At 41.3% G+C, this 70,704-nt stretch overlaps 5 protein-coding genes and 2 non-coding genes across 9 annotated transcripts; 5 read left to right on the top strand and 2 right to left on the bottom strand.

The window, feature by feature from the left end:
• Positions 1-2,173: 2,173 nt before the first annotated feature.
• LOC147944405 (tubulin alpha-1 chain-like) lies at positions 2,174-4,305 on the top strand. The gene is made up of 6 exons (XM_087450785.1): positions 2,174-2,385; positions 2,594-2,808; positions 3,236-3,502; positions 3,672-3,747; positions 3,998-4,075; positions 4,166-4,305. The coding sequence occupies exons 1-4, from the start codon at positions 2,273-2,275 to the stop codon at positions 3,695-3,697; spliced, it is 621 nt and encodes a 206-aa protein (XP_087306911.1). The 5' UTR covers positions 2,174-2,272; the 3' UTR covers positions 3,698-3,747; positions 3,998-4,075; positions 4,166-4,305.
• A 20-nt stretch (positions 4,306-4,325) lies between these two features.
• On the top strand, positions 4,326-8,095 carry LOC147944404 (tubulin alpha-1 chain-like). Of its 2 annotated transcripts, none has more exons than XM_087450784.1 (3): positions 4,326-6,920; positions 7,015-7,505; positions 7,590-8,095. In XM_087450784.1, the coding sequence occupies exons 1-3, from the start codon at positions 6,690-6,692 to the stop codon at positions 7,903-7,905; spliced, it is 1,038 nt and encodes a 345-aa protein (XP_087306910.1). In that variant the 5' UTR covers positions 4,326-6,689; the 3' UTR covers positions 7,906-8,095. The 2 variants fall into 2 exon arrangements, 1 of the variants encoding a protein (XP_087306910.1); XR_015557517.1 differs by having other exon boundaries at positions 4,371-6,920.
• An 11,940-nt stretch (positions 8,096-20,035) lies between these two features.
• LOC147944403 (small nucleolar RNA R71) lies at positions 20,036-20,142 on the top strand. Its single transcript, XR_015558700.1, has one exon. It is a non-coding gene; the product is annotated as a small nucleolar RNA R71 (small nucleolar RNA).
• An 11,528-nt stretch (positions 20,143-31,670) lies between these two features.
• LOC147944402 (photosynthetic NDH subunit of subcomplex B 2, chloroplastic-like) lies at positions 31,671-38,331 on the bottom strand. 2 transcript variants are annotated; one of them, XM_087450782.1, is made up of 8 exons: positions 37,837-38,331; positions 37,314-37,751; positions 34,397-35,266; positions 33,573-34,223; positions 32,688-33,474; positions 32,510-32,615; positions 32,237-32,271; positions 31,671-32,104 (listed from the first exon to the last, which is right to left on the bottom strand). In XM_087450782.1, exons 1-3 carry the CDS (start codon positions 38,254-38,256, stop codon positions 34,682-34,684), a joined length of 1,443 nt encoding a protein of 480 aa, XP_087306908.1. In that variant the 5' UTR covers positions 38,257-38,331; the 3' UTR covers positions 31,671-32,104; positions 32,237-32,271; positions 32,510-32,615; positions 32,688-33,474; positions 33,573-34,223; positions 34,397-34,681. The 2 variants fall into 2 exon arrangements, with proteins under 2 accessions (XP_087306908.1, XP_087306907.1); XM_087450781.1 differs by having other exon boundaries at positions 31,671-32,271.
• Positions 38,332-51,522: 13,191 nt separating this feature from the next.
• LOC147944401 (uncharacterized) lies at positions 51,523-52,960 on the top strand. Its single transcript, XM_087512569.1, has 2 exons — positions 51,523-52,438; positions 52,527-52,960. Exons 1-2 carry the CDS (start codon positions 51,523-51,525, stop codon positions 52,958-52,960), a joined length of 1,350 nt encoding a protein of 449 aa, XP_087368695.1.
• A 6,278-nt stretch (positions 52,961-59,238) lies between these two features.
• LOC147944400 (uncharacterized) lies at positions 59,239-60,289 on the bottom strand. Its single transcript, XM_087512568.1, has 3 exons — positions 60,144-60,289; positions 59,584-59,906; positions 59,239-59,279 (listed from the first exon to the last, which is right to left on the bottom strand). The coding sequence occupies exons 1-3, from the start codon at positions 60,287-60,289 to the stop codon at positions 59,239-59,241; spliced, it is 510 nt and encodes a 169-aa protein (XP_087368694.1).
• Positions 60,290-64,414: 4,125 nt separating this feature from the next.
• Positions 64,415-64,521, top strand: LOC147944399 (small nucleolar RNA R71). The gene has a single exon (XR_015558680.1). It is a non-coding gene; the product is annotated as a small nucleolar RNA R71 (small nucleolar RNA).
• The last annotated feature ends 6,183 nt before the right edge of the window (positions 64,522-70,704 follow it).

Below are 70,704 nucleotides of genomic sequence, written 5' to 3'. Positions count from 1 at the left end.
AAATTTTCAATATCAATGAGTCTTTTGTCGAAGCGAAATGCGTTCGTTGTGTTTTGTTGTTGTCTTTGTATTGTTGTGAGAATTGGTTTATGATCAAAACCACCAAACTCCAAAAATTCAGACTCTGCAGTTGGAAAATTTGAGGTCCATTCGGAGTTGACCATAACTCTGTCCAGACAACACTTAATAGTGTAGTTACGACGTTCTCCAACCCAGGAGAATCTATCACCAGTTGATTGTAAGTCATTTAGATCACATGTTGCTATCATATGATTAAATCTACGAAATGTCCATGCTTCTCTTGGAGGTCCCCCAACTTTCTCTAAGTTGCTTCTGATCTCGTTAAAGTCTCCTGCAATTATCCATGGACCAGAACGAGTAGCTTCTAGTTGTTCTAAGTAATCCCAAAATAGATAACGTTTGTTTTGAATAGGATTACCATAAACACCAGAAAAATAGAAGTCTTTGTTATTATAACGGATGGATACATCAATGATGCGTTCATCTTGATACAAAGGAGATAACATTACATTATTAGACCATAATAAAGCTAGACCTCCACTCCTACCTTGAGGGGGTTCAGTTATGTAGTTATAATATCCTAAGTTACATTAGGTTTTAAAATACGACATAAACGTTTTAATCTTTGTTGAGTCAGCGGCGAGCAGATGCCCTGACAGTTCCAGGAGACGACTCTCATGGACTCCTCACAGTGACGATAGTAGGATTCCAGTTCAGACTTCTTTCGCTTATTGCCAATGGGAGACAGGGAGTCATGGTGAGATAGAGTAGGAGGACTTACCATAGCCTATTGGAGTTTGCCTTTCTTGAACTTTTCCAGTAGGTAACGTAGTCGTTCTGCAGTGAGTTCAGAGTCTTCAAAGACACTTGGGGAGGAAGAATCATCGGATTCATTGATAATGAACTCCCTGTCCTGTTGGATCGTCTGTAAACCAGGAATGTATTACTCAGGTACATTGGGGTTGATAGGATTGGATGCACCATCAGGGTTTTCTGGGAAATGGTCTGGGTGTGGTAAATACTTATCATCATCATTTCCATCCCCATCGTCATTGTCATCATCATTTGGTGGTTCATCATGAGGAGGGTTATCATTTGGTGGGTCGTCAAAAGACAACGGGCATTCCCTGGCATCATGAGTAAGCGCTCCACACTTCTGACAAAAGTTTTTGAGTCTTTCATAATGAAACTTGAGGATTGTGTTTTCACCACCAGCAAATTGAAAGTTCCTCTGAAAACGAAGCGGCAAATCGCTGTTCCAGTTGATACAGATACGCACAAACTCCACCATGTTTGCATTTTCGTTGAAATCGACATTCTCAACCAGTCCTAACTTTGTTCCAATGTAGTTGACCATAGCAGAAGCTAGTAGGTGTACCGGAATTCCACGCACCTGGATCCAGAAGGGTATTTCATCGCCTCATCCGAAATATTTGGATACCATCGATGAACCGTCACCATCCAGTCGTTGAAAGCCCATGGTCCCCGTCGCAGAACTAGATTGAAGCTTTCCTCTGTTTTGAAGAAAAACAACACTTTTCCATTTCCAAGAACACGACCACGGCATGATTCGGTAAATACCCATATCTTAGGCATTTGATTGACAATCGCTCTCAGATTTTGCTTCCTTGGACTGAGAACTGTGACAATCAGGGAAAAGCGGTTTAAGTTTGCCGCATGAACACAAAACTCCGGTGGGAGGGGAATTGGGGCGTCATTGATGCCCAAGTCTAAATTTTGCAGATTCTTACGAATGTAGTCACTCATGTTTCGATTAGAGAGGATTGAGCAAAGGTGCGTAAGAATTCGAAGGACTGAAGATGGATTTATATAGGTTGATGGCCATGGCGGTTTTTCCCAACGGTTATCAATCGATAAAACCGCAAGAAAGTAACTGTTAACAGATAACTGTAACAGAGATAAACCGTCAAGGCAACAACATAAACTGTAATTGACTGTCGGAAGGAGACTCCATATCGGAGAAGGAGGGGGACGATGAAGAGATCCCAAATCGCCCCAAAAATCGCCATCCGAGCGAAGAATCGCCATACATACACTTATATTTGGTGAATTCTTTAATTAGGCAATTCCAGCGAAACAGACTTTTTCAGGGCCAGCCCCTTTTTAAGTTCTTCCAGTCCATTCCTGCTTTATTCTTTTCACGTTTAAAAGCGGGAGACCCAACAACAACCATCTTCCTCGTGAGACACAGATAAAGAGGAAGAACAAGTCTCTTGAGAAAATTTCGAACATGAGGGAGATCATTAGCATTCATATCAGACAAGCTGGTATTCAGGTTGGAAATTCTTGTTGGGAGCTTTATTGTCTCGAACATGGTATCCAACCCGATGGCACCATGCCCAGGTTCTAATTATATTCATCGCCATAGTTTATGACCGTCTTGATTGTTTATGGGTTCGAAAATTTGTTTTCTTCTTATTGACATGGCACTGATTTAGGGGTTGCAATAAAACTTTGACAAAGTGAATGTTTTTATAATTGGGTTTTACTTGAATATGGTTGTTTGGTTTTTTTTTTTTTTTTTTTTTTTTTTTTTTTTTTTTTTGTGCAGTGATAGCACTGTGGGTGTATGTCATGATGCATTCAACACATTCTTTAGCGAGACAAGCTCTGGCCAACATGTGCCTCGGGCTGTATTTCTTGATCTTGAACCAACCGTCATTGATGAAGTAAGAACCGGCACTTACAGACAGCTCTTCCATCCTGAACAACTTATCTCTAGAAAAGAAGATGCAGCCAATAACTTTGCTAGAGGCCATTACACTGGTTATATACATGTTCCATCTCTCTGGTTTTTTTAGTATTTTTGGAAGGTTCTTCTATTAAAGGAAGCTAGATTCATGCACCTTCGGGGGCTACCGAACTTTGCGATTTTAAACTGAAAACATATGTGCTAAGCTCGTGTATAATCTAACTAGTAGGGTATCATGTGCACCTAATTTTTTTGTCAATGAACGATGTATCACCTTAGAGTATCTCCATCAAAGGTTATAAACCATATCTTAAGAGTTGCTTAAGTTAAAAAATAAATCATATTAATAAAAAAAAACAAATTTACCTTAGGATCGATGCTTATGTTAGATGTTTTAGAGCAACTAAGGACCGAGGTTGTGTCGACATCTGATTGGCTGGGGAGAAAAATGATTTTTTTTTCTTACTCTCGTTTGTATCGCTCTCTCTCTCTCTTTCTCAGTTTGCAATTCAGAGAGAATGGTTTGGATTGGCTTCGATTTCTCTGGTTTCTTCTTCTATCATCTTTGGTTCTGCTCTCATCTCTCCCTTCTACAATCACCAGCGGTAATATCATTCATCAAGACAATTCTGAACCACGTTGATCGGAAACAGAGTTCCAAAACTGGAGGTCGGCGAAAGAGGCTCCAGTTTTTGATGGAAGATAGTGTGGTTGATGATGTTATAAAGAGGTTACTAGGAGCGAAAGAGGCTCCTATCAAGATTTGTGGTATTCATTTATCCGAACCACAAGTCTTTACAATTTTGTTCTTTGATTTGCTTAGATTACGTTTGATTATTAAAACCGGTTTCGATGTTGATTAGCTAATTAGAACTGTTGAAATTATTAATTTAGAGGAATTTTTACTATGATGATTGGTCAAACTTGTGTTTCTTAGATAGGAGAGCTTGGTTGGTTTTGTAAAAATGCGTATGAATCTGCTGCTTTGTGTGGGGATTGAGCTCCTTGATACGGTAAGAAATCTCCCCTTAGACACGACATGTTATAGCTGAGCCAGAGACATTTACAGTTTACATGAGGTCTGAACCACCAAAAACTAGGTGCGGGTAACATGATTCAGGATATCTAAATACTAGGTTCCTAGAAGTCAATGAAGTTTTAAATTCCTTGATTATATTAAGATTTTTATGGCGATACTCTATCAATGAATTTTAGTAAAGGCTTTTTTCTCGACAGTGCTAAATTTCCAATTACGTTGACCAGGAACTTGGACAGCTATGTAGTGTCATAATGGAGCCATTGAGGGATCGTGTAGTCACCAGCCTTCTTCAAGCATCACTGGTCTGTAGTTTAACCTCAGTAGGTTTATTTACATTTTAGACAAGGTCTCAAGTGTTTGCCTTTTAATTGAAAATATTTTAAATCTACCAGGATGGATTGCTTCGCGTGATATTAGATGGAGGCTAGTCACGTGTATTCCATCCAAACGAGTCAAAGCTGTTAGAAGAAGATGTAGAGGTCTTAAAGGTAACTAAACACGGATATATACTACATTTCAACTCCTTGGTCTCTTCAATCGGTATGTCTCTTTGTCTTTTTGGTCTTTCGGCTATTTGCATCATAAATTTGTATCATTAAATTGAACTAGAACTGTTAGGTAATTGTCACACTTAAACACTCAATGTTTGTACTTGATTGATTGCTTGTTATGTCACAATTAAACAAGCATTGTTGGTTGTTGTCACAGTTAAAAACTTATTGTCTAGTGTTAGGTTATACTCAATGTTTGGTAGTTGTCATTAATTGCTTGTTATGTCACATTTAAAAACCAAATACACTTACATCTCACCTCTAGTTATATATTATGTGTTTGGAAACCGCTAAACACATACCTTTCTTCTCCTTTACACACCTAAACAGACCATCAATCCTTCTTTATTCTCGGTCCTCTTTTAAACACAACCCAGAAACTTGCCTATGGACCCATTTAGTGAAGATCTAGGTTTTATGGACCTCTTAACTAGTAAACAAGAAAGCCACACTCTTCAAACCCATTCGGATGCTGAGGAGGGCCCTGTAGGTGAAAAGAAATCAAAGGAGCGTAGAAGGAAGTGGTCACACACAGAAGATGTGGTCCTCATCGGTGCTTGGCTTAACACTAGCAAGGATCCAATTGTTGCTGTCGATCAAAAATTTGGTAGTTTTTGGTCACGGATTGCAATTTATTATGCTGAAAATCCTAAGCTAGTTGGTGTAGAGAAGATGGCATCTTCTTCTAAGAACATTGAAGAAATGATGGATGAGTATTTTGATCATGCAATGGACAATTATTTTGATCAAGCATTCGAGAATCGTTTTGATCATGCAATGAATCAGTTTGCACCCGAGAAGAAGAAACGAGTCCACATTGAAAGAAAACGTGAAGAGGGTCACCAACGCTTATGGGATGATTATTTCCGTGAAGATGCAACATATTCTCCTAAAATCTTTCGTCGCCATTTCAGAATGAACAAACCCTTGTTCATGCGGATCGTCGAACGACTCTCAACTGAAGTTCCATACTTTGAACAAAGAAGAAATGGTCACGGAAGGCTTGGTCTCTCTGCAATACAAAAGTGTATAGCAGCCATTCGTATGATGGCATATGGTGCTGCAGGAGATTCATTTGACGAATATCTCCGGCTTGCTGAAAGCACTACGTTGTTATGTTTGGAAAAGTTCACTGAAGGAATCATTCATTTATTTGGATATGAGTACCTACGCAGACCCACAACAGAAGATCTTCAACGACTACTCAATATTGGAGAGAACCGCGGATTTCCTGGAATGATAGGTTCCATTGATTGTATGCATTGGGAGTGGAAGAATTGCCCGACTGCATGGAAAGGTCAATATACCCGTGGATCTGGAAACCCAACAATTGTTTTAGAGGCTGTAGCTTCACAAGACTTCTGGATATGGCATGCATTTTTTGGAGCCCTAGGTACATTAAACGATATCAACATTCTCGCTCGCTCACCAGTTTTTGATGACATATTACATGGTGTAGCTCCCAGAGTGAAATATATTGTCAACGGACGACAATATCATATGGCTTACTATCTCACCGATGGTATTTATCCTGACTGGGCTACTTTTATTCAATAAATTCGAATTCCACAAGATCCGAAAGCATCCTTATTTGCTACATATTTGAAAGCATCCTTATTCGAGCGTGCTTTTAGAGTCTTGCAAGCTCGATTTGCCATAGTCAAAAACCCAGCTCTTTTGTTGAATAAGGTAAAAATTGGAAACATAATGAAAGCATGTATCATATTGCACAACATGATTGTAGAAGACGAACGTGATGGGTATACTCAGTATGATACGGCTTCATTTGCACAAGACGACTCAAACAGAACTTCACAAGTTGATTGTCCGCATTCTACAGATATCCCTTCAAATCTCACCAATATGATGGGAAATGTGATGACCATTCGAAATGAAGTTCATGATAAAAAACTACATGATCGGTTGAAAGCGGATTTGGTTGAGCATATATGGAAAAAATTTGGCACAAATCAAAATTAAAATTAATCATTTTGTAATCTATTTTTAAAATGCTTTTATGCCATGTTTGTTTAAACTTTTATTGATTGCAATATTTTTAAGTTTCTAAAAGTATAAATGTGTTATAAATTTAAACAAAATACCATAATAGTTTACAATTACAAACAAAAATATTTTTAAGAACCTCAAATTTAACAACCTTTAATGGACCTATGAAATATTAAAGTTTCTTAAGAAGTTCTTAATTTTACTTTTTTTCAAAATTAAGAATAAAATTTGTTTTAAGATACTTTCATGACATTCCTTGATGGAGATACTCTTATATTTTGCTCACCATTTCATTTGTATTTCTTATGACGAGAAACCACGACATATTTGACCATGACTAGTTCATCTGCTAATTATCATGGTATTGAAATTTTGTTCCATCATTGCAGTTGGGAGGGAAATTGTTGACACCTGTATTGAAAGGCTGAGGAAATTGGCAGACAATTGCACAGGGTTACAAGGATTCTTGGTGTTTAATGCTGTTGGGGGTGGAACAGGTTCTGGTTTAGGTTCTTTACTGTTGGAACGCCTGTCCGTAGATTTTGGAAAGAAATCTAAACTCGGTTTCACCATCTACCCTTCTCCTCAGGTACTACTTCCACAAAATTCCATTTTCGATTTTTAACAAAATATGGGTTTTACGGCAGAACATATCGCGTTCAAACTCTTTTTGTTTGTCTCAGGTTTCTACAGCAGTTGTGGAGCCATACAACAGTGTTCTTTCGAATCATTCTCTTCTCGAGCACACAGATGTTGTTGTTCAGTTGGACAATGAAGCCATATACGATATATGCAGGAGATCTTTAGACATTGAGATGCCTACATACACAAATCTGAACCGCTTGATCTCCCAAACCATCTCTTCTCTTACAACCTCTCTATGGTTTGACGGTGCCATCAATGTGGAAATCACGGAGTTCCAGACCAACCTTGTACCTTACCCTCGGATCCACTTTATGCTCTCCTCTTATGCACCTGTTATTTCATCTGCAAAGGCCTACCATGAGCAGTTCTCAGTCCCTGAGATCACGACTTCCATGGTGGCCAAATGTGACCCAAGGCATGGGAAGTACATGGCTTGCTGTTTGATGTATCGTGGTGATGTTGTGCCTAAGGATGTCAATACAACCGTAGCTACCATCAAAACCAAGCGCACAATTCAGTTTGTTGACCGGTAAGAGCTCAGACTAGTGTTTCTTTACCTCTTAAATCTTCTTCTATTACACCTTTACAGATATTTGGACATATTAAAATTTAGGTGTCCAACTGGATTCAAGTGCGGAATAAACTACCAGCCGCCTTCAGTTGTTCCAGGTGGTGACCTTGCGAAAGTTCAACGAGCGGTTTGCATGATCAGCAACAATACTGCAGTGGCGGAAGTTTTCTCTCGCATAGACCACAAGTTTGATCTCATCTATTCAAAAAGAGCCTTTGTCCATTGGTACGTAGGAGAAGGTTTGGAAGATAGAGAATTCTCGGAGGCCCGTGAGGATCTTGCTGCCCTCGAGAAAGATTATCAGGAAGTTGGTGCAGAAGGAGCAGAGGATGACGACGAAGAAGGTGGTGATTATTAGAAAGACACATGAGTGATTAGCCATTGTTTCTTTCTTGTGACGTACATCAATTATGTCTATGTGAATGTGATCTCTATAGTTATTTTGTGATGTTTATGGGTCTTCTTTAATTTATCATTTGTGTGATAATGATGGATTGCATCAATGGTGCATGTTAATACAAAGTTTCACGGATTCTTTTGTGGTCTAATTTGACATGTCAAATGTCTTTATGCTCTATCTATTGTAAAGATGCTTGTCAGAAAATGTACATAGTAAACAAATCCATGTCTACACCTCATCAAAATTGAATCTTACATTCAAAGATTGTGATACGAAGTATGGACTCACGTATCAAAGAAGAAAGGCCATTACGGCCAAGGCTTAGTTTTAATGTTTCCTTTTTATGATATGTAAGGTTTTGATAGTTTTCCTTTTAGTCTTTGCTTATGTCGGTTTATAGAGATCTATATAAAGATCTCTACAACATCAATAAGAATCAACTTCCAAGCATTAACCTTATTCTCAAGGGAGACTAGGGTTAAGGGAAGTTTAAGCTTTTACGTTCTTTGTTTTCTAAGTGTCTTTAAGCAACTTACGACGGTTCCAGTTACTAGGTCTGCAGCAAAGCTACAGGCTCATAACATCTTGGTATCAGAGCAGACTGATTCAACGGGAGAAGGGGCGATGACCACATCACAATTCGAGAAAGTTAAGAAGATGCTCGAAGACTTGACTAAATCGTCCGGACGTACGCAAGCTGACCTGGGTGTGACAGACTTCAAACGTACACCAAGCTGCACTTGAGTCCATACAAGCGGACCAGCAGGAGGAGCGAGAGCAGAATAAATCAAGGATGGAGGAGGTTCGTGAAGAGCAAACCCATATCAGAGAAGTTATGAGAGCCGATAAGCAAGAAGTCTTGGAAAAAATTCTTTTTGTGGCCTCGTAGGTGGGAGTGGAAGCAGAGGAGGCTGAAAAAGACACAGCATCAGTTTCTTAATCAGGAAAAAATAACAACACCAACGGAGGAGATGGTAAAGGCACTTCTTCTAGTGGACCTTGGGCACAACGCTCTTTGGGAAGAGAACATGGTCACCGATTGCAAGATGGTGGTGGAGAATGGTCGATGAGGCCAATTGGGGAACTTCCACAAGAAGAGCGATCCACTCACATGAAGGGGGACGTGAGGGTGCACAAGGAGGTTGTTTGGAAAGGTGGAGCTGCAGGAAGAGAGAGTGACGGCAGGGAAGCTGAGAGAATCGTAGTTCCACCGTCTAAGATGGAATTTCCAGTATATGATGGGTCAACGAATGCTGTTGAATGGCTGCAGAAGTGTGAAGACTATTTTGAGGATCAAGGTATCTACAACGATGATGCGAGAGTGCGTTAAGCAACTTTTGTGTTGTCTGATAAAGCACATCATTGGTATACCAATTTACGAAGGTTAATTAAGCATCGATTGGGTTGGGCAGAGTTCAAAAAAATCTGCAAAAGTAGATTTGGCAGAGCAGATGCAGTAAATCCTATGGGTGAGCTAAGTAACCTATGACACACAAGAACGGTAGACGAGTATTGTGAGCAGTTTGAGGAATGTTTGGTAAGGCAAACAAAGCTAATAGGGGATCAGCACCTATGGCAGTTCTGTGTGGGTTTAACTGATTCCTTGAGAAAAGAAGTGGAGTATTTGAGACCCGAGACAATATTTGAAGCTATGGAATATGCAAGGGACAATGAGTATAAAATCGAGAATGACAGAAGAGTTTGTACTTTTGGCGGACACACAGCCCCAACCACATGCTATTCAAACCCAACCTCAACCGGTTATCGAGGAACTCAAGTGGTAAAAGGTGGAGAGGCTTCTCATATGGGACCAGCGGTGCAGAAACAAAATTCACAATAAACAGTTTGGAAAAAGTTAAAAAAACCTGAGATGGCTGAAAGAAGAGCTAAGGGACTTTGTTTTAACTGTGATGACTTGTATGGCCCTGGTCAAGCTTATAAGGCAGTTTTGTTCTATATTAGACCCCTCTTGGAGGGAGAGAATATGGATGATGAGCCCTTTGACGATGAGGACATCAATCTCTCCCTTAATGCTATGAAAGGAGAACAAACCGAGAGCACTTTGCAAGTGAAAGCAGACATTGCAACTGGAACAGGATGGACATTGTTGGACACAGGGATTACTCACAATTTTATTCAGAGTAGTGTAGCGGAGAAGTTGGGAATACCAATACGACGGCGGCCGGGAAGGTTCGTATCTCTCGCCGATGGTGGCAAGTGTGTAATCGACGGGTTGTGCAAGGATCTTCCAATGATGGTACAAGGACACAAGTTCACGGCAGACTGTTTTGCGATTCCGTTAAGTGGGTTTGATGTCGTTCTCGGTATTCGCTGGTTGAATGCCTTAGGACGTGTGATATGAGATGGTCCAGCACATACTATTGAGTTTACTCATGCAGATACTTTGATCAAATGGCATGGAGAGGCTGAGGAAAGGAAGGACCACAATTCTAATTTAAACTCCATCCAGAATGATACACTTGAGGACTGGTTCAATAATGGGGAGGAAATTTTTATTACAGGGGAGAAGACTGTAGTTCCTATCACTAAACACAAATCAGTTCGCCGCTTAACAATGAAAGCAATGATGATGCAAATTTCTTCTGAATTACTGGGCAAGTTGTTAGTGGAGTTTGAGGAGTTATTCGATAAACCAACATAATTGCCACCTCAACGAGCTTGTGATCATCGTATTCGGCTGATTCAAGGAGCCAACCCTATCGCAGTTCGACCGTATCGCTACCCTCATCTTTTAAAAAATGCCTTGTCTGAAGCTCCTATTTTAGCCTTGCCGGATTTTTCACAAGAGTTTGTTGTGGAGTGTGATGCTTCGGGCAGTGGCATTGGAGCAGTTATTCATCAACGAGATCACCCTATTGCATGTTTTAGTCGGCAATTAGTAGCTCGTCACCATAAACTTGCAGCATACGAAAGAGAACTCATTGGTTTAGCTAAAGTGGTGATTCATTGGAGGTCTTGCTTATGGGGCCGTCGATTCTTGATTCGCACAGACCATTACTGTTTAAAATTTTTGTTGGAACAACGCCTTTCTACGTCTCCGCAGATCCATTGGATTAGTAAGCTACTTGGATTCGATTTTGGGGTGGAGTTTCGGGATGGAAAACACAACAAGGCAGCCGATGCCTTATCTCGACGTGATGAGGAGGACCATGCAGGTCAATGTGAGATGTATGCACTTAAAGGACCTGACACGAGTATTTTTGGACGACTGCGGGGTGAAATAGAGAGGGATGCGAAGCTCGCTACATTGCAGGATAAGGTTATCTGTGGAGAACTGACAAAGGATTGGGTGGTTAAGGATGGGTTAATATTCTATAAGGGTCGAGTGTATCTCTCTTCTGGCTCCGAATTGGTAGGTGAGGTGGTTTCATGATTTCATAATTTTGGCCACGAAGGAGTACAAAAAACTATGGATAGAATACGGCGAGATTTCTACTGGAAAGGGTGGAAGAAGACAGTTTAGGAGTTTGTTCGAGGTTGTCAAGTTTGTCAACAAAATAAATGGGAGACATTGAAACCGAGTGGGCTGCTACAACCACTTCCAGTTCCGACTCAGGTTTGGTCAGATATCTCAATGGATTTCGTTGAGGCTCTTCCTAAGGTTTCTGGGAAAATGGTGATTTTGGTGGTGGTAGATCGCTTTTCGAAATATGCCCATTTCATTGCATCGAGTCACCCATATACAGCAGGATATGTCTCCCATGTTTTCTTCCGTGATATTGTCCGCTTACACGGTATCCCAGAGACCATTGTTACTGACTGTGATCTGGTATTTTGGAGTTTGTTTTGGCACGAATTGTTCAAATTGATGGGCACAAATTTATGTTTTACAACTACCTACCATCCCCAGTCCGATGGTCAGACCGGGGTGGTGAATCGAACATTGGAAATGTACTTAAGATGTTTAAATGGAGATACACCCCGACAATGGCTAGAGTGGCTTCCATGGGTTGAGTACTGCTATAATACGTCCTTTCACACTGGTCTTAAGGCAACACCATTTCGTCTAGTCTATGGGAGAGATCCTCCTAGGTTGTTAGATTATACTGGCGGAAGCACTCAAGTGGAGGCTGTGGACGTCGCCTTAGGACAGCGTGATGAGTTTTTGGCACTCGCTAGGGAACGTTTAATGGAAGCTCCAAATCGTATGAAGCTTGTTTATGATCTACAACATCTGTTTGTTGAGTTCAGTGTTGGAGATTGGGTGTGGCTCAAGCTACAACCGTATCGCCAGCTATCTGTGGCTAAGAAGGCCTTCACAAAGCTCTCTCCAAGGTTTTATGGTCCATTCGAGATAGTGGCTCGTATTGGGACTGTGTCATATCGATTAAAACTTCCGGATGGCTCAAAAATTCACGATGTGTTCCATGTCTCTCTACTCAAGGATCACAAAGGACAACCGCCAACCGATACACCAGTTCTACCGCCTGTTTTACATGGCCGTTCAGTGCCACCTCAACCAGTGGGGCTCCTTAAGGCTTGTATACGCGGCGGACAGAGACAGCTTTTGGTCAAATGGACGGCTGATGCAGAGGACGTTGCAACATAGGAGGATGCGGGGAAGCTTTAGAGGGGAGTAATGATACGAAGTATGGACTCACGTATCAAAGAAGAAAGGCCATTACGACCAAGGCTTTGTTTTAATGTTTCCTTTTTATGATATGTAAGGTTTTGATAGTTTTCCTTTTAGTCTTTGCTTATGTCGGTTTATAGAGATCTATATAAAGATCTCTACAACATCAATAAGAATCAACTTCCAAGCATTAACCTTATTCTCAAGAGAGACTAGGGTTAAGGGAAGCTTAAGCTTTTACGTTCTCTGTTTTCTAAGTGTCTGAAACAAGATTATTTGGTGGTGGATGAGATGATGTATGCAATGGTGAATCTGATGGTGAGATATGAATGAATGGATGGTAAGGTGTTTCAATTATCCTTATGCAATTGAACTATAAGAGGTGTCAATCCTAAATGAGTGTTTGTGAACAATTAAGACATGCATATGAGACTAAGTCAAGCCAAATATAAAGGATGTTTGTCACTAACAATCCTATGATGAAAATGTAAAGTGCAGAAAGTAAAACTACAAGAATTAGATGCTAAATGTAAAGGGAACAGAATGATTATAGCAGTTATGAAGCTAGTACAGAAATAGAAACTACTGTAATGCAAGAAATGAACTAATGCAAGGCAAATAATGAACAGAAAGCTAAATGGATGCAACAGAAATGCAGCTCAAATGAAACAGGACAAACACAAATCATAAACACAAGTTCTGGGGATGAACTCGAGCAAGCACTCGATCGAGTGTAGATCGAGTGCAGGGTCGAGCTGGACTAAACGTAAAAACAGAGCAACACAATAAAAATAGAGCAATGCAAAAACGAATCAAACAACAAGCAAGCAACAGGATTAAGACTAAGAAATCAATAAACAAAGAAGGCCTTGAGGAGAGATTCATGGGCTGAACTAACCATTGTGGTTATCTAACTTGGTCAACAAACCTCAAACAACTTGAGCTAATCTCTAGACATATATTTCTAAGACAAGTTTAATCCACTCTCATGGCAAGAAACAATCAAACCTATGCATTTCTAGACTTGTTCTCACGTAGTAAAGAATCGACACAAGCAGGCATTAAGCAATATGTCTCATACCAAACAAGACCTCTAATCTCGTAGCAAGCCTAATGGTAAGCTCTAGATCTAGCAAGCCTAATGGTAAGCTCTAGATCTTAAACATTGGTGTGATGCTAAGATGCTTGAAATCAAACCCTACCTTCTCAGATATAGGATCAACATTAAGAACATCTAGCCTAGAAGAGATCTACAACAATCAAGCTTGACCAAATCAAACATAGTACAAGATCAATACAGCCTAACCCATCCTCAAGATCCTAGAGAACTACTCACAAGAACACATGATGAACAAAGTCAAAAACCCAGAAAATAATGAAACTTGCATCACTAGAAAGATAAAACAGAGATCTACAATATTGAAGAAGAAATAAAACTCGAATTCTTAATATTCTGAAAGTTATGAAATCAACAAAATACAAGAATCTAGTCTTTTTATCTCAAGAAAGTACAAGATCTAAAAATAAAAGTGCAAAATGAATAATTCCCAAAAGGGAAAATACTAGGTCTAGAGAATATCTAAAAAGCTGGACTCTTTTGGTGGCTGCAGATACAAGGCTTTATATAGGAGAGGAGGTGGAAGCCCTAAAAATACTAAAAGACAAAATAGTCAACGGCTCGCTCAACTCGACCCTGTGCTCGGTCGAGTTGGCTTCTCTCGTGTATTCTCCACTCGGTCGAGTCCTCCTCAGCACACGGTCGAGTGTCTGGTCGAGTGTGCAGTCGAGTGAGACTCCAAACCTTGGTTCTTCAGCCTTAACTCTCTTGTTTTTCCTTCATGATTGCTTCACTTCTCCTCAGCATTGCTTCCATGCTCCTTAAGCTCCAAAATCACATGTTTATGCATTAAAAGATGCAAATGCAATGCAACTAAACTCTAATGCATGATTGGTCCTAAACCTATGCAATAATGGTCAAAATGGATAACAAAAGATGCAAAAGATGTGAATATACTAAGGGAAAACAAGGTAAAATATATGAATATCAACACCCCCAAACTTAGTCTTTGCTTGCCCTAAAGAAAATAAGCAAGACATAAGAAGGTAGGTGAGGTTTGAAAGGGGGATCTCAGCTCCTAAAGCTTGCAAATAGACCATCTAGAATCAATGTCCAAGTTATTAGTACTATGATGCAAGTTGAATGAGCTGTACTTAAAGATTTTAGACAAGCATATCACAACCTTTATTGATTTGAGCCTAAGACATCCACATGCATTCAAATCAACCATTTCCTTTAACATTCATTAATCAAGAACATGAATCAATTCTATGCAATGCTTAAACTCATTTGGCTTGGAGATAAAGGCCTTGAGACAATGATGGTCTCTCTTTAGAGTGGGGCTTATCAATATCAAGGTTCTCTCATGAAAATGGATTGAGCTTTAGAAGAATGCTAAAGGTAAGAACACCTAGACACATACAAGAATAAAACCTTGTCTACCCAAAGGCACCCAAAGTGTTTATCCTAGCAATCTAAACTCAAATGATCCTAGTGCTACCCTTTAACTTCTTCTTTTCTCTTTCACCCTTTTCTCTTTTGGTTTTCAAGTCTTATGAGAGGTTTCTTATTTGATCTTTCTAGTGGGATGGGGGATTCTTACTTATTTGCTATGGTTCTCTTTTCTTCCTATTCTTAAGACATACAAGCTTTTTGCTAGACTTTTATTTTCTTTCTTTTCTTTTCTTTAGCTAGAACCATTCTCTACAACACTTTTTTACTTCCTATCCTTTCACTAGACTTTGCTTAAACACAATCTCCTCTTAAAGACTCTACCCTTTTTTCTTTCTCTTTTCTTTCTTTTCTTTTCATAACAACCAAGTCCCAAACCCAACAAGTGAACCACCTAGTCCTATCTAGTTTGAAAAATGCAAACTAGAACTACACAAGGCTTTACTCTTGTCAATTCAAACCTAACACTTTCTACCAAGCTCAATCCCAAAAATAGGCCTCACACACACAAGAATAAACATGGCTTGAAAGAAGGGTTGGTTTAGGGGTAGGGGAACTGATTCTTAATGAAGAAATCAGCTACTTGGATCAACAAGAGTGGTAAAAAGGAGAAAGATGATCCAAGTATGTATATTGTATCCATGAGTTTAAAGCAATGCACACATTGATAATTGAAAGTCAATATTAGGTTCTTATAAGTAGGAAATGGTTTCAAATCACAACATGCTTCAATTTAGACCAAATGCAATGCAAGAATTCAAGGTTTGGTTCAATCTTATGCTTCTAACTACTCAACTAGCATCAAAGTATTATTAACTTGGGCATTGATCCTAGTCTAGTGAATAAACAAGCTAACAAGGCAAACTCATCATAGATCCCTAATGCAATTATCATACAATCCTACATGAAACATGCTAAACAAGATCCTAATATGCAATGCAAACTACATGAACACTCTTTTTTTTATAAAGATTTTTTCAAAATTTTTCAAATTTTTATGGTTTTTCTATGCCTTAGATGCTTATGCAAAATTTGTTGATGCTAAAAATTTGAAATAAGAACACAAAACACAATGTCAAATGCTATCTCAAACCCTCCCCCAAGCTTATATCACACAGTCCCTTGTGTGAAAGAAATTTGATTAAGGATTCAAGACTAAAAAAAACTAAACATAATATGAAATGCAATGATATTTACAAGTGAAGGTGATAGTGGTACCTTATAGATTGTGGAAGAAGTTGTCCACATCCATTTGCATGCTGTCAAAGGAGTATGTGGGGGCTTGTTGGTGACTTGGAGGTGGAGATTGGGGCAGCTCAACGATGGCAATCGACCGAGACTCGGTCGAGTGCGTGTCGAGTGGGGGGGGGTCGAGCTGGACCGCGTGTGCCAAAAACTTGTCCTTGCTGCTGGGAAAACTGCTGGTAGAGAGCTGGATCCATGAAGTATTGAGGTAGGATGGGAGGGTAACTTGGATAACCTGGATAAGCAGCTGGAGGTGGGAAGCCATAGGGTGATCTGGGCTGGAACTCAGCCGAGTGCATTTGAGGTGCTCGGTCGAGTGGGTGCTCGAGTGACCCGGTCGAGTGCCTCGAAAATTGTTGTTCTCGGGTACTTGAGCTCCTTTCCTCTGATTTGGCAATGTGACTAGCTCCAAACTCAGCATCCTTCCATGAATATGTAGTCAGCTTGACAGTGGCTAGAAACTCACAACTTTCTTCCTTGTAGCCCTCCATGCAAAGCCCCATGAACTTGGTTAAGTTGCTCTTCTCAAAGAGATACTCCACATCTTCATCAATGGCTAGCTTCTCCATGGTCTCCTTGTGTGGATATCTAGTCCCCAGGAACTCCATTCTCATGAAAGCATCATAAGGCTGCCTCTTTGACAACCCACAAAATTCTGCTTCTCCATCATCCTCTAACTCTTCTTCTTCACTTTCTTCCTCACTCTCATTTTCACTCTCCTCTTTTTCAACCTCAACTTCTGGCCTCTTCCCTTTGGCCTTGTGTCTCCTCAAGAACTCATTGAGAGTTGGCTCGCTTTCTTCCTCACTTTCGGTCCTCTCAGGATCTTCCTCAACTGACTCACTCCTTGGACACGACATCTGGCTCGACCGGCTACTCGAACCGCCACTCGGTCGAGTGCTTGATCGAGTGGGTCGTCGAGTGGTTCTTCCAGCTCCTCCTCTTGATTCAAGGCTAGCATCACGACGTTCCATGGAGCTTGCAGCGGTTTGTTGAGACTTCCTGGTGATCCTTGAAGACATTTTCAAAAAGAACTGAAGGGAATAGACTCAAAGCTCAAAGTTAATAGGTTAGTGACCCAAAAACTTGAAAGAACTAAGCTTGAGCAAAAGATGAACTTTGAGAGAGATTTTAAAAACTTGAATTTAGTTGTTTTGAGCAAATGAGAGAGTGTGAGAAGTATAATCTCGTGCAAGCTCTATATAATGAAGCTAAGGGGACAAGGAGACAAGGGTAGAGCGTCCATACCATTCAAATTTGAAATGGGAATCTTTGACCCGAGTTTTTGCTGCCACTCGACCCCACACTCGACTGTACACGGTCGAGCTCATTGACCAAATTTTGAAAATTCAAAATTTTCTTCTTGTTCTTCCCTCCACTCGATCGTGCTAGAGAAATGATGATTAAATGGGCCTTACTTCTTTGCCAACTCGGTCGAGTACCTCTCATGGGCTGGTCGAGTGGGCTTGCGTTTCTCCTTCTCCATGTCCAAATCTCTCTTTACCCATCTACACTTATATTAAAAAGCCTGTCCAACACAAACATAAAAGAAAACACATCAAAACTACAAAGAAATTAAACCATATTTACAAAGGATACCTTAGGGACTTCCTCCCTAGTGAGCTTGTTTAAAGTCACTAAGCTTGACTTTGGTTTCCTTCTTAGACTTGGTCTAGATACCAAGGAGGTGATGAAATCCTCCCTGGAACCTCTTGGTCACTGTGAAGTTGATCTTTGATAACCTCACCCTTAACACACAAACCATTCTTCTTCTTAATTTTGAGCCTTGGTCTTGCTTTCCTCAAAGACCTCTTGTTCAGCTTAACTTGGAGATCCTCAACCATACTAGTCAACTCTTGAACTGACCTCTTAAGCTTTTCCACAGAATCTTCTTGAAGAGAGAGCTCAGCCTTTGGAGTTGCATTATCACTTAAAACCTCTTGACCACCTTTGTCCTTGATAGTAAAAGGCTGATCATCAATGGTAGGAAGGTTGGTTGGGTTATAAATGTTGAACTTCATAACTATACCCTCAGCAATGTTCAAGGTCACAAGACCTTCCTTGACATCAATGACTGCTCCAACAGTAGCTAAGAATGGCCTCCCAAGGATGATAGGATCTTCAGGTTCCTTGTCCATCTCCAATACCACAAAATCTGTATGAACCCTTGCCTTCCCTATCTTGATTGGGACATTCTCCAACCTTCCGACTACCTCCCTATTTGACCCATCAGCTAGGCATACATGGAGGTTGGTGGATTTGAAGTCAGTTCTCCCAAGCTTTTCTGCTATGGAGTATGGCATCACACTGGTTGAAGGCATTGGTTGTAGTGAAGGTAACTGATTGTGCAAGGCAGATAGAATGGCCCTGGATCCTTAAGCTTAATTGGGATGATCACTCCTCCAAGGTCCTCAAGATCCTTCTCATCTTGAGCTTGAGCCTTCTTGTTTGACAAATCAAGCAGAAAATCTCTATAGAGAGGATATGGTTCATACTGTTTCAAGGCAGGTCCTCTCTCCTCTTCTTGGTAAGCAATGATGACCTCTTGTATAGCTAACACTTCCTCTTGTTTCTCAACCACAGCTTCTTCCTTCAAAACCCTCTCATCCTCTTGTTGCTTAGCAAACATTTTCTTTCTCTCAATAATTTCCCTAAGCTCCTTAAGCTTCTGTGCTTTGAAACGTCCTAGGAATGGCAGAGGCGGTTTGTAAGCAGGAGGAATGTACTTAGCACGCTTGACAGCTTCGGAGTCTCCAGCTCAATCGACCGCTCGAGCATGCACTCGGTCGAGTGGCTGTTCGAGTCCCTGGTCAAGTGCGCTTGCAAGCTCCATTTGCTTTGCACAAACGTCACTTGGGGCTTCAGTAACTGATGAATTCCCCCAAACTTGGACTGCACTGTCCTCAGTGACTTCCTCATCAGAGATATGGATGGCTTTTGCAGTGAACTCCTTTGGATTTTGAACAGCTTTTCCAGGGAGTTGGTTGGGTTTAGGAGCTGAAGTAGAGGCAATGTTGCTCTCCATATACTTCACTCTAGAGTTAAGACCTTCAAACTTCATGTTAAGGTCATTGTACTGTGATGTGAGCCTTTTGTTCAACTCAGCAAACTGTTTGTCTTCCTCAATCATTCCTTGTGTTTGCCCAATCAACAACTGTTGCATCATAGCTCTTAATTCTTGTTCTTGGCCTTGGTTAGTCTGAAACCCTGGTGGGGGACACAACTGAGGCTGGAACACTTGATGTTGTTGTTTGGGGACATAGTTGTTCTGTTGTTGAGGCTGTTGAGGTGGATAGAGTTGGTCTTGAAGGTTGGCCACATTGTTACTCCTATAAGAGAGATTGTTGTTCTTGAAACCTCCTTGGTTGTAGCCTTTGAATCCTCCATGGTTTTGCATGTAGAACAACTCAGCAAATTCGTTCTCCCCTTCTTGAACAGGAACCTCTTCTTCACCAATGAAGTGAATGGACTTTTGTTGGCTAAGTAGGATCTTGTCAAGCTACTCATTGACCATCTTCAAGTCCTTCTTATACTTCTCCTCTTGATCAGTGGATGATGACCTTACTGTTCTATCATAATCCTCATTATAGTTCCCATCAGACTTAGCAAGATTCTCAATTAGTTCCCATCATTCTTCCACATTCTTGTTGAGGAAGTTGCCATTAGAAGCTGTATCAAGAAGCATCCTGATCTTGGGAAGCACTCCTCTATACAATGTGCTAAGTAGGGACTCATTGCTGAAGCCATGGTGAGGACACTGAGTCTGGAACCCTTTAAACCTCTCCCAAGCTTCACAAAAGCTCTCATTGTTCCTTTGAGCAAACCCAGAAATTTCATTTCTCAACCTAGCAGTCCTTGCATTTGAGAAGAATTTGGCCAAGAAAGCCTTCTTGCAAGCATCCCATGTGGTTATTGCTCCAGCAGGAAGAGTTTTCTCCCAAAGGTGAGCCTTGTCTCCAAGTGAAAATGGGAAGAGCCTCAACTTGAATCCATCTTCACTCACACAATTAATCTTTGTAAGACAACAGATTCTGTCAAACTCATCAAGGTGATCTAGTGGATCCTCCATTGGCAACCCATGGAACTTGTTGGCTTGAATCATGGAGATCAATCCACTCTTGATCTCAAAATTGTTGTTTGCTACTGTGGGAGGCACAATACCAGCTCTTTGGTTGTGGGTGTTGGGTGCATCTCCATCACCAATGTGCCCAGGTCTTTGCTCATGGTTAGCTTGTTGCTCCATGATGACTTGATCCTCTTGCTGAACTTGAACTACTCTTCTTCTCTGATTTCCCAAACCCTTTTGCAGCCTATGGATGTTGTCAAGAGACCTTTGAAGATTGTCTTTCCCCTTAGACCTTGTGTGAATCAACAGACACGAGTACAGACTCGAACAGGTACACAGTTGAGCTCAGGCTCGTGTAGGCGGTAGAGTCGACTGGGAAGTGGTGTCTAAATGTACACGGCTTCTGACTCGATCAAGTGCTCGATCACTGCTCGGTCGAGTGGTGGTCGAGTGGCTGGTCGAGTGGGTACCTGAAACTCAAGACAACCCAGCAACAAAAGATTCGAGTCCAGCAACTTCACAAGTGTATAAACAAACTTAATCTTAGACTAATATGGATCCTAAATGTCACAAAAACACACTCAAATGGGCAACGGCGCCAAATTGAAACAAGATTATTTGGTGGCGGATGAGATGATGTATGCAATGGTGAATGTGATGGTGGGATATGAATGAATGGATGGTAAGGTGTTTCAATTCCCCTTCCGCAGTTGCAGTATAAGAGGTGTCAATCCTAAATGAGTGTTTGTGAACAATTAAGACATGCATATGAGACTAAGTCAAGCCAAATATAAAGGATGTTTGTCACTAACAATCCTATGATGAAAATGTAAACTGCAGAAAGTAAAACTACAAGAACTAGATGCTAAATGTAAATGGAACAGAATGATTAAAGCAGTTATGAAGCTAGTACAGAAATAGAAACTACTGTAATGCAAGAAATGAACTAATGCAAGGCAAATAATGAACAGAAAGCTAAATGGATGCAACAGAAATGCAGCTCAAATGAAACAGGACAAACACAAATCATAAACACAAGTTCTGGGGATGAACTCGAGCAAGCACTCGATCGAGTGTAGATCGAGTGCAGGGTCGAGCTGGACTAAACGTAAAAATAGAGCAACACAATAAAAACAGAGCAATGCAAAAACGAATCAAACAACAAGCAAGCAACAAGATTAAGACTAAGAAATCAATAAACAAAGAAGGCCTTGAGGAGGGATTCATGGGCTGAACTAATCATTGTGGATATCTAACTTGGTCAACAAACCTCAAACAACTTGAGCTAATCTCTAGACATATATTTCTAAGACAAGTTTAATCCACTCTCATGGCAAGAAACAATCAAACCTATGCATTTCTAGACTTGTTCTCACATAGTAAAGAATCTACACAAGCATGCATTAAGCAATATGTCTCATACCAAACAAGACCTTTAATCTCTTAGCAAGCCTAATGGTAAGCTCTAGATCTAGCCTTATCTATGCTTCTTAAACATTGGTGTGATGCTAAGATGCTTGAAATCAAACCCTACCTTCTCAGATATAGGATCAGCATTAAGAACATCTAGCCTAGAAAAGATCTACAACAATCAAGCTTGACAAAATCAAACATACCACAAGATCAATCCAGCCTAACCCATCCTCAAGATCCTAGAGAACTACTCACAAGAACACATGATGAACAAAGTCAAAAACCCAGAAAATAATGAAACTTGCTTCACTAGAAAGATAAAACAGAGATCTACAATATTGAAGAAGAAATGAAACTCGAATTCTTAATATTCTGAAAGTTATGAAACCAACAAAATACAAGAATCTAGTCTTTTTCTCTCAAGAAAGTACAAGATCTAAAAATAAAAATGCAAAAGGAATAATTCCCAAAAGGGTAAATACTAGGTCTAGAGAATATCTAAAAAGTTGGACTGTTTTGGTGGCTGCAGGTACAAGGCTTTATATAGGAGAGGAGGTGGAAGCCCTAAGAATACTAAAAGACAAATTAGTCAACGGCTCGGTCAACTCGACTCTGTGCTCGGTCCAGTGACAGGTCAAGTTGGCTTCTATCGTTTATTCTCCACTCGGTCGAGTCCTCCTCAGCACACGGTCGAGTGTCTGGTCGAGTGTGCAGTCGAGTGAGACTCCGGACCTTGGTTCTTCGGCCTTAACTCTCTTGCTTTTCCTTCATGATTGCTTCACTTCTCCTCAGCATTGCTTCCATGCTCCTTAAACTCCAAAATCACCTGTTTATGCATGAAAAGATGCAAATGCAATGCAACTAAACTCTAATGCATGATTGGTCCTAAAGCTATGCAATAATGGTCAAAATGGATAACAAAAGATGCAAAAGATGTGAATATACTAAGGGAAAACAAGGTAAAATATATGAACATCAGTGTCTTTAAGCAACTTACGACGGTCCAGTTACTAGGTATGCAGCAAAGCTACAGGCTCATAACAAATTGCTTGGATAGATATCTGCAAACCAAAACATGAAGGTGGACTAGGTATAAAATCCCTCTTAGAAGCTAATTAAGTGAGATGTTTGAAGCTGATATGGAGGTTAGTATCGCATACACCTTCCCTGTGGGTCTCATGGATCTGGAAATACTTAATCCGCACAGAATCTTTCTGGACGGTTAGAGAAATTCCACTGCAGGGTCATGGATGTGGCGAAGCTTTTAAAATACAGGGATATTGCAAAACTGATGCATAAAGTGGATATTTGGAATGGAGCATCAACGTCCTTTCGTATGACATTTGGTCTCCCATGGGGCGGTTGATTAACATAACTGGGGTGAGGGGAGTTATTGACCTGGGGATCTCACTTCAGGCGGCCGTTGGTGACGTATTGCTCCCACACCGAATAAGACGGCATCGTACGGCTGCACTTAATACCATTTAGGCTGAGATTCAGGCTCTGCAATGTTGGCCTCGCTCAGAAGAACCTGATATCCCGCTTTGCAAATCCTCTGGGAACTCATATAAGACAGTTTTCTCCACCAAACACACATGGGACAATGTTCATCGACCACACCTCAGGGTCACTTGGTTCAGAGGGGTATGGTACACTTATTCCACTCCAAAATACTCATTCATGGTATGGCTTGCACAGTTGCACTGCACAACCGGGTATCTACAGGTGACATAATCAAACAATGGAACTCGGGACAGATACTGGCTTGTAGCTTTTGTGACAATGTAGAAGAGTCCAGGGACCACTTATTCTTTTGTTGCCGTTTCGCTGCTAGAGTGTGGCGAGCTTTAGCTCTGCCTCTTCTCACCGTTAACTACTCAACAGAGTGGAGCCGACTGGTTGAGTTACTCACCAGCCAAACCCTTCCACGACTCAAACTTTTCCTATACAGATACCTGTTTCACTCCACCTTGTACCACTTGTGGAGGGAAAGGAACGCTCGATGCCACAGAGAAGCATGAGCTCCAAAGTTCTAATGATCTACTCACTCATCATCATGATCAAATAAAAGAAAGAGTTTGATCTTTGTGAAATCTTAATAAGAGATTATAGATTAAGAGATTTGAAGAAGAAATTGCAATTAAAAACCTAGAAGTACTCAATCTAACAACAAACCAAGAGTAAACAAGCTTAAGAACCCTAAAAAGTTGTTAAACAAAAGATAAAATAAAGGATAAGTCTCCCCTTGATAGGGTTAATTTATTTATAGGAAAATAAAAGGGAGCCCGGTCAACCCAGTTCAAACCGGGTCAAGTCCAGATTAAGGCTAAAACAAGTGTGGACTAAGCGGCAATCGGGCAACCTTTGGCTGATTGAGGTGGCCGATGGTGTCAACCGGGGAGGCTTTAGCCGATTGGGGATGACCGATTGGGACTGCTGGGCAGCATCTGGCCGATGGGAGGTGGCCGCTTGCTTCACTCGGCCACCGTTTGGCCGATGGGTGTGGCCGCTGATGGTTGCAATCGTGTGCGTCTCTTGTTCCATCCGCTGTGCTTTTGCCGATGAGGGGTGGCTGATGGGGTGAATCGGCTGGTGTTTGGTCGATGGTCTTGGCCGCTTGTACTCCCTGATCTTATGCATCTTCTCTACTTCACTCTTCTTTGCTTCTTTGTATCAAAACAAGTCCAAATGCTCCAAATGTGATGATATTACTCCAAGAACCTGAGAGGTAGCACACTAGATGCATATGCTCCTAAAACAACCTAGAATGACAAGATTATGCAACAAAACTATGCAAAAACAAGGCTTAAAACCCAACAAAAACACAAGATATCAAAAAAGTGAGAGGGAGAGGTTTGAAAAAGGGATTCAGAACCAAACAAAAAGTGAGAGGGAGAGGTTTGAAAAAGGGATTCAGAACCAAAAAGTATCAACAAAGGATTCAAACCATATTCCTTAAATGTAATTCAATGGAGCTAAGATCAATCAAAGTGCTTACAAATATTTTTCTATGCTTATTACAATGCACCACTCTAGTTCACCTTCTATCTATTGGCAAAGACTTGCAATTCTATTGAACATCTCTTTCACATTCATTAAAGTGTTTGGTGTGATATTGCAAATGGAAAATAAATCAAGCTCAATTGGTTTAATGGCAAGACTTTTTTATAAAAAGGTGGTTGGCAAAGATGTTTTTGGGTGGTTTACTCTCAAACAAAAAAGAATGCTAGACAGTTGTGAAACCTATCTAAGACTGAGAATAATTTGGGCATACAAAGCTAATCCCTTGATGTTCAACCCACCTAGAAGCATTTCTACCCTTTTTCTCATTCTTCTTTTCTTTCTTTCTAGGGTGAATTACTCAAAGGTTACTCATTTTAGGTAATATTACCAGAATCTACAAAAACTTTTTTATTACTAGAATGTTTCGGGTATTTTCAAAATACCCAGCTTGCCCCTGTTTTATGTTACCGGAAAAAACGTAATTACAAAAATGTCATTGCCACGTCAGACGCTACGTCAGAAATCGTTGACGTGTAACCATAACTTAGCCGTAACGTGTTACAGAGTATGTTGTGGCTGAGTTATAGGTATGTTGTGGCTGAGTTATCGGAAAAACATTTGAGTAAGAGCGGACGGCTGACTTATTAAAACCTGACTGAGTTATGCTCATAAGTCAGTCAAGCGTTACGGCTGACTTATTAAAATCTGGCTGAGTTATGCTCTAACTCAGCCGTCCTTACGGCTGAGTTTTCACCCGATGGTTGAGTTGTCAAAATTTTGGCTGAGTTATCACTACGGCACGGCTGAGTTATCACTACGGCACGGCTGAGTTACCATTTTCTGCCTGACTGAGTTATGAAAAACGGCTGACTTATGAGATGTTGTTACGGCTGAGTTATGGTAAAAAAACTATAACTTAGCCGTCATAGGCTGACTTATCGTACAACTCAGCCATTTGACGGCTGACTTATTAGCAAAAGATTAATTACTAGAATGTTATTCAGTTATGGCTGACTTATCAAAAGATACGGCTGAGTTACATATTTTCAGTTGATGAAGCGGCTGAGTTTGGCAGCAATTTTTTTTGCTTTTTAATTACTGTAATGTTTTTCATGTTGTGGCTGAGTTTTATTTAGGATGAGTTATGGTATTGTCTGATGGCTGACTTGCCTTGTCGGACGCAACATCCATGTCAGCATTCCATGTCATCATCTTTTTCTCCGGAAATACGAAACATCGTTCTTCTACTTCAACTGGTTAATAAGTGAACTATTTACCTTCTTATTCACCTTGTTCTTCTACTTCTTCTTCACTTTCTTCTTCACCTTGTTCTTCTACTTCTTCTCCACCTTGTTCTTCATTATCTTTCATGGATCCAGTTCCGATACTAGTTGTGTCCGGTAATTGGATAAAGACACAGAGATATGTATTTAACTCCGACGATAGAGGGTGTATAGTGGTACAGATAGATGGAGGCACAACACACGACAAGCTTGTGAAGCTTGTTCTTAAAGACTACGGATTGGACTCGTTTAGCCATGAGCTAAAGCTGAGCTACATGTTCTCGAACAGGGCAATGAAACATATGGCGCATGATACTCCACCAGTTTTTGTCTCCAATGATCGACAGTTGCAATGTTTTTTGGGACTATGAAAAACCGATCAGCTACGTCTCTGTGTAGAGTTCTCGGCAAAAGAGTCTACAGAAACTAGTGGAGCTAGAGGAAGTATGATTCGGCGAAGCAGAGACTCGAAAGCAGAATCTACATACGAAGTGTACGGTGGGGGATTTGAAGGCACTTGTTTTGATTATGGTAAGATCATTGACAAAGAAAACGAAGAAGAAGCTGTCGAAGTAGCATCTGATGAAGAAGAAGACGATGAATTTTCAACCCGATTTGATGTTTTCGACAACTCCGATGGTGAGTCATTTGATGACGAGAAGTTTTCTGTATTCGGCGAGCCTCAGAGTAAAGTGGAAGACCCACCTACTCCGCCTCCTCAGAAGAAAGCTCATAAAGATGATAACTTTGTCGGATCGAAGATGAATCTAGAGGCTATTAGGTTGGAGGTGTCAACGCTAAAAATTGCTGTAGGACAACGATACAGGAGCAAAAAGCAGTTCAGGAATCATGTGAAACTTATTTCGGTTAGGGATGGATTTGATTTTAATGTACCAACCTCAAATCCGAGACAAGTGGTTTTTAGGTATTGGGTTAAAGGATGTCTTTGGAGAGTTTGTGCATCTGTACAAGGGGATGACACGGATTTTCATGTTCGTGTATACGATTCGGAACACACATGTTCTGTGATGGAACGTTCTACTTGATGCCGCCAATCAACAGCTGATGTATTGGCAGGTCTTTACAGGGACTATCTTGGTGATCTTGGTCCGGATGTTAAACTCTACTCATCCTCCAATTCTAAGAGTTCAAGGCTAAGGAGCCCAGTCCTAAGGTACTTCCACAAGGCCTTAGCAAACACCTTCTTTGCTAGGAAGGAGACTGGAAATATTAATGAGGCAGAGCTTCAGATGATTGACATGGCTCTCAATGGAATCATCCTCAAGGCAAAAGATGGAACCATCATTCTTGGGACCACTGTGGAGACTGACCTAGCAATGGTGCTCATTGACCACATGATTTACTTGAGAAGTTGGGTAGGCAAGTTGGAGAACAAAGAATCAAGAGGAGCACTAACCATTGGAGGCATCATTACTCCAATTCTACAAGCTGCCAAGGTCCCACTTAAAGGAGAAAGGATCTCACCAAGATGGATTGACTCAAGCTACCTCACCTCTACTCTCATCCTAGCCAAGGAGATGCATCAAGGGAATCACATTTTCAACTTTGAGCTTCCAACACTTGGGAAAAAGCAATTCATCTTGCCTAACCAAGAGCTCACCACCATTCAAGAAGGAGCCAACATTGACTTTTGTCCAGCTGAGGAGCACTTGTTTGATGGGATAGTTCAACCTAGAGTTGAGGAAGCTGGGAATGCACAAATGGCTGATGGGGAGGGGCAATTTTACTTTGAGGATTATGAGCCCAACCCAAGGGATAGTAGAGGAGTGAGAGAGACTACCAAGAGGTTGACTCTTTTGCAAAAATGGAACAAGTGGCATGGGAAGAGGTTTGATAAGCTGAAGAAGAAGGTGACCAACATGGCTAAGTCCATCAAGGGACTAAGGAAGGAGATTGCTGAGCTGAAGAGTGGAAACTCATCTCCAATCTATTCAAGCCCTTTGAGGAGGAGTAGCTCAACTAGAGCACTTTCAAGAGTTGCGAACTCTGTGGAACCAGCTAGAGCTTCAATGTATGAGCCAAATCAGAGGAAGAGTAGTTCAAGTACCCGAGAACAAAAATTTTCAAGGCACTCGACCGGATCACTCGAGCACCCACTCGACCGAGCACCCCAAATGCACTCGGCCGAGTTCCAGCCCAGATCACCCTATGGCTTCCCACCTCCAGCTGCTTATCCAGGTTATCAGAATTACCCTCCCATCCCACCCCAATACTTCATGGATCCAGCACTCTACCAGCAGTTTTACCAGCAGCAAGGACAAGATTTTGGCATCCGCGGTCCAACTCGACCACCCCACTCGAGCACGCACTCGACCGAGTCACGGTCGATTGCCATCGTCGAGCTGCCCCGATCTCCACCTCCAAGTCACCAACAAGCCCCCACATACTACTTTGACAGCATGCAAATGGATGTGGACAACTTCTTCCACAACCCCTAAAGTACCACTATCACCTTCACTTGTAAATACCATTGCATCTAATATTTGTGTTTTGTTTTTGATCTTGAATCCTCAATCAAATTTCTTTCACACAGAAGAGTGTGTGATTTAAGTTTAGGGGAGGGTTTGAGATAGCATTTGACATTGTGTTTTGTGTTCTTATTTCAAATTTTTAGCATCATCATGTTAGTATTTGCATAAGCATCTAAGGATTAGAAAAACCATAAAAATTTGAAAAATTTTGAAAAAATCTTTATAAATAGAAAAGAGTGTTCATGTAGTTTGGAATGCGTATTAGGATCTTGTTTAGCATCTTTCATGTAGGATTGTATAATATTTTCATTAGGGATCTATGATGAGTTTGCCTTGTTAGCTTGCTTATTCACTAGACTAGGATCATTGCCCAAGTTAATTGTACTTTGATGCTAGTTGAGTAGTTAGAAGCATAAGATTGAACCAAGCCTTGAATTCCTGCATTGCATTTGGTCCAAATTGAACCATGTTGTGATTTGAAACCATTTCCTACTTATAATAACCTAATATTGACTTATAATTATCAATGTGTGCATTGCTTTAAACTCATGGATACCATATGCATACTTGTATCATCTTTCTCCTTTTTACCACTCTTGTTGATCCAAGTAGCTGATTTCCTCATTAAGAATCAGTTCCCCTACCCCTAAACCAACCCTTCTTTCAAGCCATGTTTAATCTTGAGTGTGTGAGGCCTATTTTTGGGATTGAGCTTGGTAGAAAGTGTTAGGTTTGAACTGACAAGAGTAAAGCCTTGTGTAGTTCTAGTTTGCATTTTTCAAACTAGATAGGACTAGGTGGTTCACTTGTTGGACTTGGGACTTGGCTGTTATGAAAAGAAAAGAAAGAAAAGAGAAAGAAAAAGGGTAGAATCTTTAAGAGGAGAATGAGTTTAAGCAAAGCCTAGTGAAAGGATGGGAAGTAAAAAATCATTGAAGTTTGTTCTAGTTAAAGAAAAGAAAAGAAAGAAAAGAAAAGTCTAGCAAAATGCTTGTATGTCTTAAGAATAAGAAGAAAAGAGAACCATAGCAAATAAGTAAGAATCCCCCATCCCACTAGAAAGATCAAATACAAAACCTCTCCTAAGAATTGAAAACCAAAAGAGAAAAGGGTGAAAGAGAAAAGTAGAAGTTAAAGGGTAGCACTAGGATCATTTGGGTTTAGATTGATAGGATAAACACTTTGGGTGCCTTTGGGTAGACAAGGTTTTATTCTTGTATGTGTCTAGGTGTTCATACCTTTAGCATTCTTCTAGAGCTCAATCCATTTTCATGAGAGAACCTTGATATTGATAAGCCCTACTCTAAAGAGAGACCACCATTGTCTCAAAACCTTTATCTCCAAGCAAATGAGTTTAAGCATTGCATAGAATTGATTCATGTTCTTGATTAATGAATGTTAAAGGAAATGGTTGTTTTGAATGCATCTGGATACCTAAGGCTCAAATCAATAAAGGTTGTGTTATGCTTGTCTAAAATCTTTAAGTACAGCTCATTCAACTTGCATCATAGTACTAGTAACTTGGACATTGATTCTAGATGGTCTATTTGCAAGCTTTAGGAGCTGAGATCCCACTTTCAAACCTCACCCACCTTCTTATGTCTTGATTATTTGCTTGAGGGCAAGTAAAGACTTAGTTTGGGGGTGTTGATGTTCATATATTTTACCTTGTTTTCCCTTAGTATATTCACATCTTCTGCATCTTTTGCTATCCATTTTGACCATTATTGCATAGCTTTAGGACCAATCATGAATTAGAGTTTAGTTGCATTGCATTTGCATCTTTTCATGCATAAACAGGTGATTTTGGAGCTTAAGGAGCATGGAAGCAATGCTGAGGAGAAGTGAAGCAATCATGAAGGGAAAGCAAGAGTGTTAAGGCTGAAGAACCAAGGTTTAGAGTCTCACTTAACCGCCCACTCGACCAGACACTCGACCGTGTGCAGAGAGGGACTCGACCGAGTGGAGGATGCACGAGAGAAGCCAACTCGACCTGTCACTCGACCGAGCACATGGTCGAGTTGACCGAGCCGTTAACTATTTTGTCTTTTAGTATTTTTAGGGCTTCCACCTCCTCTCCTATATAAAGCCTTGTACCTGCAGCCACCAAAAGAGTCCAGCTTTTTAGAATAGTCAGAAACCTAGTTTTTACCCTTTTGGGAATTATTTCTTTTGCACTTTTATTTTTAGATCTTGTACTTCTTTGAGAGAAAAACTCTAGATTCTTCAATACTGTTGGTTTCATAACTTTCAGAATATTAAGAATTCGAGTTTCATTTCTTCTTCAATATTGTAGATCTCTGTTTTATCTTTCTAGTGATGCAAGTTTCAGTATTTTCTGGGTTTATGATTTTGATGTTCATCATGTGTTCTTGTGAGTAGTTGCTTAGGATCTTGAGGATGGGTTAGGCTGGATTGTGTTTGAGGTTTGTTTGATTTGGTCAGGCTTGATTGTTGTAGATCTCTTCTAGGCTAGATGTTCTTAATGCTGATCCTATATCTGAGAAGGTAGGGTTTGATTTCAAGCATCTTAGCATCACACCAATGTTTAAGAAGCATAGATAAGGCTAGATCTAGAGCTTACCATTAGGCTTGCTAAGAGATTAAAGGTCTTGTTTGGCATGAGACATATTGCTTAATGCCTGCTTGTGTAGATTCTTTACTATGTGAGAACAAATCTAGAAATGCATAGGTTTGATTGTTTCTTGCCATGAGAGTGGATTAAACATGTCTTAGAAATATATGTCTAGAGATTAGCTCAAAGTTTGCTTGCGATTTGTTGACCAAGTAAGATAACCTCAATCATTAGTCCAGCCCATGAATCCCTCCTCAAGGCCTTCCTTGTTTATTGATTTCTTAGCTTAAATCCTGTTGTTCGATCGTTGTTTGATTCGTTTTGGTATTGCTCTGTTTTTCTTGCGTTGCTCTGTTTTTGCATATTTGTCCAGCTCGACCCTGCACTCGATCTACACTCGATCAAGTGCTTGCTCGAGTTCTTCCCCAGAACTTTGGTTTATGATTTGTGTTTGTCCTGTTTCATTTGAGCTGCATTTCTCTTGCATTCATGTAGCTTTCTGTTCATTATTTGCCTTGCATTATTTCAATTCTTGCATTACCATAGTTTCAATTTCTTTTTTAGCTTCATAACTGTTACAGTCATCCTATTCCATTTACATTTAGCATCTAGTTCTTGTAGTTTTACTTTCTATACTTTACATTTTCATCATAGGATTGTTAGTGACAAACATCCTTTACATTTGGCTTGACTTAGATTCATATGCACATCTTGATTGTTCACAAACACTCAGATAGGATTGACACCTCTTATACTGCAACTGCATAAGGGGAATTGAAACACCTTACCATCCATTCATTCATATCTCACAATTGCATACATTCATCATCCATACCACCAAATACTTCTGTTTCAGCAGCGCCACCTAGTGATTGCCTCCAGTTTGTGGAGTAATATACAGGTGATCCACATCTTCTATCCACTTCAAATTAGTCGGTTCATCAAGTGGAATCAAACCTTTAACGAAATCTTCATAACTATTGCCAGTCAATTTAAAAAACTTGGGTTTCATATCGAACTGTTTATAATCACGAACCATCGTTCTGGTGAACCACGGGTCTATAAACGCAATGTGTTTGATGTGAAATGGGAAGAGATCTCGTTTGTACCTAATACTGAGGAGTCTCATAAATGCGCCCATGTGCTGTAAAACAAAAAACTGAGTAGTAAACAACAACTCAGCCATAATGTAATATAAGTCAGTCGTAAACAATAACAAATCATACCACTGCCACCTAGTGTCATTATGTATTATAACACAGCCATAAACATAATAACTCAGCCACTATGTATTATATCTCAGCCGTAAACATAATAACTCAGCCATTATGTATTATATCTCAGCTGTAAACATAATAACTCAGACATCAAGTTAAACTTACTTTATCAGACAGCCTCCCAAATGTATCAGTCAGCCAGTTCTTTCTTTCGGTGATGAGAGTCCTATAGAATTCAATATTTGGTGTTGACTTGCCTAATGGTGTATCCCTAAGAAACAAATAAGAACAGGTTAATATAATTTTAACAAGATGTGATTAACAAGGGTCTAAAGGGTCATACTCGGCTATCTTTAGGTACTCCAAAAGTTTCTACAACTTGACCGCATCAACCGGTGCCAGAGGATCATATATTCCAGCTCCAGGTACACAGTTCTTCCTCATGCACGTCAGACCATTGTCCCCAATATAAGGAAAAATCCTCGCTTGTGTAGCTTGTAGTTTATTCAATGAACTTCCATCCGGGGACAGCTTAACATTCTCCAGCCTTAAAGCTTTAATTCTATCAAGCCTAATCTTTTCCTCCTCATCATCCTCAGATTCAGGTTCAAGGATATTGTTTTCAGCCATAATCCCGGCTGTCATATCACATATACTGTTGTCAGCAGCGTCGGCACCTGCGTTTGCACCAGCTTCGGATACTCCCTCATTCAAATCAGGTTCTACATATTGCAATGGAATGAAGTGACTAGGCTTAGTAGTCTTTCTACCTCTTTTCTTTGGTGGATTATTTCCAACTTTCTTTTCCGCCAACTCTTTGACCTTCTTTGCAGCCACCGCCTCATCTTTGGCCTTCTTTGCCGCCAACTCTTTGACCTTCTTTGCAGCCGCCACCTCATCTTTGGCCTTCTTTGCCGCCAACTCTTTGATCTTCTTCGCAGCGACCGCCTCATCTTTGGCCTTCTTTGCATCTAATTCTTTGTCCTTCTTTTCATTTTTGGCATTTTTCCTCGTGTTAGGCCGTTGAATTGGTTTCGTAGCAGCTGGAGACTTCTCAATGAAATTAAGAGGATCATCTTTATCAAACTCTTTATTCAGATTCCTACTGACCCCAGCCATACCACTGCCACCTACATGTATAACATAGCGAAGACAATTAAAGATAATGATAACTCAACCTAAACATTCTGGAAAATCAGCCATAAGATTAACATAATTCAGACATTACCGGAGGACTGTTGACAGAGTAGTTTTGTTGCATTTTTCCTGGAACTACTGGTGGACTTTTTGTTGTCAACAATTCATCCCGAAGGTCTTCTGGTAACAGGTTCTTTATTTTGAAATTTTTATAATTTGACCACTCATCAAAAGTGTTTTTGCCAGTTTGCCCAACACCCAAGGAAAGCACGTGCTCTTTAATCTGCTTGAGATCACTCTCAACATATCCAAACCTGGTTTCAAACCATTCATTCATCCTCTATTCTATTCTATCTCCAATGTTTTTTTCCAAGGTGTCAAACCTTGAGGTTAAATTAGACACCAACTCAATGAGAGTTCCAACTGATCCACCACTCTGACTGTTGGAAACTATCACCTTCTGTTCAGCTCCTTCACCAGATCCACCACCTTGACTTTTGGAAACTACCACCATCTTGACTTTCTGCTTCTTTGCGGGAGGAGAGTCAGAATCAACTTTCTGCTTCTTTGCAAGAGGAGAGTCAGAATCAACAGCTGTTTTAACATCCCAAAAACCTTTAACAAACTTATCCTCGTGTATGTCTTGGATAAGGCGATCAACTGCTGGGTCGTCTTTTTGATCTGGCCACGTATGAAGTAGCTCGCGTACATCATCCTTCATAACCATTTTAGTCACACGCAGCTGTAACATAAGAGAATATGAGACCCATCAGTAAATAATAACTCACCCATCACGAAAACATAAATCAGCCAATACTAAAACATAACTCAGCCGTCACTAAACCATAACTCAGCCATAACTAAATCATAACTCATCCATTACTAAACAATCACTCAACCAGATATAAACCTTACCTCACCAAACGCTTTGATATCTTCAGCAATTACCGATACCATCGTGGAATGTGTACGGTTTCCACCCCATTGAAGCATCGTTATGCCACCATCTTCAGCTGATGCATTCCCAAACCGTTCTCCAAAGCATTTGATGGACTCATACGCCCAAGCCTGTAACACGGGTGTAAACCCACTAAGGGTGTACGACTTTCCCGTAGGGTTCAACATCTTTATGGAATTAACAAGAGCTTCAAATGCTGACCGACACCACGGATAAGTCTTCACGGCTTCATCATCAAAAACTCATTTGGCACTTTCATATGGAATTCCAGAGTTATTATGCAAACCATAAAGTCCAATGTGTTGAAGAAGCAACAGCCCCAACCATTTACGATGATCAATGTTAACCCATCCCCGACAAACTTTTAATGCTTCCCTGAGTTCAAGTAGCGTTGGACCTGCCCCACCAGGCACTTGTAAAAGTCTGAAGAACTCTTTGTGTTCCTCTTCAAGTTCAAACCGTTCAGTAGGCATTGGGTTTATGTTTAACCCCGTCAGATAATGAAATTCATTCAACCCAAACCTGATAGGTTGACCGCCGACCACAAACCAAAGCTCCTTCTTATGTACCCTAAACTGGTTACATAGTAGGAAATGTACAACCTTACCAGACCAGACGAATTGGCTATCAACTAGCTTAGAGATTATTCCAATAGGTACATCCTTCGTTTTTTCCCACGCATCCAGTCCTACTGATTCCCTAATCTGTGGGAATTCTAACATTGTGAAATTGGTGTTAATTTGTTTAGTATGTAGAATAGACTTCATTTCTGGCCAAATTCTTGGGGGGTAATCCCTTGCTTGTTCTTCAGAAATATCCTTAGCCATCTGATAGTAAAGCATAAAATAAATCAGCCATAACACATGAAAAATGCAATGCATAAAATAACTCCGCCACAAATACATAACTCAGCCGTAAAGCATAAGATAACTCAGTCCAAACTCAGCCATCAACGACGGCGACAATAACCCGTAACTCAAAAATAAAGAGGAAGACTGATGTTCATATATTTTACCTTGTTTTCCCTTAGTTTATTCACATCTTTTGCATCTTTTGCCATCCATTTATGCCATTGTTGTGTAGCTTTAGCACTAATCATGCATTAGAGTTTAGTTGCATTGTATTTGCATCTTTTCATGCATAAACAGGTGATTTTGGAGCTTAAGGAGCATGGAAGCAGTAGAGAAGAGATGTGAAGCAATCATGAGGAAGAAACAAGGGAGTTAAGGCTGAAGAACCAAGGTCCAGAGTCCAACTCGACCACACACTCGACCAGACACTCGACCGTGTGCTGAGGAGGACTCGACCGAGTGGAGATTGCACGAGAGAAGCCAGCTCGACCAGCCACTCGACCGAGCACTGGTCGAGTTGACCGAGCCGTTGACTACTTTGACTTTTTCTATTTTTAGGGCTTCCACTCCGCTCCTATATAAAGCCTTGTACCTGCAGCCACCAAAAGAGTCCAGCTTTTTAGATATTCTCTAAACCTAGTTTTTACCCTTTTGGGAATTATTCCTTTTGCACTTTTATTTTTCTTAGATCTTGTACTTGAAAAAGACTAAATTCCTCAATATTGTTAGTTTCATAACTTTCTGAATATTGAGAATTTGAGTTTGATCCTTTGATTAATATTGAAGATCTTTGTTTCATCTTTCTAATAATGCAAGTTTCAATATTTCCTAGGTTTTTGACTTTGTTCATCATGTCTTGTTGTGAGTAGTCTTCCTAGGATCTTGAGGATGGTTAGGATGGATTAATCTTGTGGTTTGTGTGATTTGGTCAAGCTGGATTGTTGTAGATCTCTTCTAGGCTAGATGTTCTTAATGCTGATCCTGAACTGAGAGGTTAGGATCTGATTTTAAGCTCCTTAGCATCACACCAATGTTTAAGAAGCATAGATAAGGCTAGATCTAGAGCTTACCATTAGGCTTGCTAAGAGATTAGAGGTCTTGTTTGGTTTGAGATGTATTGCTTAATGCCTGCTTGTGTAGATTTTTTACTGTGTGAGAACAAGTCTAGAATTGCATAGGTTTGATTGTTTCTTGACCATGAGAGTGGGAGAAACTTGTCTTAGATTTATATGTCTAGAGGTTAGCTCAAAGTTTGCTTGAGATTTGTTGACCAAGTTAGATAACCACAATGATTAGTTCATCCCATGAATCCATCCTCAGGACCTTCTTTGTTTATTGATTTTAAAGTCTTAATCCTGTTGCTTGCTTGTTGATTGATTTGTATTTGCATTGCTCTGTTTTTATTGTATTGCTCTGTTTTCTGGATTTAGCCAACTCGACCTCTCACTCGACCTACACTCGGTCGACTGCTTGCTCGAGTTCATCCCCAGAACTCTGGTTTATGATTTGCATTTCATTCCTATTTCATTCCTGTTGCATACATTTAGTCTTCAGTTCATTGATTGTCTTGCATTAGTTCATTAGTAGTAGTTTCTATTTCTGTTCTTGCTTCATTACTGTTTCAATCATTCAGTTTCATTTGCATTTAGTTCTTGGTTCTTGTAGTTTATTTTCTGCATTTCACATTTTCATCTTAGGATTGTTAGTGACAAGAAATCTTTACATTTGTCTTAACTTAGATTCATATGCACATCTTAACTGTTCACAAACACTCATTTAGGATTGAAACCTCTTGTACTGCAATAGCATAAGGGGAATTGAAACACCCATCCATCATTCCATTCATATCACCATTGCTTACATTGATCATCATTCACCACCATACAAATAAACTTGTTTCAATTTGGCGCCGTTTCCCATTTGAGTGTGTTTTTGTGACATTTAGGATCCATATTAGTCTAAGATTAAGTTCGTTTATACACTTGAATCTTCTGTTTCTGGGTTGAAGTTCCATTTCAGGTACCTGATCTATGGTTTCAAATTTAGAAGGTGGAGTGTGATAGACGGCCTTTAATCTCTCAGCCGGAGGAGCACCATATATTCTACTCATCTTTTTCTCAAGAAGTGTAATCACAGAATCTTCTACTGCCCAAATCCCCGGCTTCTCCCCAGCTTCTTCCGACGCAAACCACCCAGACGAGTCCACCATCATTGCCTCTGAAGGAGACAAGAGCTCAAAAGGCGATGACAAAGGAGGGTTGGGGCAATAAGAGCATCCCTTTAGTCCTTGAATTCCAGCCCCACTCCGTTTCTTGAATCTCAAGTAACTCATAATCCCCGGTTTAAGGGTAACGGGTTTTCGTCCATTGTTCTTCACCACCAGAGCTGTAGCCATGCTTACTGGGTACAAAGAGACGATATAGGTTATGTCGAGATGTCCGACCGTACAGCACAGTTCGATCTGAGAATGTTCACAAAGATATCATCAGTAAGATTTGATATTTTTATTTGGGGAGGGAGGGGGGGGGGGGGAATCAATCAATCACCTGAAGAGCATCAATGGCGTCTGAATCAGTATCCTTGACACTCCACTCATATCCTGAGATTACTGAAGACTCTCCTTTTGGTCCGGTAGCTTCTTTTCCGTTTACAATAACAACACCTACTCCACCTCTAATCTCATCACCGTCAGTTGTGTAAAGAACTTCCTCCAATCCCTCGTCTTTCCAGTATACCTTTGGCTTATATGAAACCACATGCGCGTCTGATAGACTCATCTTTAATGAACTTCCATTTCTGACCTTTAGCTCCACCATAGGAACGTTGTTTGATTCGGAGAATTTTATTCCCTTTCGTCCGAATTTATCTTTAAGCCTCTCAATTATTGTCAATGTCTGAGGAGCTGAAATTGAACTTCTTATGGCTTTTGGTTTTGGGAGAGAAGAAAAAGAGATAAGAGAAGCCATCGATGGAGAGTAAGGAGAAGAAAAGATAAGACGAGTGAAGTTTGTAGTCCGAAAAAAGCCTAATCTTTTTCCAAACTTTGTTTTCTTCCTCCGTTTTCTGCCACTATTTTCCTTAGCCTGTGGTTGTCCTTCAACATAACATAATTTTACTCACAAGATATTAGCCGGAATTAACCCATAATAACTACAGCCTTTTATTTGATAAAAACCTGTGGTCTAAAAAGTTTGTACAAAACTAAATACAAGATGATAACATAATCATATCATTTGTGTATCTAAAGTTATAATATAATGGCACCTTCTTTTTAAATATTAATTTAAAACTTTACATGTAAGAAAAATAATGAAGACAAAAAATGTAAACTTTAGATTTTAGATTTAGAATTTCATCTAAATTTTTATTTTAAAGGAACGTCTTCAGGCTTTAGATAACATGTGTCTTATCCAAGAAAACATATGATTTCTTATGGCACAAAAAATTAGAACATGTGTTATTCACCGTTTTTATACAAAAAAAAAGTTGGTAAGAAATGTTCCATGGGAAAATGAAATTGGTACGAATTTCCTACTAAAAATGTTGGTAAGAACTTTCATAAAACATTTCGTAGGAAAACGAATTTCCTACCAAAATTTTGTATAAGTGTTGTCTAAGTGTGGTCTAAACACTCCTAATCCATCTCTAACTCTTATAATTAGTCAAATGCATTGGATTGTGACACATTTTGACCCTAGAAACACTTACAAAAGTGTTTATTGCTTCCAAATAATGTTTTCTCGGTTTTAGCATGTTCTATAACAAAATGAGTATAAGTGTTGTCAAAACTCTCCAAATCCATCTCAAACTCTTATAATTAGTCAGTTGCATTGGATTGTTACACATTTTAACCCTAGAAACACTAACAAAGCTATGTACAGCCTTTAAGCAATGTTTTCTCGGTTTTAGCCTGTTTTGGGACAAAATGGGTATAAGTTTTGTCTAAACTCTCCAAATCCATCTCAAACTCTTATAATTAGTAATTTGCATTGGATTGTGACACATTTTGACCCTAGAAACACAAACAAAGCTGTTTACAGCTTCTAAGCAATGTTTTCTAGGTTTTAGGCTGTTTTCTTGGTTTTTGCCTCTTTTGGGATAAAATGGCTATAAGTGTCGTCTAAACACATCTAATCAATCTCTAACTCTTATAATTAGTCAAATACATTGGATTGTGACATATTTTGACCTTAGAAACACTAACAAAACTGTTTAAAGCTTGTAAACAATGTTTTCAAAGTTTTCGCTTGTTTTCTCGGTTTTAGCATGTTTTTGGACAAAATGGGTATATGTGTTTTTTAAACTCTCAAAATCCATCTGTAACAATTAAATAGTCAGTTGCATTGGATTGTGATACATTTTTACCCTAGAAACACTAATAAAGCTTTTCACAGCTTCTAAACAAATTTTTTCTTGGTTTTAGCCTGTTTTTCGGTTTTAGCCTGTTTTGGGACAAAATGGGTATAAGTATTTTAAAAACTCTCCAAATCTATCTCTAACACCTATAATTAGTCAGTTGCATTGAATTAAGACACATTTTAACCCTAGAAATACTAACAATGCTGTTTATAGCTTCTAAGCAATGTTTTTTTTTGGTTTTAGCATGTTTTCTTGGTTTTATCCTGTTTTGGGACAAAATGGGTATAAGTTTTTTTCAAACTCTCCAAATCCATCTCAAACTGTTATAATTAGTCAGTTTCATTGGATTGTGACACTTTTTTTGATCCTAGAAACACTAACAAAGCTGTTTATTCGGTTTTAGCCTGTTTTGGGATAAATTGGGTATCAATGTTTTTTAAACTCTCGAGATCCATCTCAAACTCTTATAATTAGTCAGTTGCATTGTATTGTGACACATTTTGACCCTAGAAATGCTAACAAAGCTGTTTACAGGTTCTAAGCAATTTATTCTCAGTTTTAGCCTGTTTTGTCGGTTTTAGCCTGTTTTGGGACAAAATGGGTATAAGTGTTTTTTAAATTATCTAAATCCATCTCAAACTCTTATAATTAGTCAGTTGCATTGGCTTAAGACATATTTTAACCCTAGAAACACTAACAAAGCTGTTTACAGCTCCTAAGCAATGTTTTCTAGGTTTTAGTCTGTTTTCTCAGTTTTAGTCTATTTTGGGACAAAATGGGTATAAGTGTTTTTTAAACTCTCTAAATCTATCTCAAACTCTTATAATTAGTCAGTTGTATTGTATTAAGACACATTTTAACCCAAGAAACACTAACAAAGCTGTTTACAAGTTCTAAGTAATTTTTTCTCAGTTTTAGCCTGTTTTGTGGTTTTAGCCTTTTTTGGGACAAAATGGGTATAAGTGTTTTTTTAACTTTCCAAATCCATATCAAACTCTTAAATTAGTCAGTTGCATTGGATTAAGACATATTTTAACCCTAGAAACACTAACAAAGCTGTTTACAGCTCCTAAGCAATGTTTTCTCGGTTCTTAGCCTGTTTTCTCGGTTTTCGTCTGTTTTGGGAGAAAATGGGTATAAGTTTTTTGTAAACTCTCTAAATCCATCTCAAACTATTATAATTAGTCATTTTCATTAGATTAAGACACATTTTAACCCAAGAAACACTAACAAAGCGGTTTACAGCTCCTAAGCAATGTTTTCTCGGTTTTAGTCTGTTTTGGGACAAAATGGGTATAAGTGTTTTTTAAACTCTCCAAATCTATCTCAAACTCTTTTAATTAGTCAGTTGCATTGTATTAAGACACATGTTAACCCAAGAAACGCTAACAAAACTGTTTACAGATTCTAAGCAATTTTTTCTCAGTTTTAGCCTGTTTTGGGACAAAATGGGTATAAGTGTTTTTTTAACTTTCCAAATCCATCTCAAACTCTTATAATTAGTCAGTTGCATTGGATTAAGATACATTTTAATCCTAGAAATACTAACAAAGCTATTTACAGCTCCTCAGCAATGTTTTCTGGGTTTTAGCCTGTTTTCTCGGTTTTCGTCTATTTCGAGACAAAATGGGTATAAGTTTTTTTAAAACTCTCCAAATCCATCTCAAAATCTTATAATTAGTCAGTTTCATTGGATTAAGACACATTTTAACCCAAGAAAAACTAACAAAGCGGTTTACTGCTCCTAAGCAATGTTTTCTCGGTTTTAGCCTCTTTTGGGACAAAATGGGTATAAGTGTTTTGAAAACTCTCCAAATCCATCTCAAACTCTTACAGTTAACTATTTGTATTGGATTAAGACACATTTTAACCCCAGAAACACTAACAAAGCTGTTTAAAGCTTCTAAGCAATGTTTTTGGTTTTAGCCTGTTTAGGGACAAAATGGGTATAAGTGTTTTTTAAACTCCCCAAATCCATCTCAAACAGGTGCTTTAGGGTGCTATATTGTTGCATTTGTGCATTTTGGATGATGATAACTCTCTAACTTACATGTTTTAGACACCCTTTTTTGTCCATATTTTGCATTATATATACCCTAACCGTAGCATTTTTAGGTCATTAACTGTAGTAATTTGCATTTAGGCCATTTAGGGTGCTGCATTCTTGCATTTGTGCATTCTGGATGAAAACAGGTGCTTTAGAGCCTAAAATGGGGGAAAACAAGGTCAAATTCGAGCATGTACCTGAAGGAGCTATTGAGCAGGAAGAACAGTCCGAACCTCAACCCAATCAAAGAGGATCCAAAGGCAAGAAGAATAACCCGAAGACCTACCCGAGGAACAACCTGACCTTATCCTCGTGCACCGCATCGAGCAGACCCTCGGGCAGGACTGGGCAGCTAGGTTAAAAGGGTTTCCATATATAACCCCCCTCTTCTTCCTCTCGCCCTAGCACGCCACAGACACTAAGAACAGAGAGCGAGAGCTTCGGAGAGAGAGACTGAGCGATTTAAACATTTTTTCCACTTTGTTAGGATTCATTTTTATTTCTTTTGCTATTCTTTTTAGTGTTAACTTTATTGTTTAAATTTATTCCATAACTCGATCCCTTACCCGAACTAGTACTCGATCACCAGCTTCGTGTATACCTTAGAGCTGTTCATCCTTGACTTCTTGGTCCGATCACTCTACCCGATCCTGTACTCGAATGCTTGCATCGAGTGCTTAGATCGTGTGGTTCTTGCCTCTTTATTTACTTTTGCTTCTTTTAGGATTGTTAGATTAAACCCTAATTATTGCTTGGCTTGACTTGCTTGTTTCTGATCATATCTTATCTGCTAGCATAACAACCATTTGGATTGATAACCCTTTGTACTACAACTGCATAGGGAATTGATACCCTGGGTGGGTGAAAAGCTTGTTATCAGATGTAAAGATGTGCTTTATAGCCTAAAATGGAGAAAAACGAGGTCAAACCCGAGCATGTACTCGAAGGAGCGATTGTGCAAGAAGAACAGTCTCAACCTCAGCCCGATCAAAGACGATCTAAGAGCAGGAAGAGTAACCCGAAGACCTACCCGAGGAACTACCCAACTTGATCCTCGTGCACCGCCTCGAGCAGACCCTCGAGCAGGACTGAGCAGCTAGGTTAAAGTGGTTTCCATATATAAACCCCCCTCTTCTTCTTCTCGCCCTAGCACGTCACAGACACTCAGAACAGAGAGCGAGAGCTTCTGAGAGAGAGATTGAGCGACTCAAACACTTTTTCCACTTTGTTAGGATTCGATTTTGTTTCTTTTGCTGTTCTTTCTAGTTTTCGATTATGTACTCTACTACTTTTATCTTATTTTCAATACAATGCAATTTTCATTCATTTTTCTCTCTATGCTTTTTACCATGAGATATGAGTAGTGAAATAAAGTTTCTAGAGATGGGATAGACAAATAGGTGTTCTTGATCGGTTAGGATGTCTTAGCTTGAATATTTATTTTATAGAAATTCCTTTCTAGATTGGTGTTCTTAATGCTATTTTCAGACCGAGAGGTTTAGAATAGATCTAGGGTGTTTTGCCATCGAGAGATGTTGTTGAAATGGTTGAATCAATCAATGCTAGAGATTTACTCACTTAGCTTAAGAGATTAGATGTGTAAGGAGTTTATTGAAAATAATGAATCGGTTTGTAATGCCTGCTTGGTCATGTTTCTCCAACGAGAGTTGGGTAGGGGAGTGACCAAGGCTGATTGTTTCTATCACGAGAGTGTTTTAGCAAGATTTAAGAGATTCATTGTCTAGGGAAGATTTGCTTGAGGCATGTAGGACATCCGACTTAGTCAACCAGTCCACAATGACCCATATGGCATCAAAGGTCCGTGACACTGGCAATCCTACCACAAAATCCATAGTGATCATATCCCACTTCCATTCAGGAATGGGTAGACTCTTCAGTAAACCGCCAGGAACCTGGTGCTCAGCCTTCACTAGCTGACACACATTACACCTCGAAACCCAACTAGCCACATCCTTCTTCATCCCGACCCAATGATAGTACCTCTTGAGATCACGGTACATCTTAGTCGCTCCTGGATGAATAGACAACTTGCTCGCATGAGCCTCTCTCAGAATCTCCTGCCTCAACTCCTCATCATTGGGCACACAAACCCGACCGGGCACGAAGATAGTACCATTATCTGAGACCTCATACCTTGAATCCACATCCTTAGAGGCATTCACCAGCCCCAAATCCTTCTCTTAAGCCAGCCGCACTCTACTCAGAAGATCTGCTTTATTGACTGCTTCCGAACCCAACGGTTCCTGTGAAACAGCACACAAGCTCAAAGCACTGATCTCCCCTACCAGAGACTCCATCTCCTGCTCCTGAGCCGAAGCTACCCTCTTCCGACTCAGAGCATCTACAACCGTGTTAGCCTTACCAGGGTGATAGGCCATCTCCAAATCATAATCTGCCACAAGCTCCATCCACCGCCTCTGCCTCAAATTCAACTCAGGCTGAGTGAATATATACTTGAGACTCTTATAATCTGTAAACACCTGTACCTTTGCACCATAAAGATAAGATCTCCAAATCTTCAGGGCAAAAACTACTGCACCCATCTCCAAATCATGAGTAGGATAGTTGCCTTCATGCACCCGCAACTGCCGCGAAGCGTAGGCAATCACCTTCCCATGCTGCATCAGAACACACCCCAAACCAACTCTAGATGCATCTGTATAAACAACATAGGGTTCCCCCTGCTCAGGCAAAGCCAACACTGGCGCAGTAGTCAACATCTCCTTCAGGCTTGCAAAGCCTTCCTCACACTCTTCTGACCAAACAAAAGGAACATCCTTCCCTGTCAACTTAGTCATAGGACGTGCTCTGCTCGCAAACCCCTGCACAAATCTCCTGTAGTACCCTGCCAAACCAAGAAAACTCCTGATCTCTGTGGCATTCTGCGGTCTAGGCCAATCTCTGATAGCCTGAATCTTCTCTGGATCTACATAAACCCCCTCTGCAGAAACAATGTGACCCAGAAAGCCCATCTCACGCTGCCAAAAACTGCAGTTGCTCAACTTAGCAAACAACTTCTGTTCCCGAAGCTTCTCCATAACTGCCCTCAAATGCACTGCATGCTCCTCAGGACTCTTAGAATAAACCAGGATATCATCGATGAAAATGATGACAGACACATACAGAAACTCCTGAAACACGCTGTTAATCAATCTCATAAACGCTGCTTGCGCGTTAGTCAACCCGAAAAGCATCACCACAAACTCATAATGCCCATACCTCGTCATGAAAGCCGTCTTCCTCACATCTGCCTCATCAATCGGTATCTGATGATTACCCGACACCAGATCTACCTTGGAGAATCAAGTAGCACCCCTCAACTGATCCAACAACTCATCGATCCTAGGAAAAGGGTACTTGTTCTTCACAGTGACCCGGTTCAAACCCCAATAATCAATGCACAACCTGAAACTCCCATCCTTCTTCTTCACAAACAACACCGGTGCTCCCCACGGTGATACACTAAGACGGATGAATCCCTTACTCAACAGATCCTCTAGCTGCTTCTTAAGCTCTGCTATCTCTCCTGGAGCCATTCTGTAAGGAGCCTTGGATAACGGCATCATCCCCGATTCCAGTTCAATGGTAAAAGGATCCGACCGAGATGGTGGTAATTCCTGCAAAGACTGAAACACATCCTCAAACTCCTCCACTACTGGAATACCGCTAACCGTAGACTTCCCCACTGACTCTGGCATAGATATAGTAACCAAATAAGCCTCACGGCCCTTCTCGATCATCTTCCCAACCTGAATGGCTGAGATCACGAGACTCCCCGAAGTCGGTCTAACACATTGAAACACCAACTTCCCTCTTGGACGCTCAAACTCCACTCTACCCCGATGGCAATCCAAATGGACCATATGCCGATGCAACCAATCCATCCCGAGAATGACATCATACAACTCCACTGGACTAATAAGCAAATCCGCTGGCCACGACTCTCCTGCGATCTGAATATCAATTCCTCTAGCTCATCCAATCACTCTCAGGAACTCGCCTCCCGCAACTCTGACAACTCCTGAACGCTCTCCAGGATCCCCGCTGATCCCCGCACTCTCTGCACACACCGGAGTAATGAAGCTATGAGAAGCTCCAGAATCAAACATAACATGGGACTTAAACCCGCCCACCAACAAGGTCCCTACACAAACCTCATGTGTTGAGAACCTAACACTTTATCACAGGAAACATATACAATATGAACATACTACAATTCACAAAGTTTAAGTACCAGAAAATATACCTGTGATCGCCCCGGCACTGGTTCCACCAGTCTCTGCTGTCGTGTAAACTCGTGGCGCCTTCTCAATCCGTGCCACCTGCTGACCTCCAGGCTTCACCTGCTGCAATGCTGCCACTGCTGCCGGCTGCAACTTGGGACAAAAAGACCTGATGTGCCCTGTCTCCCTACAATGATAATATACACAAGGCCCTGCCGTCGGAGCACTCCTCTTGGGACAACTAGCAACCCTGTGATCCTTGCTCCCACAACCGAAGCAACTCGCACCACTCGGCTTCTGCGTAGCCTTCCACCTCCTCTTGGTTCCCTGTGCAGGCCTACCGCCCCTGCTAGAACCACCCTGCTGCGGAGCCTTACTAGGCTGAACTGCTGGAGCTACCGCCACTAACTGTGCCCGGATGTCCTCCTCAATCTCTGCTGAAGTCTCAACCAGCTCTGCATGCGTAGCATAACTCCGCCCTCTACAGTGAACTCTCAAATCATCACGTAGAGCTCTCAAAAACCTCCTGATCTGAGCCTCCTCAGACTCCAAAGCCTGACCCCCATAACAAAGAAGTCGACTGAACTCCAAGTCCAGCTCTCGCACTGACCGTGTCCCCTGAGACAACTGAAGGAACTACACCTCAAACCGATCCAATGCCTTTCTAGGAAAATACTTGCGGTTAAACTCTAAGACGAAGTCAGCCCAAGTCATCTCCCGCTGAAATCTCCTAGCAGCCACTGATCTCCACCAAAACTCAGCATCACCACTCAAATAGTAGACCCCAATGTCCTCCCAAAACTCCTCAGGACATCTCAGAGTATGGAAGTTACGTTCCACACTCGTCCTCCACGCATCCGCAACAGTAGGATCTGTACCACCCGAAAACCTCTCAGTGAAAAAACCCTTCATCTCCTTGAGCATAGACAAATAACGTCCATGTGCTCCCACATCCGCAACCACTGGCTGCCGCTCCTGGTGGTAACAGCGCTAACACCTGTGCTAGCATAGCCGCAATTTCAGTACCAGGGACTCCACCCGCTGGGACTCAAACACCCGGGACCCTAGCATTACCGGCCACTGGAGCATCAACACCGCTCCCTCCTGCCACACTCACGGAATCCCCCGGAACACCCTGCGACTCGCCAACACCCTCAGCTGTCACAGTCTCGTCCTCGGTCTCACTAACCACTGAGACTCTGCCCCTACCACGACCACGTCCACGTCCACGACCACGTCCGCGTCCACGACCACGACCACCCACAGCATCACCTCTAACCATCTGCACTACCATGAACAGAAGGCTAACCAAACAATTTCTATTATAACACAGAAACATAAACTCACTGTGGAATCACACAGTCGGCTCGAAGAGGATGTTCTAGGACTCCATGCCACACACAATTGACTAACTCACATAATCAATCAAGACATGCAATCCCAAACACCTCAACAGAAACCTAGTGAACCCAAACCTAGAACCGTAAGGGCTCTGATACCAAAATGAAAGGACCGACCATTTTTAAAAAAAAATAAATAATAATTATAATATAATAAATAAACTACAACTAGTGGTCCCATATCCACTAGCCACCTAACCACAAATACATTCAACAACGGAAATAACCAACCAATATTCAATAATAATATCCAATAAATATAATAACCAATATTCATAACATCAGCAATATCCAATAACCAAATAACAGAAATCATAGAACCAGCAACCTAGCAATGTTCTAATGACCCAAATCTAGCAACCTAGCAATGCCAGACAACATAAAACCGAGTCCCTAGAACAGCCTCCTCTTCATTGCCTTGATTCCACGATCACACTTTGCCTTTACCAGCACCACAAACACATATTGCAATGCATGAGAATTTTATAAACATTCAGTAAGGCAATCCTCCCATCTACTGGGCTATACACACAAGCAATAGAGTCATCTCTAACCATCAAACATCAATCAACAATCAACAATAACAAACCAGGACACTGCATCGACCGACACCAACATGCATCGACCAACACCAGTTGGAAGTTGCGTCGACCGACGCAAGATATGCATCGACCGATGCAAGGTTAACTTGCATCGATTGATGCTCCCATTGCATCGACCGACGCATGCTCGAGATAACACGAAAACCCTAGAGTTTACGCGCCGTCCTCGCATATGCATCGACCGACACACAAGGTGCATCGACCGATGCAATGCCGAGCATTGTTTTCCTCCAAAGCTTCTCGCTGGATCTTCGTTCCTACAACCACGAAAACTCGATCCCAAGCCACAAGAAAGCTTCCCAACGTCCATAGCAACAATCTAACAAGTCTAACATCACACAACAAGCAGATTAGAGAGTTCTCTAGCTTAGATAAGCCATGGTCCTGCACTTACCTTTGCCAAGACGAATCTGAACCCACACACAAGAAAAAACGCTTCTAGGAAGCTCCTACAATGATCCCAGCTACAAATCTTTACAGGAACAGCCTTAATTCTCCAAGAATCACCAAGAACACCAAGAACACTTCTCTTTCTCATTCGTTTCTCTCAAAAGCGGCTAAACACGCCTAATGGGACAAAACCCGAGCTTAAGGGTTTTCCCTTACCCAAAACGCAGTGTTTAACTTAAGTCAAAACACAGGAACTCGACCTTGCATCGACCGATGCAACATCTGCATCGACCGATGCAACTCCCAAACCGGGATTTTGGTTCACGGATGTTACAATTCGCCCCCACCAATTTAGATTCGTCCTCGAATCTCGAACAACCATCAGCCAAGGACTCCCGTGCAACCGTCTCCGCGGCCCGCACTCCTCTGACCGATCTACAGAAGGTCACCTCTAGGCGATAGACTCACGCTCCAAGCGTCATTTGCTCTCGACTTTTGAACTTTCCTTTACTCATAGGCCTAGACCTTAAGTTCTTATTGGCTGAGTCCAAGAGCCGCGTGCAAACAATTCTGAACACGTCTGAGTCCTATCCCTATCCAGGTTTCCTTCTCGTGGCTCACGTAAAACATCACAATGTCCTACCAACCACATATCCCCTTACTGGAATACCTCATGACCACACAAGGATCATATACATGCCACAAGGGCCGCCACCAAGGCCAAACAAAATGTCTTAAAGAGGATCGCCACCAAGGCCAAACAAAACATCCTAAAGAAGACCGCCACCAAGGCCAAACAAATGTCCTAAAGAGGATCGCCACCAAGGCCAAACAAATGTCCTAAAGAGGACCGCCACCAAGGCCAAAAAATGTCCTAAAGAGAACCGCCACCAAGGCCACTCGTCCCGAAGGACCGTCACAAAGACCATCTGTCCCGAAGGACCGTCACCAAGACATTCTGGCTAAACAGCCGGCCACAAAGGCCACACAATTGGCTAAACAGCCCGCTACAAAGGCCACACAATGGCTAAACAGCCTGCCACAAAGGCCACACACGGCTAAACAGCCCGCCACAAAGGCCACACAAAGTCTAAAAAGATCGCCACACACGGGCACTGTAGTGACCCTCACCAAGGGATAAAGTTTTGACGTCCATTCAAGTCCAGAAGATCGAGAAAGGAAGGCAGTAAGAAGAGCTGAAAATTTGATGAAGGGAAGTCCGAGGAAAGTGTAACGGACCAAGAGTTGTCCGAGTCGTCCGAGACGTACTGCCCGTACCGTCCGAGACGCATCGTCCGGTAGACGCCAAGAATTGCCGAGAGTACCGAGTACTCGAGGAAAGTACCGAGTACTCGAGGAAGTTATCGAGTACTCGAGGAAGTCGCCGAGTATCCAAAGGAAGCTGCCGATGGATGCCGGTAGTTGCCGAGAGAGCTACCGATGATCGACGATGATCGACCGAAGTTGTTAAAAGTCTTCCCATCAAGAATCACTTAAGTCAAGGAAGCTAAGTGGATTAATATTATAATCAAGAGAAGTTAGTGGAAGTTAGTGGGTGAATATTTTATTCAAGAAGTCTTAGTGGAGCATTAGTGGGAGGATTAAAAAATTGAGAAAGCTTAAGTGGAATTCAAGGTGGCTAATCAAGGAGCTTCCAAGTGTTGAAGTCCCTCTAATAGGGAGTGTGCATGTGACTCTCATTGGCTGTCTCCGCCGCCCATTCACCCTATAAATAAGCTCTCATTCCTCTCATTTTCTCAGAAAGAAAGAAAGGGTAAGTTGAGAGAAATCGAGAGAAGAAGAAGGTGTTTGCGAGAAGAAGAAGAAGTTGCAAGAGAAGACTATCGACCAAGACCATCAACGTTAGATCGATAAGGAAATCTATTCTAACCGAAAGAGAGATCCGAGTTGCCGCGAGAAGAGCTTCATCAACGGAGATCATTCGTCGATGGTTTACTGTGAGTTCAGGCACATATTTGCATCGGCTTAGATGGAGAGTTAAAAACATCCATCTAGTGCGCGGTTTTGCATGTTGCATGTAGATGCATTTACTTGAAGTTCTTTTATGTTTTCTTGTTTAAATGCATGCGTGGTGAGGTTGTGCTAGTTGCTAGATCGAGATGATCTAGTAACAAAGGCGAGTTTTGGTTGAGATACTTGTAAAATTATCGTTTTGTGAACCGTATAAATTCAAGTATAAATTTCGGTGAGATCTTAAGGCGCTTTAGTCCGCGAGAAATTCCGGCTAAGTGTTTTAAGATTTGGTATGGCTATCCTTCCCATTCCGTGCCACATGCAGCCGCGACATGCAACCCATGTTCGTGTGTGTGCAGGGTTGGTCACGAAGAGCTCGGACGTTACTGGGCTCGCTACCCTGGCCGAGGCTATTTTACATGACGGTGTAATTTTGGTTGATATCCAAACGCCTGCCTTTGTGGTTGCGTTTTGAGAATTCATGAGGGGTTGGGGAAGAGGAATGCATGCCGGGCCCAGATAAATTAAACTTGTTAAAAACTTCTGTTTCTTTTCAAGTTTTGTTGTTGCATGTTATTGCATGTTGTTGTATATTGTTGCATGTAGTTGCGATTATTGGTAGAATGATTTTGTTAGCTTCTTAGCTTCCGCATGTCATCTCTGATGGTTGTTAAGTTGTTTTGCTTGCTTGCATGTTAATCGCTTACTTGCTTGTTAATGGCTTATGCCTGCATGTTGTCTATCTATTCTTGCATGTTGCTTATTTATGTTCGCATGTTGTTGTGTTTGCGTGCATGTTGATTGTTAATGGGGAATTGGGATTTGGGATTTATTTCTCTGCAGGAACCCTGAGCTCACTTATGATAATATTGTTGTTCTGCAGGTGACCCTAGAGGGAACTAGAGGGTGTGGTGAACGATAGGACTCCGGAGTAGTTTTCTTTTTGGTGTCTATTGTAAAATTCAAAGTACTTTTATTTGCGAACCAAACTTTGGCGTTAAGCCTTGTGAACTATTTTGTGTAATCGGTTGTGGAAACTTGTTGAAGTTTTAATGTATTCGTATTTTCTTTTAAATCGGGCGGGTCGTACTGATATAGACTTAGTCCAAGTCGGCCCAACGCACGGCGTGTCCGTAGGGTTGCAAAGCCTGAAGGATATGTCGTGTGGTCGGGAACCTCGCCAAGGGACTGGCTGAAGGGCGTGATTTGTTCTCGCATGGTGGGATACCGTAGTTTCGTGCTCGTGCATGATTTCTTGGAGGAAGATGCTCGTGCATGGTGGGATACCGTAGTGGTTAATTTCTTGGAGGAAGATGCTCGTGCATGGTGGGATACCGTAGTTTCGCGATATCGATTTCAGACGATAACATGGGGAATCTTTAAGAAAGAGTTCGAGCTGAAGTACTTTCCACCAGAGTCACGCGATCGGTTGGAGAGTCAGTTTTTGCAATTAGAACAAGGTGAAATGACCGTTCGAGCATATGGGAGAATTTTTACGAGACTCCGGAGGTACCTGTATCAAGGAAATGACGACGAGCTAGCGATGGCCTGGAGATTCTTCAACGGACTCAGGCTAGATATTAGAGGAAGGTTGCACGCGGTGATGTACCGCAGTGTCGAGGAAGTAGAAGAGAGAGCGGTAAGTGTTGAGGAAGCGATTGAGAAAGAAAAGGAGATTGCAGCTAGGGATAAAAAGAAGGAAACCGTCCAGCAGACTAAGATTGTGAACACCCGGAAGGTGAATCAAATAGTTGGACGGAATTGGGGCGCAGGCCGCGGGAAGGTTAAGATGAACGTTAGCCAAGGTGGTCGTAATGTGAGCAACATGGATCCGAGGGGATGCTATGTGTGCGGGCAAGTTGGGCATTTCGCTCGCGCTTGTCCGACTGTTGAGGAAACGAAGAGTAACAATCCGTCAACCGTCACGTGTTTCTACTGTGGCGAGTTAGGACATTATGCAAACTCATGTCCGTCGAAGCCGGCCAAACCGAACGCCCAAACTGTGAACCGTGCCCAGGCAGTGAACCAAGTGAAGGAACCCCCAGCGAAGAAGCAAGCAACCCCAGCAAATGTTTTTGCTTTAGGAATAGAACCACCCAAACCTCCACAGGCCGCAAAGGGCCCTATAACAGGTTTGATTGGGTTCTAACTCTCTTGTGATTGTTAGTGATTGTTAACTCTCTTGTGATCGCATTTTGTTATATTTGCTTTGCGTTTTAGGAACATTACTTGTTGGTGGTAACCCCACACATGTACTATTCGATTCGGGAACGTCCAATAGTTTTGTGACTCCCGAAGTGGTTGACAAGTTTGGAGACTTGTGTGAGGAGGAAGAGGTTAACATCAACGTCTACACTGCTGGTAATCAACCACCGCTGAAGACAAGAAGATGGGTTAAGGAAGTGTCGATAGTCTTGCAAAAAACGAACCTCCCGGTAAATCCTTTGGTGATGCCATTGGATAGGTTCGATGCTATTCTGGGAATGGATTGGTTATCGGAACACCAAGCCCATATCGACTGCAGCAGAAGCAGAGTTATATTTGAAAATGGAGGAAGGACCCCTCTAGTTTTCAATGGGATCAGCCCAAGTAAAACGGCATACTTCGCATCGGCAGCTAGGATTGGAAGATGGATTGAAGAGGATGAAGTTTAATTAGTCACTCTGACCGCCATGGGAGGAGATGACAAGGAAGGCATGGAAGTTGAGGACATTGCTATAGTCAAGGACTTTGAGGACGTGTTTAGGCCATTGGAAGGATTGCCTCCACCTAGGAGCCATCCGTTTACCATAAATTTGGAGCCCGGAGCTACCCCAATTGCTAAGGCACCATATCGCATGGCACCAGCCGAGTTGGCTGAACTCAAGACTCAGTTAGAAGACTTGTTGGAGAAGGGTTTTATACGACCAAGTTCGTCGCCATGGGGAGCCCCACTGTTGTTCGTCAAGAAGAAGGACGGAAGCATGCGATTATGTATTGATTACCGAGGTATCAATAACATAACTATAAAGGACAAGTATCCTTTGCCAAGGATTGATGAGCTGTTGGACCAGCTGAGAGGAGCAAGTTGGTTTTCGAAGATTGATTTAGCCTCCGGCTATCATCAAATCTCAATTGCGGAACAAGATGTGATGAAGACGGCGTTTCAAACAAGATATGGCCAGTATGAGTTCGTGGTGATGCCGTTTGGACTTACCAATGCACCGGCAGCATTCATGCGATTGATGAATGAAGTTTTTCATGATTACCTGGATCGATTCGTGATAATATTCATCGATGACATCCTGATATATTCGCGTAGTGCGCAGGAGCACGCAGAGCATTTGAAGAAGGTTTTGGAGAGGTTAAGAGACATGAAGCTATTCGCAAAGTTTAGCAAGTGCAAGTTTTGGCAGAGGGAGATTGGGTGTTTAGGACATCGAGTTTCGGAGCATGGTGTGTCCGCAGACCCTGAAAAGATCGCCGCAATTCAGGATTGGCCGAAGCCAACGACCGCATCAGAAGTTAGGAGTTTCTTAGGCCTGGCAGGCTATTACCGAAAGTTTGTAAAGGGGTTTTCGACTATCGCGAAGCCTTTGACACGACTTACCGGGAAAGGAGTACCATTTATATGGAGTGAAGAGGTAGAAGAAGCTTTCAGGAAGTTAAAGGAAGCACTGACAACCGCGCCAGTGTTAGCCCTGCCCGAGCCAAATCAACTGTATTCTGTATTTACAGACGCATCAAGAGTTGTAGTTGGATGTGTATTGATGCAAGGTGATAGGGTGATTGCCTATGCATCTAGGCAGCTAAGGAAGTATGAGGAGAACTACCCCACACATGACCTGGAGATGGAAGCCGTGGTGTTCGCATTAAGGATATGGAGATCATATTTGTATGGAGAAGCTGTTCAAGTATTTACAGACCACCAAAGTCTTAAGTACTTGTTCACGCAACCGGACCTTAATTTGCGCCAGAGGAGATGGATGAAGTTCGTAGCCGACTACGATTTGAAGATTCAGTATCACCCAGGCAAAGCGAATGTAGTAGCAGATGCGCTAAGCCGAAGAAGAGCTCAAGTTGATGTCGAGAAAGACGTGGAGTCTTTAGCCGAGGAATTGAAGAAGGTAAGGCTTTTAGCCTTAGAAGGAGAATCTAGTGAGCCGTTGGGTTTACAAGTTGTAACCCAAGCGAGCCTACTACATCGAATTCGTGAAGAACAACCCAAGGACGAGAACCTGAACAAGATCATCGAGGAGTTGAAAAGTTCAGAAGGACCGAATGCTAGTGGTTATCATCTAGCTGATGATGACACTTTACTTCTCAATGGGAGAGTAACCGTACCTGACCGGAACGGATTACGAGAGGAGATATTAGGAGCTGCCCATAGCTCAGCTTTGAGTATACACCCGGGGAGCACCAAGATGTATAAGGATGTGCGTAGGTACTATCATTGGCCTAGACTGAAGAGAGCAGTAGCAAAATGGGTAAGCCAATGTGATTCATGTCAACGAATCAAGGTAGAGCATCAAGTGCCAGCAGGATTGCTTCGCAACTTGCCCTTACCAACTTGGAAATAGGACTCTATCTCTATGGATTTCATTACCGGTCTACCGATAAGAAAAGGGAGAATCAATGACGCAGTATGGGTAGTGGTTGACCGTTTAACCAAAGTAGCCCATTTGGTTCCAGTAAGAAGCACAGATCAAGCGCCAGTCTTGGCAGAGAAGTATATAGACGAGATTCTGAAGTTGCATGGGGTACCAGCAAACATCGTCTCTGATCGCGACCCGAAGTTCGCGTCAATATTCTGGCAGGATCTACATAGGGCGTTGGGAACAGATGTTCATATGAGCACCTCTTTTCACCTGGAGACTGACGGACAAACGGAGAGAACTATTCGAACCATAGAGGACATGATCCGACTATGTGCGTTACAATGGTCATCAGATTGGGAGAAGAATTTGCCATTGGTGGAGTTCGCGTATAACAATAGTTATCACTCGAGTACCGACATGTCGCCATTTGAAGCCATGTACGGAAGGCCGTGTAGAACGCCTTTATGTTGGACAGAAGTTGGAGAGCGGACAAGTTTCAGTCACAAGTTGATTGATGAAACAACAGAGAAGATCAAGTTTATTCGTGAGAGCATGAAGAAAGCTCAAGATCGCCAGAAGAAGTACGCAGACCGTAAGAGGCGAGAAGTGGAGTTTGAAGTTGGAGACATGGTGAATTTGAAGGTTGCACCACAAAAAGGAAAGGATCGTTTTGGCAAAGTGGGAAAGCTTGCGGTAAGGTTTATTGGACCGTACCGGATTGAGAAAAGAGTTGGCGAGTGAAACAAGTTTATTTGTATGGTGGTGAATGATGATGAATGTAAGCAATGGTGATATGAATGGAATGATGGATGGGTGTTTCAATTCCCCTTATGCTATTGCAGTAAAAGAGGTATCAATCCTAAATGAGTGCTTGTGAACAGTTAAGATGTGCATATGAATCTAAGTTAAGACAAATGTAAAGATTGCTTGTCACTAACAATCCTAAGATGAAAATGTAAAATGCAGAAAATAAACTACAAGAACCAAGAACTAAATGCAAATGAAACTGAATGATTGAAACAGTAATGAAGCAAGAACAGAAGTAGAAACTACTATTAATGAACTAATGCAAGACAATCAATGAACTGAAGACTAAATGTATGCAACAGGAATGAAACAGGAATGAAATGCAAATCATAAACCAGAGTTCTGGGGATGAACTCGAGCAAGCACTCGACCGAGTGTAGGTCGAGTGAGAGGTCAAGTTGGCTAAATCCGAAAAACAGAGCAATACAATAAAAACAGAGCAATGCAAATACAAGTCAATCAACAAGCAAGCAACATGATTAAGACTTTAAAATCAATAAACAAAGAAGGTCCTGAGGATGGATTCATGTGCTGAACTAATCATTATGGTTATCTAACTTGGTCAACAAATCTCAAGCAAACTTTGAGCTAACCTCTAGACATATAAATCTAAGACAAGTTTCTCCCACTCTCATGGTCAAGAAACAATCAAACCTATGCAATTTTGGACTTGTTCTCACACAGTAAAGAATCTACACAAGCAGGCATTAAGCAATACATCTCAAACCAAACAAGACCTCTAATCTCTTAGCAAGCCTAATGGTAAGCTCTAGATCTAGCCTTATCTATGCTTCTTAAACATTGGTGTGATGCTAAGGAGCTTGAAATCAGATCCTAACCTCTCAGTTCAGGATCAGCATTAAGAACATCTAGCCTAGAAGAGATCTACAACAATCAAGCTTGACCAAATCACACAAACCACAAGATCAATCCATCCTAACCATCCTTAAGATCCTAAGAAGACTACTCACAACAAGACATGATGAACAAGGTCAAAAACCTAGAAAATATTGAAACTTGCATTATTAGAAAGATGAAACAAAGATCTTCAATATTAATCAAAGGATCAAACTCAAATTCTCAATATTCAGAAAGTTATGAAACTAACAATATTGAGGAATTTAGTCTTTTTCAAGTACAAGATCTAAGAAAAATAAAAGTGCAAAAGGAATAATTCCCAAAAGGGTAAAAACTAGGTTTAGATAATATCTAAAAAGCTGGACTCTTTTGGTGGCTGCAGGTACAAGGCTTTATATAGGAGGGGAGTGGAAGCCCTAAAAATAGAAAAAGTCAAAGTAGTCAACGGCTCGGTCAACTCGACCAGTGCTCGGTCGAGTGGCTGGTCGAGCTGGCTTCTCTCGTGCAATCTCCACTCGGTCGAGTCCTCCTCAGCACACGGTCGAGTGTCTGGTCGAGTGTGCGGTCGAGTTGGACTCTAGACCTTGGTTCTTCAGCCTTAACTCCCTTGTTTCTTCCTCATGATTGCTTCACATCTCTTCTCCATTGCTTCCATGCTCCTTAAACTCCAAAATCACCTGTTTATGCATGAAAAGATGCAAATGCAATGCAACTAAACTCTAATGCATGATTAGTGCTAAAGCTACACAATAATGGCCTAAATGGATGGCAAAAGATGCAAAAGATGTGAATAAACTAAGGGAAAAGAAGGTAAAATATATGAACATCAACACCCCCAAACTTAGTCTTTGCTTGCCCGCAAGCAAATAAGCAAGACATAAGAAGGTAAGTGAGGTTTGAAAGTGGGATCTCAGCTCCTAAAGCTTGCAAATAGACCATCTAGAATTAATATCCAAGTTACTAGTACTATGATGCAAGTTGAATGAGCTGGAATAAAAGACTTTAGACAAGCATATCACAACCTTTATTGATTTGAGCCTTAGTTATCCACATGCATTCAAATCAACCATTTCCTTTAACATTCATTAATCAAGAACATGAATCAATTCTATGCAATGCTTAAACTCATTTGGCTTGGTAATAAAGGGTTTTGAGACAATGATGGTCTCTTTTTAGAGTGGGGCTTGTCAATATAAAGGTTCTCTCATGAAAATGGATTGAGCTTTAGAAGAATGCTAAAGGTAAGAACACCTAGACACATACAAGAATAAAACCTTGTCTACCCAAAGGCACCCAAAGTGTTTATCCTAGCAATCTAAACCCAAATGATCCTAGTGCTACCCTTTACTTCTTCTTTTCTCTTTAACCCTTTTCTCTTTTGGTTTTCAAGTCTTAGGAGATGCTTTCTTATTTGATCTTTCTAGTGGGATGGGGGATTCTTACTTATTTGCTATGGTTCTCTTTTCTTCTTATTCTTAAGACATATAAGCATTTTGCTAAACTTTTCTTTTCTTTCTTTTCTTTTCATAACTAGAACCATCTTAAACAACACTTTTCTTCCCATCCTTTCACTAGACTTTGCTTAAACACAATCTCCTCTTAAAGACTCTACCCTTATTCTTTCTCTTTTCTTTCTTTTCTTTTCAAAACAGCTAAGTCCCAAACCCAACAAGTGAACCACCTAGTCCTATCTAGTTTGAAAAATGCAAACTAGAACTACACAAGGTCTTACTCTTGTCAGTTCAAACCTAACACTTTCTACCAAGCTCAATCCCAAAAATAGGCCTCACACACTCAAGAATCAACAAGGCTTGAAAGAAGGTTTGGTTTAGGGGTAGGGGAACTGATCTTAATGATTTAATCAGCTACTTGGATCAACAAGAGTGGTAAAAAGGAGAAAGATGATCCAAGTATGTATATGGTATCCATGAGTTTAAAGCAATGCACATATTGATAATTAAAAGTCAATATTAGGTTCATATAAATAGGAAATGGTTTCAAATCACAACATGCTTCAATTTAGACCAAATGCAATGCAAGAATTCAATGCTTGGTTCAATCTTATGCTTCTAACTACTCAACTAGCATCAAAGTACTAATAACTTGGGCATTGATCCTAGTCTAGTGAATGAAGCAAGCTAACAAGGGAATACTCATCATAGATCCCTAATGCAAATATTATACAATTCTACATGAAACATGCTAAACAAGATCCTAATATGCAATGCAAACTACATGAACACTCTTTTTTATTTTATGAAGATTTTTTTCAAATATTTTCAAATTATTATGGTTTTTCTATGCCTTAGATGCTTATGCAAGTGCTAACATGATGATGATAAAAATTTGAAATAAGAACACAAAACACAAGATCAAATGCTATCTCAAGCCCTCCCCCAAACTTAAATCACACAGTCCTCTGTGTGAAAGAAATTGGATTGAGGATTCAAGATCAAAAACAACAAAACACAATATGAAATGCAATGATATTTACAAGTGAAGGTGATAGTGGTACCTTAGGGATTGTGGAAGAAGTTGTCCACATCCATCTGCATGCTGTCATAGGAGTAGTTGGGGTCAGGCTGGTGGCTTGGAGAAGGACTTTGGGGCAGCTCGATGACGGTGATCCACCGTGACTCGGTCGAGTGCGTGTCCGAGTGGGGGGGGTCGAGCTGGACTGCGTGTCTCCATTACCTGTCCCTTCCTCTTCTATTCAGACTCCTTTGCTTCCCTGATCATGAAAGTACCAAAGCAAAAATCAAAATACCAAAATTTCAAAGCAATATATACAGAGATACCTTAGGGACTGCCTCACTAGTGAGCTTGTTTAGAGTCACTAAGCTTGACTTCTATGACTCTTCAAGCTTGAGGGGCATCCATGAGAAGTATTGAGCACTTCTCATGTGTCTCCTTCTCTCCCAAATACTTCTTAACCCTCTGACCATTAACTGTGAACTCACTACCATCCTTGTTGAGAAGTGTGACAGCTCCATATGGTAAAATCTCTTTTATTTCAAAAGGACCTCCCCATCTACTTTTCAACTTCCCTGGGAACAACTTGAGTTTTGAATTGTAAAGCAAGGCTTTGTCTCCAGGCCTAAGGTCCTTTATGAGAATCTTCTTATCATGAAAAGCCTTAGTCCTCTCCTTGTAGATTTTGGAGTTTTCATAAGCCTCCAATCCGATCTCCTCAAGTTCATGCAAATCAAGGCTTCTCTTAGCTTGTGCTGTCTCAAGATCCAGGTTCAGAAGTTTGATTGCCCATAGAGCCTTGTATTCAACTTCAACTGGAAGGTGACAAGACTTTCCATACACAAACTGGAATGGGGTTCTTTCTATAGGTGTTTTGAAGGCTGTTCTATAAGCCCAAAGTGTTTCATAAAGTTTACTAGACCAATCCTTCCTTGTTGCTCCTACTATTCTTGATAGAATGGCCTTGATCTGTTTATTTGACACCTCAACTTGCCCACTTGTCTGAGGATGGTAGGCTGTAGACACCTTGTGCTTAACTCCATACTTCCTTAGCATTCCTTCAAAGATCTTATTGATGAAGTGTGATCCTCCATCACTTATCACAACTCTTGGGATTCTATACCTTGGAAAGATTATGTTCTTGAAAAGTTTAAGAACTACCTTGTGATCATTAGTGGGGCTAGCAATGGTTTCCACCCATTTGGAGACATAGTCCACTGCCACTAAGATGTAGGCATTCCCATTTGAAGGTGGATTAAAGGGTCCCATGAAATCAATCCCCCACACATCAAATATCTCAACTTCAAGAATTGGATTTTGAGGCATCTCATTCCTTCTTGTGATATTCCCCATCCTTTGGCAAGCATCATATTTTGTGATGAACTTGTGAGTGTCCTTGAACAATGTAGGCCACCATAGACCAGCTTGTAAGACTTTTTGGGCTGTCTTGAAAGTTGCAAAATGACCTCCATAAGCAGAACCATGGCAATGTCCTAACACTCCTTCAACCTCATTCTCTGCTATGCACCTCCTAAACAATCCATCTGATCCCTTCTTGTATAAGTAAGGTTCATCCCAATAGTATCCATTGATGTCCTTGAGGAGTTTCTTCTTCCTATAAGAGTCCATGTCTGCTGGGACTTCTTCACACCCCTTGTAATTGACTATATCAGCATACCAAGGCAGATCCTCACTCTCAAGTGCCATCCACTCCTCCATCTCGTCCTGCTCGAGTGGGTGGTCGAGTGGAGAGCCGTGTTGACCCAATCAGCATCAGTTTCTCCTCAGGCATTGAATCATCAATTGGAATCTCCTCTTCTATCCTCATCCTAGACAAGTGATCAGCTACTCCATTCTCTATCCCTTTTTATCAACTATTTCCATGTCAAACTCTTAGAGAAGAAAAATCCATCTCAACAGCCTTGGTTTTGTATCCTTCTTTGAGTAGATGTGCCTCAAAGCAGCATGATCAGTGTACACAATCACCTTGGACCCTACTAAGTAGCTTCTGAACTTTTCAAAGGCAAATACCACTGCTAAGAGCTCTTTCTCTGTTGTTGAATACCTTCCTTAAGTTTCATCCAAGGTTCTACTTGCATAGTGAATCACATGCAGCCTCTTATCTTTTTTCTGACCTAGGACTGCTCCTACTGCAAAGTCTGAAGCATCACACATAATCTCATATGGAAGATCCCAGTTTGGAGCTTGGACTATTGGAGCTGAAATCAAAGCAGCCTTGATCTCCTTGAAAGCCTTCAAGCAATCTTCATCAAAGTTGAACTCAGTCTCCTTACATAGCAACCTTGTCAATGGCCTAGCTATCTTTGAGAAATCCTTGATGAATCTCCTGTAGAACCCAGCATGCCCAAGAAAGCTTCTTATGTCCTTGACTGTTTTTGGTGGTTGGAGTTGAACCATGACCTCAATCTTTGCCTTATCAACCTCAATCCTCTTTTCTGAAATCTTATGGCCAAGAACTGTCCCTTCTTCAACCATGAAGTGACACTTTTCCCAGTTCAAAACAAGATTTGTCTCCTCACATCTCTTTAGAACCCTGCATAAATTAGCAAGACAAGAAGGAAAAGAGTCTCCATAGACAGAGAAATCATCCATAAAAACTTTCACAACATCCTCAATGAGATCAGAGAAGATAGACATCATGCATCTTTGAAAAGTTGCTGGAGCATTACATAATCCAAATGGCTTCCTTCTATAAGCAAAAGTACCATATGGACATGTGAATGTTGTCTTCTCTTGATCATTGGGATGAATAGGAATTTGGAAAAATCCAAAATATCCATCCAAGAAACAGTAGTGAGTGTGATTAGCTAATCTTTCCAACATTTGATCAATGAAAGGAAGAGGTAAATGATCTTTCCTAGTGGCTGAATTAAGCTTTCTATAGTCAATGCACATTCTATGCCCTGTAATAGTTCTAGTGGGAATTAATTCATCTTGATCATTCTTTACCACAGTCATTCCTCCCTTTTTTGGGACACAATGAACTGGTGAAACCCAAGTACTATCAGAGATAGGATAGATTACACCAGCATCAAGCAACTTAAGGATTTATTTTTTAACTACTTCCTTTAAGTTGGGGTTTAACCTTCTTTGAGGTTCAATACTAGAGTAGGATTCATTTTCAAGATGGATTCTATGCATGCAAAGACTAGGTGAAACGCCTTGAATGTCATCCAAGGTATAACCAATTGCTTTCCTATACTTCCTTAGCTCTACAACTAGCAATTCAAGTTCATTTTCACTCAACTTAGCATTTACTATCACAGGATAAGTAGAGTTCTTACCTAGAAAAACGTACCTTAGCCCAGATGGGAGAGGTTTGAGCTCTACTTTTGGTGCCTTTAGTTCGGACCAATCATTTGTGTAGGACTCGGTGGTGCACTCGGTCGAGTTGTTCTGGTGCTCGGTCGAGTGTATGCTCGAGTTGATGGTCGAGCTATCCAAAGTTGCTATTTGAACTGACCAGACTTCCTCTCTTCGTGCTGGTAATCCCTCAAAAACCTCTGGGTGGTCTGATTTTCTACAGGAGTCCAATATCTCCTCATAAGCCTTGGTTTCTTGATGAAGGAATCCTTCCTCTCCACTTTTGGTTAAAACAGTTCTAAGGTGATCTTGTTCTGCTAGTTCCTCCATCAATTCCTCTGATAGTTTGTCCATCTCTTCAGTCCAAAAGACTTGCCCTCCAATGGTTGGTTTCTTCATAGCCTCCACAATGTCAAATGTCATTTTGAAATTCTCTCCCAAGTTAAGATCAATCTTCCCTTGTCTCACATCAATTATTGCTCCTGCTGTAGCTAGGAAATGTCTCCCTAGTATCAAAGGATCCTTTGGTTCTTCATCCATTTCCAAGACTACAAAGTCTGTTGGGACTTCTACTTCTCCAACTCTAACTGGTAGATCCTCCAAAACACCATGTGGTAATCTTATTGATCTATCAGCCAAGATCAAGGATATATTGCATGGCTTATACCTTGTAAACCCTAGGCGCTTAGCAACTGATAGAGGCATTAGGCTTACTGAGGCTCCCAAATCACATAGGCATCTGTTGAAAGTTATAGGACCTATAGAGCAAGGTAGAGTAAAGGAGCCAGGATCCCTTAGCTTTTGAGGATTCACTTGCTTTGTGATGATGGCACTGCACTCTTGGCTAAGAATCACCATCCCTCCATCGCAGCATCTTTCAAGAATTTCTGGTAAGGAGGAATCATCACAAATGCATCTATTAGAGGCATTCTAAGCTCAATCTCCCTAACTTGTTTGTCAAACAATGCCTTGTATTTCTCAACCATCTGCTTCTTAAATCTTCCTGGGAAAGGTAGTGGAGGCTTGTAAGGAGGAGGAATGAACCAGACTTCTTTTTCTTTGGAAGCAACTGGCTTGGTTTTTTCTTCAGAGGCTGCTCGATCGGGTGCTCGATCACACACACGGTCGAGTGAGTGGTCGAGTGGTGGGTCGAGTTCGGTGGCGTTTTCATTGTGAGTTTCTTCTTGCTGAAAACCCTCCCCCTCTTGATCACCACTGTCCTCAGTGTCTGGCAAAGCTCCCTCTCTTGTTGGTAGAACCCTTCCACTGCGTAGATTGATAGCATGAGCAGATTCTATAGAGTGCATAATGGCCTTGCCTTTGTTATTTGGGGCATTAGCTAGTTGACTCTCCATAGTTACAATCCTGGAAGTAAGTGTGTCAAACTTGGCATGGAGGTCACTGTAAACATCTGATATCCTCCTGTTCAACTCATCAAACATGTTGGTTTCCTCAATCTTTCTTTGTGTTTGCCCAATCAACAATTGTTGCATCATAGCTCCTAAGTCTTGTTCTTGGCCTTGGTTAGTCTGAAACCCTGGTGGGGGACACAACTGAGGCTGGAACACTTGATGTTGTTGTTTGGGGATGTAGGTTTGTTGCTGTTGAGGCTGTTGAGGTGGATAGACTTGGTCTTGAGGATTAGCCACATTGGTACTCCTATAAGAGAGATTGTTGTTCTTGAAACCCCCTTGGTTGTAGCCTTTGAATCCTCCTTGATTCTGCATGTAGCATAACTCAGCAAACTCAGTTTCCCCCTCTTGAACTTGAGCTTCTTCTTCACCAATGAAATGAATAGGCTTGGACTGGCTTAGGAGTATCTTGTCAAGCTTGTCATTTACCATTTTCAGATCCTTCTTGTACTTATCTTCTTGATCAGTTGAAGATGATCTTATGGTTCTGTCATAGTCCTCATTGTAGTTCCCATCAGACTGTGCAAGATTCTCAACTAACTCCCAGCCTTCTTCCACATTCTTGTTGAGGAAGTTTCCATTGGAGGCTATATCAAGAAGCATCCTGAACTTTGGAAGCACTCCTCCATATAATGTGCTCAACAAAGACTCCACACTGAAACCATGGTGAGGACACTGAGTTTGGTACCCTTTAAACCTCTCCCATGCTTCACAAAAGCTCTCATTACTCCTTTGAGCAAATCCAATGATCTCATTCCTCAGCCTTGCTGTCCTAGCATTAGAAAAGAACTTGGCCAAGAAAGCCTTCTTGCATGTATCCCAAGTAGTGATTGCACCAGTAGGGAGTGTCTTTTCCCATAAATGAGCCTTGTCCCCAAGTGAGAAAGGGAACAACCTCAGCTTAAAACCATCCTCACTTACACCATTGATCCTTGTAAGGCCACAGATTCTATCAAACTCATCAAGGTGATCAAGTGGATCCTCCATTGGCAGCCCATGAAACTTGTTGGCTTGAATCATAGAGATCAAGCCACTCTTGATCTCAAAGTTGTTGTTGGCAACAGTTGGAGGCACAATTCCAGCCCTTTGGTTGTGAGTGTTGGGTGCATCTCCACCACCAATGTTCCTTGGTCTCTGAACCTGATCCTGATGATCCATAGCTACTATAACCTCTTGTTGTTCCTGAACAACTCTCCTTTGCTTAGTTCCCAAACCTTTTGTCACCTTGTGGATGTTGTCAATATGCTTGAGAAGATGGTCCTTTCCTTTACACCTTGTGTGCATCAACAAACACAAATGATTTTTGCCAGGCACACGACTGAGCACAAGCTCTTGTTGGTGATCAAGTCGACTGGAAACTGATGGTTATAGAGATCCAGCGTCTGGCTCGAGCAGGTGCTCGATCACTACTCGGTCGAGTGGTGGTCGAGTGACTGGTCGAGTGGTACCTGAAATGGAACTTCAAGCCAGAAACAGAAGATTCAAGTGTATAAACGAACTTAATCTTAGACTAATATGGATCCTAAATGTCACAAAAACACACTCAAATGGGCAACGACGCCAAATTGAAAAAAGTTTATTTGTATGGTGGTGAATGATGATGAATGTAAGCAATGGTGATATGAATGGAATGATGGATGGGTGTTTCAATTCCCCTTATGCTATTGCAGTACAAGAGGTATCAATCCTAAATGAGTGTTTGTGAACAGTTAAGATGTGCATATGAATCTAAGTTAAGACAAATGTAAAGATTGCTTGTCACTAACAATCCTAAGATGAAAATGTAAAATGCATAAAATAAACTACAAGAACCAAGAACTAAATGCAAATGAAACTGAATGATTGAAACAGTAATGAAGCAAGAACAGAAATAGAAACTACTATTAATGAACTAATGCAAGACAATCAATGAACTGAAGACTAAATGTATGCAACAGGAATGAAACAGGAATGAAATGCAAATCATAAACCAGAGTTCTGGGGATGAACTCGAGCAAGCACTCGGCCGAGTGTAGGTCGAGTGAGAGGTCGAGTTGGCTAAATCCGGAAAACAGAGCAATACAATAAAAACAGAGCAATGCAAATACAAATCAATCAACAAGCAAGCAACAGGATTAAGACTTTAAAATCAATAAACAAAGAAGGTCCTGAGTATGGATTCATGGGATGAACTAATCATTGTGGTTATCTAACTTGGTCAACAAATCTCAAGCAAACTTTGAGCTAACCTCTAGACATATAAATCTAAGACAAGTTTCTCCCACTCTCATGGTCAAGAAACAATCAAACCTATGCAATTCTAGGCTTGTTCTCACACAGTAAAGAATCTACACAAGCAGGCATTAAGCAATACATCTCAAACAAAACAAGACCTCTAATCTCTTAGCAAGCCTAATGGTAAGCTCTAGATCTAGTCTTATCTATGCTTCTTAAACATTGGTGTGATGCTAAGGAGCTTGAAATCAGATCCTAACCTCTCAGTTCAGGATCAGCATTAAGAACATCTAGCCTAGAAGAGATCTACAACAATCAAGCTTGACCAAATCACACAAACCACAAGATCAATCCATCCTAACCATCCTCAAGATCCTAGGAAGACTACTCACAACAAGACATGATGAACAAAGTCAAAAACCTAGAAAATATTGAAACTTGCATTATTAGAAAGATGAAACAAAGATCTTCAATATTAATCAAAGGATCAAACTCAAATTCTCAATATTCAGAAAGTTATGAAACTAACAATATTGAGGAATTTAGTCTTTTTCAAGCACAAGATCTAAGAAAAATAAAAGCGCAAAAGGAATAATTCCCAAAAGGGTAAAAACTAGGTTTAGATAATATCTAAAAAGCTGGACTCTTTTGGTGGCTGCAGGTACAAGGCTTTATATAGGAGGGGAGTGGAAGCCCTAAAAATAGAAAAAGTCAAAGTAGTCAACGGCTCGGTCAACTCGACCAGTGCTCGGTCGAGTGGCTGGTCGAGCTGGCTTCTCTCGTGCAATCTCCACTCGGTCGAGTCCTCCTCAGCACACGGTCGAGTGTCTGGTCGAGTGTGCGGTCGAGTTGGACTCTGGACCTTGGTTCTTCAGCCTTAATTCCCTTGTTTCTTCCTCATGATTGCTTCACATCTCTTCTCCATTGCTTACATGCTCCTTAAGCTCCAAAATCACCTGTTTATGCATGAAAAGATGCAAATGCAATGCAACTAAACTCTAATGCATGATTAGTGCTAAAGCTACACAATAATGGCCTAAATGGATGGCAAAAGATGCAAAAGATGTGAATAAACTAAGGGAAAACAAGGTAAAATATATGAACATCAGCGAGGTAGCCTATCGGTTATCAATGCCCGAGGTGATGCGATTGCATAAAGTCTTCCACGTTTCACAACTACGGAGGCATGTGCCAGATCCTAGAATGATTGTGCCAGAGCCTTTCGAGGAGTTGGAGTCAAACCTAACATACCCCGAAGGACCGTTTGGATTAGGACAAAGGAGAACCCGAAAGCTGAAGAACATGAGCATTCCTCAAATCCAAGTATTTTGGGGAAAGCAGAACCATAAGGTCACCACATGGGAAGATGAGGATAGGATGTGCGCCAAGTATCCTCAGTTGTTCACCGAAGAAGATGAGGCAGGACCATCAGAACCCTATGGAATTCGGGACGAATTCTATTAAGGGGGGGGGGGAGAATGTAGTGACCCTCACCAAGGGATAAAGTTTTGACGTCCATTCAAGTCCAGAAGATCGAGAAAGGAAGGCAGTAAGAAGAGCTGAAAATTTGATGAAAAGAAGTCCGAGGAAAGTGTAACGGACCAAGAGTTGTCCGAGTCGTCCGAGACATACTGCCCGTACCGTCCGAGACGCATCGTCCAGTAGACGCCAAGAATTGCCGAGAGTACCGAGTACTCGAGGAAAGTACCAATTACTCGAGGAAGTTATCGAGTACTCGAGGAAGTCGCCGAGTATCCGAGAAAGGGTCGAGTACCCGAAGGAAGCTGCCGATGGATGCCGATAGTTGCCGAGAGAGCTGCCGAGGATCGACGATGATCGACCAAAGTTGTTAAAAGTCTTCCCATCAAGAATCACTTAAGTCAAGGAAGCTAAGTGGATTAATATTTTAATCAAGAGAAGTTAGTGGGAGTTAGTGGGTGAATATTTTATTCAAGAAGTCTTAGTGGAGCATTAGTGGGAGGATTAAAAAATTGAGAAAGCTTAAGTGGAATTCAAGGTGGCTAATCAAGGAGCTTCCAAGTGTTGAAGTCCCTCTAATAGGGAGTGTGCATGTGACTCTCATTGGCTGTCTCCGCCGCCCATTCACCCTATAAATAAGCTCTCATTCCTCTCATTTTCTCAGAAAGAAAGAAAGGGTAAGTTGAGAGAAATCGAGAGAAGAAGAAGGTGTTTGCGAGAAGAAGAAGAAGTTGCAAGAGAAGACTATTGACCAAGACCATCAACGTTAGATCGATAAGGAAATCGATTCTAACCGAAGGAGAGATCCGAGTTGCCGCGAGAAGAGCTTCATCAACGGAGATCATTCGTCGACAGTTTACCGTGAGTTCAGGCACATATTTGCATCGGCTTAGATGGAGAGTTAAAAACATCCATCTAGTGCGCGGTTCTGCATGTTGCATGTAGATGCATTTACTTGAAGTTCTTTTATGTTTTCTTGTTTAAATGCATGCGTGGTGAGGTTGTGCTAGTTGCTAGATCGAGATGATCTAGTAACAAAGGCGAGTTTTGGTTGAGATACTTGTAAAATTATCGGTTTGTGAACCGTATAAATTCAAGTATAAATTTCGGTGAGATCTTAAGGCGCTTTAGTCCGCGAGAAATTCTGGCTAAGTGTTTTAAGATTTGGTATGGCTATCCTTCCCATTCCGTGCCACATGCAGCCGCGACATGCAACCCATGTTCGTGTGTGTGCAGGGTTGGTCACGAAGAGCTCGGAGGTTACTGGGCTCGCAACCCTGGCCGAGACTATTTTACACGACGGTGTAATTTTGGTTGATATCCAAACGCCTGCCTTTGTGGTTGCGTTTTGGAGAATTCATGAGGGGTTGGGGAAGAGGAATGCATGCCGGGCCCAGATAAATTAAACTTGTTAAAAACTTCTGTTTCTTTTCAAGTTTTGTTGTTGCATGTTATTGCATGTTGTTGTATATTGTTGCATGTAGTTGCGATTATTGGTAGAATGATTTTGTTAGCTTCTTAGCTTCCGCATGTCATCTCTGATGGTTGTTAAGTTGTTTTGCTTGCTTGCATGTTAATCGCTTACTTGCTTGTTAATGGCTTATGCCTGCATGTTGTCTATCTATGCTTGCATGTTGCTTATTTATGTTCGCATGTTGTTGTGTTTGCGTGCATGTTGATTGTTAATGGGGAATTGGGATTTGGGATTTATTTCTCTGCAGGAACCCTGAGCTCACTTATGATAATATTGTTGTTCTGCAGGTGACCCTAGAGGGAACTAGAGGGCGTGGTGAACGATAGGACTCCGGAGTAGTTTTCTTTTTGGTGTCTATTGTAAAATTCAAAGTATGTTTATTTGCGAACCAAACTTTGTCGTTAAGCCTTGTGAACTATTTTGTGTAATCGGGTGTGGAAACTTGTTGAAGTTTTAATGTATTCGTATTTTCTTTTAAATCGGGCGGGTCGTACTGATATAGACTTAGTCCGAGTCGGCCCAACGCACGGCGTGTCCGTAGGGTTGCAAAGCCTGAAGGATATGTCGTGTGGTCGGGAACCTCGCCAAGGGACTGGCCGAAGGGCCTGATTTGTTCTCACACCCGGCCGGACCTTTGATGAACGTTCCCATAGTAGCGTCCCGGCGCCGTCCGATGGCCTGGGTGGTCATAGTACGGTTCGGGGGCGTTATAGGCACACTGACTCGAAAGGCCGCCACTAAGGCCACAAAAGCCCCTCCAAGGCTCTCCACCGCTAAAATGGACAAATTCCAACTCCCGTAAAACTTTCCGTATCTGGCAATTTCCATTTTTGGAAACTTTCCACTTTTGGAAACTTCTATTTCAGGAAACTTTCCTCCAAAAATCCCGCCTCACAGAAACTTTTTACCCGGAGCACCACCTAATCTTGTTACTAAGTCGCACAACCAACCACCCTAAGCGACCGAGTAAACAAGAGATATGGGCTGGAATACTCCATTCCCGCTCCAGCCACGGATTACAGATGGGACCAAGCTAGACAAGTACAAGTCGCGGCTTGCTTCTCATACCACTTCTTAAACCTTGCCTTCATCTTTGCCTCGGGCTCCCAAGTCTGCTCCTCAACACCATCACAGTCCCACAAGACTCTCATCAAAGGAATCTTCTTCTTTCGAAGTTCCTTGATCCTCCTCTCGAGAACCCTCACTGGTCTCGCCTCCAAGGTCATGTTAGGCTGAAGATCCTCAGGAATCTTCGCCAACACCCGCTCACCCTCACGGAGACACTTCCGCAACATAGACACATGGAAAACCTTATGGAATGCACGCATAACCTCGGGTAACTCCAGTCTATATGCCACTGGTCCAACCCGCTCAATCACTCTGAATGGACCCATATACCTCGGACTCAACTAAGTCTCTGACAATGACCTGTTCGGACCCTGCAACATGGCCATCTTGAAACTCAAGATCTCTCCTCCTCCTATCAGCATAACTCCTCTGTCTATCCTGAGCCTCCTTCATGTTCAGCTTTAGAACCCGAATATTCTCTGAGGTCTCCTGAACAAAACTAGCACCAAACATGCTCCTCTCCCCCACCTGAGTCAAGCATAATGGTGTACGACATGGTCTCCCATACAAAGCCTCATAAGGAGCCATCTTAATACTCGCCTGATAACTGTTGTTGTAAGCAAACTCTACCATGTTCAGGTGATCTGCCCAATGGCGAGACGCTTCGAGAAATACCGAGAAGTACCGAGGCGTATCGAGAAATACCAAGACAT

The sequence above is a fragment of the Camelina sativa genome, chromosome 5 (genome assembly GCF_030686135.1).
Source record: "Camelina sativa cultivar CO46 ecotype springtype chromosome 5, ASM3068613v1".
NCBI lineage: Eukaryota > Viridiplantae > Streptophyta > Magnoliopsida > Brassicales > Brassicaceae > Camelina > Camelina sativa.
Note: the sequence above shows the minus strand (reverse complement) of the source record. Positions and strands in the feature narration are given on the sequence as shown.

Coding starts and splice junctions, on each gene's coding strand:
- LOC147944405 (XM_087450785.1), top strand. CDS start 2,273: ATGAGGGAGATCATTAGCATTCATATCAGACAAGCTGGTATTCAGGTT. Junction 2,386..2,593: donor CCCGATGGCACCATGCCCAG/GTTCTAATTATA, acceptor TTTTTTGTGCAG/TGATAGCACTGTGGGTGTAT. Junction 2,809..3,235: donor TGCTAGAGGCCATTACACTG/GTTATATACATG, acceptor TCTCTTTCTCAG/TTTGCAATTCAGAGAGAATG.
- LOC147944400 (XM_087512568.1), bottom strand. CDS start 60,289: ATGGGACCCTTTAATCCACCTTCAAATGGGAATGCCTACATCTTAGTG. Junction 59,907..60,143: donor AAGAACATAATCTTTCCAAG/GTATAGAATCCC, acceptor TTGGGCTTATAG/AACAGCCTTCAAAACACCTA. Junction 59,280..59,583: donor GTTCCCAGGGAAGTTGAAAA/GTAGATGGGGAG, acceptor TTTCATGATCAG/GGAAGCAAAGGAGTCTGAAT.
- LOC147944404 (XM_087450784.1), top strand. CDS start 6,690: ATGGTATTGAAATTTTGTTCCATCATTGCAGTTGGGAGGGAAATTGTT. Junction 6,921..7,014: donor CCATCTACCCTTCTCCTCAG/GTACTACTTCCA, acceptor TGTTTGTCTCAG/GTTTCTACAGCAGTTGTGGA. Junction 7,506..7,589: donor ACAATTCAGTTTGTTGACCG/GTAAGAGCTCAG, acceptor ATTAAAATTTAG/GTGTCCAACTGGATTCAAGT.
- LOC147944401 (XM_087512569.1), top strand. CDS start 51,523: ATGGTGGGATACCGTAGTTTCGTGCTCGTGCATGATTTCTTGGAGGAA. Junction 52,439..52,526: donor CGCAAAGGGCCCTATAACAG/GTTTGATTGGGT, acceptor TTTGCGTTTTAG/GAACATTACTTGTTGGTGGT.
- LOC147944402 (XM_087450781.1), bottom strand. CDS start 38,256: ATGGCTTCTCTTATCTCTTTTTCTTCTCTCCCAAAACCAAAAGCCATA. Junction 37,752..37,836: donor ACGCCATTGATGCTCTTCAG/GTGATTGATTGA, acceptor GAACATTCTCAG/ATCGAACTGTGCTGTACGGT. Junction 35,267..37,313: donor AATTTGAAACCATAGATCAG/GTACCTGAAATG, acceptor CTTTACTATCAG/ATGGCTAAGGATATTTCTGA.